At 47.4% G+C, this 70,969-nt stretch overlaps 1 protein-coding gene across 3 annotated transcripts; it reads left to right on the top strand.

Annotated features, from left to right (window-relative positions):
* The first annotated feature begins 13,387 nt into the window (after positions 1-13,387).
* On the top strand, positions 13,388-68,600 carry HK2 (hexokinase 2). Of its 3 annotated transcripts, none has more exons than XM_036930646.2 (18): positions 13,388-13,918; positions 31,550-31,712; positions 42,201-42,349; positions 47,161-47,280; positions 47,883-47,978; positions 48,796-48,895; positions 49,674-49,857; positions 52,187-52,342; positions 53,547-53,783; positions 55,100-55,404; positions 56,730-56,878; positions 57,122-57,241; positions 60,729-60,824; positions 61,291-61,390; positions 61,488-61,671; positions 62,979-63,134; positions 64,377-64,610; positions 66,340-68,600. In XM_036930646.2, exons 1-18 carry the CDS (start codon positions 13,856-13,858, stop codon positions 66,482-66,484), a joined length of 2,757 nt encoding a protein of 918 aa, XP_036786541.2. In that variant the 5' UTR covers positions 13,388-13,855; the 3' UTR covers positions 66,485-68,600. The 3 variants fall into 3 exon arrangements, with proteins under 3 accessions (XP_036786541.2, XP_036786540.2, XP_036786542.2); XM_036930645.2 differs by having other exon boundaries at positions 53,505-53,783; XM_036930647.2 differs by lacking the exon at positions 13,388-13,918 and adding an exon at positions 14,407-14,425 and having other exon boundaries at positions 53,505-53,783.
* Positions 68,601-70,969: the final 2,369 nt, after the last annotated feature.

The following is a 70,969-nucleotide window of genomic DNA, read 5'->3' as shown; positions in this document are numbered from 1 at the left end:
GTTGGGATTTATTTACAGGCAGAAAAGTATTTGGGAGGGACAGACTTCACAGTGCTTGCTCAAATCTAGTTGATTTCTCTTTGGGTTAAAAAATTCTTGAAGTAAACCAACGGAGGTCCTCAGAAGGCACTAGGTCATCTAGTTCTAAGATGTTACAATATGTTCTCTGCTGGTTCACCAGATTGTGGTTGTTCCCTGCTTGTTCCCATTATTCAAGGACAGAGCCTCCCACCTGGCTCTCCTGCAGAACAAGGAGGCCCCGGAGGGTAGGGGGTGGGATGGGGTGGTAGGTGGTGATGGTGGTGGTGCATGAATGACTGTGAATCCCTCTGGGCCAGCTCCAACCCCTCTGATTCTCAGATCTCTTTTTTGTGGGCTATCTCTGCTTTACTTGCACTAAACTCTACTCCCAAACTTCCTGGAATTTTCAACCATCCCTGTGTGTCTTGTCTTCCTTACAGTCTGAAGTGCTTAGCATATAGTAAAGCACTCAGTGAATGATAGTTACTATCATTATGTAGTGATTATCTTGTATTTAGCAGGGGGACATAAGGGGAAGGGCATCAGAGGTAATGGGAACAGTGGAATCAGGTACATGATTTTCAGAGCCTGGTGCAAAGCAAGAATGTGTTTTCAGTGTGCACTGTTTCCTGGAGATGTGCACTGCGGTAGCCCTCTTTCCTGACCACACAACCTAAAATGGGCTGCCAGCTTCTCACTTTCAGAGCACCATTATTTTTCCCTCAAAGAGTGTATCATAATTTGCATTGTATACTTACTTAGCTTTTTACTTTTCAACTGCTTCCTCCCTATACTGTAAGAGCTCTGAAAGTAGGGATCATACTTTTGTCCTGTTAACCACTGGCTCTCTGGGTTTGATACAGGGCTTGGTGTTACAGGTACTCAATTCCTGTTGACTGACTGACTGACTGACTGAATGAAAGCCTTTACGGCAAGGGGAACAGGGTCACATAGAGCTGAATAAGGAGGAATTAAGCAACAGCATGGCACCGATACTGAGAGAACATGAAGCTTGAGGGCGGGATGTGCTGGGCACTTCTCTGAGAGGCCTATCTGTCAAAGCTCTTAGAACTGTGTGCTGATCGTTCTCTAAGTGGGGATAAATATTAACACACCATCATGACGCTAAATGTGAACTCAACCTGTGCAGTACTAATTGAAGGCCCTATCTCTTGATATGGCCACTAGACACACAGGGGAAGAGAGTCTGCCTCAGCCAGACTGAGCCTCTGCTGTCCTCTCTTCAGTCCCGGCTCCACGTCCTGCTATTCTCTGCCCTTTCAAGCTGCTGTGTTCTGCCTCTCTATTTATTTTTGGTGCTCCCTTTCTCATGCCCAGAAGGCTGCTTTTCTTTTGGGCCCCTGCAATCCAGAAGGGTCTCAGACATTCTGGTCCTTGACTTGTGGCATGTCTGCTGAATCGACAGCCCCTGTGCTCCTGTCTTTTGCTCTGGTCTCGCTGACTGCCTTGGCCAGAGAGCCCCTGCTGCTGGCCTGTCCCCACCGGCCAGCACTGGCTCTCACCGATCCATGTCATCTTTGCCACCTGAAACCCACTCTCTGAGGCTACAGTAGCTCTCTCTCCAGAAATCTTGCCATTTGCAACAACATGATGGCCCTAGAGGGTATTATGCTAAATGAAATAAGTCAGACAGAGAAAGACAAATATCTCATGCTTGATCTACTTATATGTGGAATCAAAAAAAATAACAAGCGCACAAAAAAAACAGACTCATAAATACAGAGAACAAACTGGTGGTTGCCACACGGGAGCAGGGTGGGGTGGGGTACAGGTGAAATAGGTGAGGGGGATAAAGAGGGACAAACTTCCAGTTATAAAATAAGTAAGTCACAGGATGAAAAGTACAGCATAGGGAATATAGTAAAAAATACTGTAACAGCTTTGTATGGTGACAGGGTACCTGTATTTATCATGTTGTAATATGTATATTAATATGTTATATTAATATATTGGTATATAAAATAATACCAAGAGGGAGGGAGAGCCATTTCTCATGCTCCTGTGGCTTGAGAAAGCAGGCATTACTTCATCACTAAGTTCTAGAAAAACCAAACCTTAGAGTAAAAACAAACCCTCTTTGTACTTCCTTCTTAAACTTCCTTTCTGAAATTTGTTTGTATATTCAGTCAGCAGAACTCAGAACCATAACTCAGTGGACACCAAGGTTTCTGCTGGAAAAATGAATAACATTTTATGTATTTATCTATTATTGTTATTTAAAATTTGTTACATTTTATAATGATGCACATACTATAAAATTTGATGGGTATGACAAAGATAAACAGAAAGTGTTAAGTCCCCACCCCCCATGGGCCCCCACTGCCCCCACTTCCCCTCTGTACCTTTCTTGCATAACCTTCTGTGATCTGTGCACTTACAGACAGGCAGATATTTTCACTCTACTTCTCCTCTCCCTGTGCTTACGTTGTTCTTTGCCCTCTTTCTCTTTCTCCTCTTGCTTTTTTCTCTAAACAGTATGTCCAGTATCAGTAATTCAAAAGCTTGACATCTCTTTGTATCTGTACAGTATTCTATTATTTGGACAAATCATAGTTTACATTAATAAAATGACATGTGTAACTTCACACATATTCAAGTATATTTGTGAATACATTCCTAGAAATCAAAGGGTATGTCCATTTTAATTTGACGGAGATTGTCCAATTGCCCCCCCAGGGAAATTTGTGGGAATGCTTGTTTCCATACATCTTTGTCAGTATAGTTTCTAAAATCTTTCAGTGTTGCCAAGCTGTGAGCTGGAAAATGCAGTCATTGTTACCTTAATTTACATTTTTCTTTTTATAAGTGATTTTAAGTATATTTTCACATCTTTAGAGCATTTATGTTTTCTTTTCTGTGAGCTCTTCATGTGCTTGCCCATTTTTTCAAATGGGACAATGATCTTTTTCTCACTAATTTGTCAAAGTATGTTTAAAGGAAATTTGTTTATGATGGGTTTGTCTTGAGGAATATTAAAAAATCTTTAATGTAACTAAACTCATCTTTCTTTTGAGGCATCTGGATTTTTGTGTAATGCTTAGAAAAGCTTTCATCAGTGGTTATTACAAAAATTCTCCTATGAGATTTCTAATAATTTAATTTTTTTTAACATATCAATCTTTGCTTCATTTGGAATTTATTTTGTTAGAAACAGTAAGATAAGAACCCAGGTTAATTTTTCTTCCCAGATGGTCACCCTGATGTTCCAACACCATTTATTAGTTAATCCATCTTCTCCTCGATGATTTGAACAACCACCTTTAGCATATGCTAAACCCCTATCGGGTTTGTCTCTGGGTCTGTTTCTGGACTTTTTACTCTGCCCACTGGTCTGTCTGTCTAATCAAGTCTGGGTGCGTGTTTTAAACTCTACCTTCCTCTATCACTATGCCAATGGGTTTACAACAATGTCTGAGGCTAATTTAGGAGTGCTGTTGGTATCTGGCAAAGCTAACTGGGCCATATGGAGACTGAATCCTAGATTCAGACTGAAGCCCAGATCACTCCCCATTTGGCCCTTTTGTCAACTGTAACAAAAGAGACTCTGTCAAGGAGGAGCCATGGGCTGGGAAGGTGCAGACACCACAGCTTGCTCTCGTTGAGCCTCACGACCACCCTAGGTGGGTAGAGTATTCCTTGGGTTATTTTGGCTGCAAGAAACAGAGACACACTGGGCCTAGTTTAAATATTAAGGGGTGCATTGTTTTCCTCTATAAATAAGGGGGCATGAATCTCAGCCACCTGATCAGGAGACACCACACAAGACCTCATAGGAAGGTTACTCATTTATTTTTCTTTTAGAATTGTTCATCATTTATAACTTGAAAAACATAAGCATACAAAGCTCATTTAACAAGGTTGAATGCATGTATACTTAGGGACCTAAATTAGACATATTAGAGTGCTGACCTCTGTCAAGTCCTAGGGAGGAGAAAGGTACAGGTAACAGGGTTGAAGGGTTAGAAAAGAAGGAAATGAAATAAATTATAAGTAGAGGAACCTTTCATGCACAGATGAGAGTGTGCTAGGTACTGAAGGATAATGAGCCATTTATATCTGAGATCCTTTAAAAAATTGAAAGTCAAAATGTGAGGCTCTAGACAGAACCCACACTTTGCTGGACTTGTTGAGACAGGTCTCCAGCTGTTGGCAGGTTACATGGGGATTGACTGGGGCCCAGAGAAGCAGTGATTGGCTTGTCCCATAGGAAGAAGAAGAAGCACAGGTCAGCTGGGTCTCACGGACATGTAGCGCCCTGCAGCTCAGAGTAAGGTCTGAGACCACAGGCATGGCCATCACCTGGGAGCTTGTCAGAAATGCAGAATCTCAGGCCTCGCTCCAGAGCTGCCTATTTACAGTCTGCCTTTAAACAAGATCCCCAGGTGATTAGAATAAATCATTAAACTTTGAGAACTTCTGTGTCAGGACATAGTTTGGGAATTGGTTGTGCAGGAGCCAGTGCAGCTCAGCCTACTGAGCCACCTCAGTGCCCCTATACAGTGGCTGTCACAGCATTGACTGCAGGAGGGAAGCAGTCCTGAGAGGTGACAAAGTTTAGGAAGTAGCCTCAGAGAGCAGCCAGAGTAGGATGAGTGTGGAGGTCACTGGAGTTGGGAAGGTCAGGAAGCAGTTAGGCCAGGGTGTTTGGTAGCTGTCTGCAGGGTCACTGAAGTCTCCCAAGATTCTGCAGGATTGGAGAGAGAGGAAAACTATGATCCAAGTGCTGGAGAGGGCAGTGAAAGAGGAGGAGTGGCCAGGATGTCAGGAAACGGGGAAGGCCTAGGGTGACCTGGCTGGAGGCCGTGAGTCTGAAAGGAGCTGGACTCACAGACGGCAGGAGCTCATGCACCAGAAGCACCATCTCACCTGTAATCCTCAGGTCTCAGGTGTGTGGAGGAGAAGCCTCTAGAGGAGAGTCAGGGTTCAGGTAAGGCCCAAATGTGAAGGGTACGTTCTGGAGAGCAGCTAAGAATGCAGGGGAGTTTCCTGGGCACAAAACTGGGGCTCCAGAAGGCACACTGTAGGTGTTGGGAAGCAAACAGAGATGTGGAAAGTTCGATGGGGAGTAAACTGGAGCAACACAGGGAGGGGATGGAGGAGGGAACATAACTGAAGGGGAGCCAGCCCATGGGGAACACTATCAGTCAGGATGGATAGGTGCACTGTGGCAACACATGCCCCGATTCTTGGTGGCCTAAAACTACAAAGGTTATTTCTTGCTTATACTACTTGTCCATTACAGGTTGATGGGACTCTGTTCCATGTCATCTTCTCTTAGGGGTCCAGCTTGACAGAGGCTCTGTCTCTGTGCTTCCATGACAGGCAAAGCTCAATAAAAATCATGCACTTGCTGGAGTTTTCCCTGATCAAACACATCCCATGGTCACATCTAAATTTAAAGGAACATGGTTAAGCAATCTTACCATGAACTTGGAGGGAGAACTAGAAATACTTGGTGACTAGAATTAAAGATTATCACAGGTAATGATTATAACTTACAGGGATGTGAGTCATTGGGTGAATTAACTGATTTGAAGTTTTAGAACAGAACTCTGGGGCAGAGTCATGTTGGCATGAAACCAGCTGCCATCCATTGGGAGCTGGCTGAGTCCTGATGGCACCAAAGATCCATGCCTATTCTGCAGGCATGAGGTAGTTCAAAAGATATTTCCAGAAGCTTAGTAATCAGAAATCTACACAGACATACACAATTCCTAGGATATCATGTTACCCTGCTCTTTGCCCTAAAAAAGCTGGTCTTTGTCATGCCTCATATAAAAAAATTACCGAGTATCATAATTCTTCCAAGTGGTAAAGATACCTCAAGACAAATGCTGGGCATAGAAGCCACAGGGCATAAATCTGCAAAGAAGTTAAAAGCTAACCTTTTCGAAGAATATTGCTTCTTTCTCACTTACCAACTTTACATTTCCCTGTATGGCCCCGGAAGATGGCTGGTTAGCCAGAGACGGGTAAGATTCCTCAAGGGAGGAACAACCTAAGACAGGCACAGTCATAGGGGGGCCATCAGGTGAGAAATTGGGGATCAACAGAGGTGAGGTTTAGAACCTCACCCACCCTGTTTTGAGAGAAATCTTCTGCATCCATGGATGTTTTGTTGCCCTTGTCTAGCTTGGATTAATACTTAGTCTACAGGCACAGACCTGATCATCTACATTTGCCCTCTTACAGCACTAGATTATGTTTCCTACCTTTATCTTGCATCTACCTACCACTTCAGCATTTTATTAAAAAAAATAAGGGAGAAATGTGGGATTCACATATAAATCAAGTATAAAAATCAAATGAATAATCATATCTGACTTGATTGTTTATAGTTCATGATGTGTGATCAAAACCGAAAGTTTCTGTGATATGACTGCCCTTGCACTGTTCATCATGTAAGAATTTGTTCGTTATGCTTCAGATGATTGGAGACTGTTGAGAATTAGGCTTGGGGTTGATTAATGATTGTGCACTGAGTCCTCTATACAGAATTTTATTGTTGTTAACAACCATTTGATCAATAAATATGAGAGATGCCCTCTCAAAAAAAAAAGCGCTGGTCTCTGTAATTAATGGTTTTGTTTTCAGGCTGAAGAAATACTGGATACATAACAGTATCAGCAAAAAGACAAAGAACAGGGACATATTGTTCTTCTGGATGTTTTAGCAGATACTTTAATCTTGACTCCCTGAAATCCCATGTCTCCTTGAGATAACAACCAACATTGTAAGTGGGAGTAGTCAACCTCACATTTTCTCTGACGGCTACAACCCTATCAATAGTGATGTCACACTTTGCTCTCTGATAACATTTAGAGAAGCAAATTATCAATGTTCTCTGACTGACCAGAAAACAAGTGTCCTGTGGCTATTTTGAATGCCAGCCTTGTAATTCTGCAGAAATGTAAATATTAAATCAAGAATGTTAGGGGGTGGTGAAATGGGTGAAGGGGATCTAAAGGTACAAACTTTCAGTTATAAAATAAATTAGTCATGGAGATATAATGTACAGCGTGGTGGCAGTAGTTAACAATACAGCATTGTATATTCAAAAGTTGCTAGGAGAGTAAATCTTAAAGTTCTCAACACAAGGGGAAAAAAATTATATGTGGTGATGGATGTTAACTAGACTTGTTATGGGGATCATTTTGCAATGTATACAAATGTAATACAATAAATACCAAATCAGGTTGTATACTTGCAATTATACAAGGTTATATGTCAATTACATCTCAATTAAAAAATTAAAATGAAAAAAAAAAGGCATGTTAACCTTACTTGGCTCTAGGACCATCTTGATCCATATAATCTGTTGTGATTAGACAACCAATTCCTAAATTCCCCATCTGGATTATTCTGCAGGAAACTGATGCTGGACCCCAACACTTATGAAGCAGTGATGTAGGGGACATTGGTGGCTGCCCACCACATCCCCTCTTCTTCCTAAAAAAATTGGTATTGTTTGGGATCCACCAAATGACTAAGGGAAGGTGACCCTGTCCTCAGCTTTAGGGGTGGTCCCTGATTAGTCTAAGCCAGGGCATCTCAATCTGGGCACTACTGACATTTGGGGCTGGATAAATCTTTGTTCCAGGGGCTGTCATGTGTATTATAGGATCATGAGCAGCATCTCTGCCAGGAGCACCCCTGACTCCAGTTGAAACAACCGAAAATGTCTCCAGATGTTGTCAAATATCTCCTGGGAGGCAAAATCACCCCTGTTGAGAACCACTCACGTAAGCCAACCATGATAATTTTATTCCTCTTTCTAGATAAATGGTTCAAGAATGGGTGTGTGACAGTTTGGCTAGTGAGGCTAAGGGGAAAGAAAGCGACTGGGGAATTTTAGGAAATGGTTTTTTCCTTATAAGAAAGAGACCCAGGAGGAGACAATTCCTTTCCCTGTCTGTGCACCTTGTAGTTTGTGGATGAAACCTGGACATTAGGCAGCCATCTCACTACCAGCAGGAATATTAAGTCAACCCAGGGAGCAAGGCAGAGCCAAGAGATTCTCAGAGAAGCAGGGCCAGAGCCCTGAGGCACCCAGCCTGGACAGGCCAGCCCACCACTGGGCAGCTTGTATTTGCAACAACAAATATATTTTTTGTTGGAGCCGGAGTGTTCTGTTCCTTGCACCTGAAACCACTGATCTGAAGTCATGGAGAGAGAGCGGCACAGAGAGAGGCAGGGACCTCACGAGTTCCTGCAGGGACAAGTGTCCTCTTAGTTAGAAGGAATCTATTGCCCTTGATTGAAGTGACAGGAGACTAGGAAGTTTACTTGGGTTTTTGGCAAGTTTGTAAGAAAGAAACTGAACTCCTGCTGTCTGGAGGGGAGGGATTGGGGCAGCTATAAAGATAAGCACCAGATGCTGTTGGACCCATAACACATACAAAGATCAGAGAAGTGCAAAGGGATGGTGCTTAGCAGATGGGGGAGTCAGATTTAGATGCTCAGATTGACATGGTTTCAGTTGATCTCCAAATACTGAGGCCAAGTACCCAGAGTCATGCTACAGTCCTGGTTTTTGTACTGGCTGCATTGCGGAGTCACCTGGGGGAGCTTTAAAAAATACCGATGCCTGAGTCCTTCCCCCAGACATTTGGATGTGACTGAACTGGGATGTGGCCTGGGTATCACTTTTTTGTTTTTAAGCTTAAAACTTGGAATTTTTGGTGAATTCAGATGTTTAATCCCATATCCTCTCCATCCTATTGTGTTGCCTTTACACCAATAGATTTTTTTCTCAATTTAATTCCATGTTTTTTGTGCATAGATAAACTATGTGGTACAAAGACAACACAATAAAGTCTCTCTCCCACCTGTCTCCTGGTCCTCCAGCTCCTCGACCTAGAGGATAGTTTGTGAGTCTACACATATATGTATATTTTCAGTACCTTTTCATACATTAATGATGAACTTGTATGCATCTCATGTTTTTGACTTCACTTTACCTAAGAAGAAATGATATTTGACAAAGCACTGTTCAGCCTTCCTGTTTTTTTCTAGTTGTCATCCAAGTTCCTTGTATACTGAGATTCCTAGACAGTCTGTCTTTTTGTTAGGCTCAGATCAGTCCTGTGTGAGGCCAGAGACAGCCATGTAAAAGCTGGTATTTATATTTATATTCATCAAACCACCCTTGGCTGACTCTGGCCAGAGGCTCTGTCTTTTCCTCTGCCAAAACTCTATTACATATAAAATGCACACATGTTTGACTCTCAATTATAGACTTTTCCATTCTGTCTTAATAGTTTTATGGGTTGGTTTTATATCTCTGATTAAATAGTCAATCTCTCAGGGGCAAGAACCACACTTGTGTTTCTTTTGTGTTTGTTACAGCACTGAGAAAACTGTCCTGAATATTTTAAGGTTTTTAAAAATAAATGTTTGCTGATTGATTTATTTTTGGGGGCTGTGGAGTGTAAATTATATGGATGTCTCATCACACTTCAACATTTGTGTGTGTGACCATGTGTCTTATATGAGAGAGATAGAGAGAGAGAGAGATGTTGAGAGAGAGGGATCTGAGAATCAATAAATAATAAACTCCAGGCATGCAGTTTGGAGCCAGAAAAGGCAAAGACAGAAGTCTCAGCCTTATGTGAATAACTCACCCTTAGTTTGTCCTGTGTAAATTGGGGCTTACACAGTATCTACTCCAATCACCTGGGATTGGGAGCTTCGTAAGAGGTAATACATACTTGGAGCACCTTGTGATTATTATCTGGTCCACATGAAATGGGACCAGAAGAGGGAAGTTGAGAAAACCCTCTAGAGTTAGTGTATGGAGAAGGTATCATAGCTGACATGATCCACTGGGTTTGGTGCTCTCTGCCTGGGGCCAGTGGGTTCTGTAGCACTGGATTATAGGATGTCCAAGTGTTTCTGAGCCACAGGCATCTTCCTCTTCATCCTTCACTCCTAGCCGAAGCCATCAACTTCTTCTCAGACTTCAAAACATCTAAAACCATAGCCTGACTCCCTATCCCAGACTCACCTTGGTTCAGGCCTTGGTTCTTACAGCTTCAGTCTCTTTCTGTCTCTTGTCTCTGACCTTTCCCTCTCCCTCCCCTCCATCCACATGGAGGACAGTTATTGCTCCAGAAAAGCAAATATGATCACAGATTCTTTAAGCAGCTCTGTTGGATCTAAATTTACACTCAAACCTATAAATCTTTGCTGTTTCTATATCTAAAGATGGAGGCACAGTTATGAGACTATTGTAATCAAGTGAGAGATGTTGGATGTTTGAACTTAGATGGGAGAGATGGGAAAATATTTGAGAATAATATATAAAATAATAACTCCTGTGTATTATTATACAAAATGTAAGTGATGGTTATCTCTAAGATTTCTTCTCTTCATTTATCAAACAAATATTTATTGCATGCCTATGACAGGCATCATTCTAGGCACTGTGGATATGAAGGAACAATAGATACAGATCCTGACCTCTTGTAGCTCACAGTCTAGGGAGAAGGGAAAGGATACACAGCAAATCAACAGCAACTCAATCAGGGCAACATGATAGTGACTTGGGGAACCATTTGGGAAGAGCTGGTCAGGGCAAAGTCCTCTGAGGAGGTGATATTTAAGCTGGATCTCAGTGAGGAGGAAGAGTCAGCTGGAAGCAGATCTGTAGAAGAATATTCCAAACAGAAGAAAAAGGAATTGTGAAGGCCTTTGGGTAGGAAAGAGTTTGGCATTTTTGAGGAATGGTGGAGTGGGGGAAAGTGGTATGGGATGGGTGGTAGGGGAGGCAGGGGTCATAAGACTTAGTGATCATTGTCAGGAGTTTGAATTTTATTCTAAGATTGGAAGCCATTAAATAAATATCTTTGACCCAGGGAGAGACATAGAGTGGTTTATATAGGCATAACTCATTTTATTAGCTTTATTGCACTGCTCAGATACTGAGTTTTTTTTTTAACAGATTGAAGGTTTGTGGCAACCCTGCATAGAGCAAGTCTATCAGCACCATTTCCCCAACAGCATTTGCCCACTTTGTGTTCGTGTCCCTATCACATTTTGGTAATTCTTGCACTATTTGAAATGTTTTCATTATTATTAGATTTGTTATGGTGATCTGTGACCGGTGATTACAAGTTGCTAAAAGCTCAGATGATGGTTATCATTATTTAGCAATAAAGTGTTTTTTAACTAAGGTATATACATTTTTTTTAGACATAATGCTATTGCATACTTAGGACTATAGTATAGTGTAAACATAACTTTTATATGTACTGGGAACCAAAAATTAATTAGACTTGCTTTATTTCAGTGCTCTGGAACCAAACCCTCAATATCTCTTAAACAGGTCACTTTGGCCCCTGAGTGAGGAAGAGATCTGGGGTCAGGGTGGAGGCAGGCATGGATGGAAGCAGGGGGTAAGGTAGGATGATGTAGTATTGTCTCTGGCAGAAACACTGGTGGCTTGGCTAGGAGGTGTCCAAGGACATGGAGAGAAGTGGTCAATCACAGAATCTATTTTATGCGTCAAATTGACTGCCTGTTCATGGATTGGCTGGATATGAAGGTAAGTGGCAGGAAGGAATTCAGGATAACTTAGGGTAAATGACTTAATTGATATTTGGTGAGACAAGTGAGAAAGGAATAGATATGGAAAGTAAAGTTGAGTTCAGCTTTGGACATATTAAGTGTGAGATGCTAGTCACTTCAGTGGAGATGACAAATGATAGTTGGAGAGGTAAGTCTGGAACTCCAGGAGAGGTCCTCACCATAGATTTACATTCGTGAGTCATCAGCAGGTAGATGATATAACAGTCATGGGGCTGGGAGAGACCACCCAGGAAGAGAGCCTAACTAGATCAGAAAAGAGGGTGGAGGACAGTCCTGGAATATGCCAGCATTTACAGTGAGGGGCTAAGGAGCTTGGGAAGTGAGCTGAGAGGGTAACCAAGAGGGTGGAGTTCCCAGGTAGAGAATCAATCCCAGGTAGAGAATGTGTGGGGGATGTGGTAAGCTGTGCCCAACCAACATCCCTGAGAGGTGGGGTAAGATAAGGGCAGAAAAGATATGAGAACACAGGATTTGGCAACATATAGGTCATTATGGTGACTATGACAAAAGCTGTTTGGGACCCAAGCCTGACTGGAGTACAGGCAAGGAGGGGTGAGGAGGTGTAGTTGGCAAGGGTACAGAGCGTTCAAGAAGTTTTGCTGAGAGGCTGGATCATGGATGTTTCATTTTTTGTTTGTATATCCTTATTTTCCAACAATGAACATTTATTACTTGTATGATAATAATTATAAATACATTGCAAGGAGCACCCCACTCTTTATGAGAGAAGGAGAACTCCTCCTCCATAGAACACCTTCATCTTCTCTACTCCAAACCTGGGCTTGCTTTTTGCAACAAGCACCACCTGTGTCTGCCTCAGTCAGTATTTCATTCTTGCCAGCTTTCATTCATTATATATAATATACTTGTAGTCTGGTGCCTGGCATTAGCTCTGGCTGAGGCTCCCACTCCTGTCAGCATCCATAAGCTACCCCCGCCCCCCGACACACATGTCCAGGATCATTTGGTTACACACTTATCACCCATCCAGTTTCACCCATGCATCAGCGCCACAGCTGCAGACAAAGCTCCTTTCCTACCTCCTACTTCCACAGCTCTTAGAGTGGCAGTGTAGGATAATAGAAAAAAGAATAGGGTCTCAAAGTCAGACAGATGTAGGTTCCCTTTCTCCATCTGCCACTTACTAGTTGTGTGACCTTGGGTAAGTCTCTTATGAGCGCCGTGCCTCAGTTTCCTCATACATAGAACTAAGTTAATAAATCCCACATCCTATCAGTTTGGTGATGCCTGGCATAAAGTAATAGCAACTGCTATGGCTCATTTTGCTTCAGCGTTGTTCGGGCGCGTTAAGTCACAGTAGATGAGAACGAAGATGCTTCAGAAATGTGACCCGGCATTGGGGGCCCCTCACATGACCCGGAGTTATCCTCCTGTGTCTCCTGGCACAGGGCATGTGCTGGTCGGTAACCCGTCTTTCCAGTCTCCCCACACACCGGGTCTGTGAAGACGTGCCCCCTACCCGTAGCTGAGCTTGACGCGGCGGTGGCTCATGCGCCTTTCCGCCCCAGTCTGAAGCCACGGACCACACGTCCCATCCTAGCCTCCCGGCCCCGCCTCCCGCCCCGGGCGTGCCCCTTCAGTCTGCCGGCTCGGGTGTCGGAGGGGCAGCGCCCGCAGGATTTGCGCGCTGATTGGCTGAGCGACTGCGGCGGGCGGCCCGTGGGCCCACACACCCTTTGCGCTCAGCCAATGGGCGCGCGCGCGTCACTGACCCGGCGGCCCGCGAGCCGGCAGCCCCTCAATAAGCCACATTGTTGCACGAAACTCCGGCGCAGGAGTCCCAGGTCGCAGCTAACACACCGTGTCACCACGTCGGGAAGATCCGCGGGCTAGAGCAGCGCGTGTGTGAGCCGGACAGGTCCTATCGTCTTAGCAGAGCTGGGCTGCGATTCTTCCCAAGTTGAGCCTTAGTGATCCTTTTGCTGAAGTTAGCGCCTTGACCGTGGTGCAATCCGACACGTCGCCGGGAGTGATTCTTGGGCGCCTTCTAGCAGTTGTGACTCCCCAAACCTGTTTCTACAGACCTGAGACCCTCCAGCCGGGCGCGCCAACGCCGTTAGCCTTCTTTGTGTGCCCCTCCGAAACACCGCTCCTGGCTGGGCCGCCAACCCCGGGTAAAAAAGCAGTTCGACCGCGCCACCCTCCTTCCTCGCACGCGTTTCAGCCTCGGTTTCTTGACTCGGCGCAGCCAGGCCGCAGCAGGATGATCGCCTCGCATCTTCTCGCCTACTTCTTTACGGAGCTCAACCATGACCAAGTGCAGAAGGTAAGGACGCTGGGTTAGGGCCGTCTGGCTCGCTCTGACAAAGTTGCGTGGTCCCCATCATCTCCGGGGTCCTGGCCTGCAGTAATTCTAACCTTGACCCTACGGACGCACTTCCTCCATTCCGGGCTGAGGACGCTCTAAAAGTCCTTGTGGCCGGGAAACTCCTGTGCTCCAGGAGCCACGTCCGCTAGGCACCGGCAGGCATGTGCGCGCGAGTGAGAATCCTGGGCTCGCGCACCGCGCGGGTCTCTCCCTTCCTGCCACCCTGCGCGCGCTCGCGCTTTTTTTCCTGGAGGGGCGGGTCACCCGGCACGTAGTCCTAGACTGCTGGCCCCACGTGGGAGGAGCCCCTCTTTCGCCGCCCGAGTTCCGGCAAGAGCACGTGCGGAGAGTCGTGGCTGGGGGAGGAGGCTCCGCTGGCTGTGTGGGGCTGCCGGGGGCCTCCCACGCTAAAGGATAGCGTTTGGGGGACGCGTTCCCCATGGCGTTTCTCACGGCCTTGCCGAGGTGGGCTTCGAGGGAAGCGAACCAGGGGAGGAGCTGGGCAAGGGGCTGAGGAACCTCGCTTGCCGCGCCCGCTCCCCGGAACTACGGCCCCCCAAAACTGAGTCTCCGCAAGGGGCGTACATCCCTCTCTCACTCCCATCACCCCCCATCAGCCTTGGGACAGACCTGCCTTGAGACCCCCGGGGCCCGCTTCCAGGTGGGGGGCGGACTTTGGATGTTACTTCTGGTTTCTTCAAAGTTACTAGGAGGGGACCAACACCCGCGCTCCTCCTCCCCCTGCGCCTTCCCTACTTTCCCGTCTTTTATGAAATTTTTTGTCGTTCCTGAAAACGAGTTTCTTCCTGCCGTAAGCTCCGACCTGTCTGTGCCCACCTGGCTCTTAGCAGCCCCCTAGTCCCTAATTCTGCACTCCTGGGGCTGGTCATTTACATAAAGAGTCTCTGGCCCCGCCTGGAGCCTAGCTCCTGGTGCCTCCGGGTAGGGCTGGGCTGGGCTGGGCCCAGGAGTGCTAACTGGGGAGAACTGGGTTTCTGAAAAGCTCGAGATTCCAGGATTGGCTCAAGTACCGGGCTAGGAAAAGAGGAATGGGCTGGGGCGGCGTTGGGGGGGGGGGGTGTCCAGAGATGTTAGGCAGTAGCGGAGCGTTTCTCAATTACATACTTGCAATTTCTGTGTTTTAGTGGGAACGCATTTTTGGGAAAATGTCTTGACATTGTCGTTCGGCGGGGCGATCTGTTTGTACTCCCGTTATGGGGATCCTGAGAGCAAGGGAGAGGATGGTGGTTACCATTTTGGTGTTTTCAGAGGTAGCAGATGACCCCCCAAATAAAGAAAGAGTATTACCCGTGTTCAGTTGGAAGAGGGAGCAGACGGTGGCTGGTTTAGTTGTTTTCTCTGCTTATTAAGTGCTGTTTCTTTCTCCTATTGTACGTAGCTCTGTTCTACAGTTCCTTTCAGTTTACTTAAGAAGTGTGTGTGAGCCGGCGAGGTCTTGGCAACTGCTTTGAGCTTCTTTCCCCAAGAAGTGAGTTAACCTTTGAGGAAGTCTGTCATCTCTTGGCGAGTCCTAAAATACAAAGCCGCAGGACCATTAATCCTGGGGAGGTTTGCTCAATTGTGTGAATATGCCCCAGGACATTTAAATTCTTTTACAGATTTGCTCTGCCCCAGTCCAGAGTTAGGAGACTAGGACTGGAACTGTGGAGTTGTACACTTGCTGGCCTGGAAGGGGTTGTCATTTCTTTGGTTCCGGAGTGAAAGAAGAATTAGCCAGCGTTCTAATCTCTGTTTTGTGGTTTATGAATCTCAAGATCCTGAGCAAGGCACTTTGCCTGTTTGGACTGCCGGTTTCTTTTTGTGAATCGAATGATAGCAGTGGCCTTGTCCCCTCTATGGAATTGTGATGATTAAGCACAGCAAAGTGAAGAGGTCCTTCTTGCAGGCTTCTCTTCTCTACCCTGTTACTACCTTTCAGCCTGTTAAGAGTGTGGGTGTGTAGCGAGCGGGGTGGGGCGGTGGGGTTGGGGGGACACTTGGGTGTATTTCCTCTAAATTACTAGTGGGGGCAGAATTGAGTCAGGCTTTTAACTCATCAGGTGTCAGAACCTAGGATTTAGCCTCCTGGCTTAGGTGAGCAAAGCTGTTTGATTCCAGCTGCAATTCGATAGGACCTATATAGCAAGAGAACCAGAGTATTTTGGAAACATCTTTTCAAGTTTCTGCTAGAAGGAAGAATTAGGAGAGAAGGATGAAGCTTGAATTTAATTTTAATTGTTTTTTTTTTAAAGGCCTTGATTTGGACTCTGAAGTCCCAATCATCTTAACATGTTCTGGGGCTCCATCAGGATCACTTGTCTCCTGATGGGCAAGCCCAGTGATTTGCACCTTTAGGAAGAGAGTAAGGGTTATATGCTCACTTTGCTGATTGACACTTTGAAACTCAAGAGCAAACACATTTAGCACTTACTGTGTCCGGGATACTGTTTTAAGCTCTTTATATATGTTACTCATTAATGTTCACAATAGTCCCATGAAGCAGATACAGTTATTTTCATTGTCCCTGTTTTACTGGTAAGGAACTTGTCCAAGGTCAGTACATTTTTTTCAGAGCTGGGAATTGAAGCCATGCGGTTGCGCTCCAGAGTCCCGTGTGCCTGACTGCACTCACCTGCCTCTGGCAATGTTAGTGGACTCCATCCTGGCCTCTGTCTGTGTTCACTCGTGGATGCTGGCAGCACCCTCACCCAGCAGGTCCAGAGATGCACCTAGTTCTTCTCTTGGTTAAATTAATGGCATCAGCACCCTCTGGCTAATCTGGTGGGGAGATCTGGAGGCACTTCATGGACTTTTCTTTATAATTGCTACACTTTTGCCAGCTGGTCTCTGGGTTACTTCAGAGGCTTCTTAGGGTTTCTCTGTTTCCACTCTCTTTCTGGAGCCAGTCTAGGTCATTTCAGAAGCCTTTGAAGACTTTGCATAGTGAATGCTCCTGACCCCAACTCTGAGCTCAGCTTCATCTCTCTCCATTCCGACAAAACTTGAATCATTCCTCTAACTGTTATACCTGTTCACACCAGGAGCTTCTGCCCTATGCTGGCATTTGTATCATTCCATCATACACTGGAGTTGGTAATTTTTAGTTCTGATTCCTTCCTCAGGGAAGGGAGAATCCTGGCTGTTCAACTTCGTAGCCAAAGTTTTTGACAGCTGGTTAGGTGCTCAGTGAGTGCAAGAGTGAAGGAGGAGACCTTTTGGAGACAGAAGCTGAGCAAGGGCTACAGGAAGTGGAGGAGGGGAGCACTAATACTGGGAGGAAGGGCTGGGGAGAGAGGGAGACCCTTAGAAGCAGTGGGCTAGTCGTTCATCAAGGCCAGAGGCTGATCCTGAGAAAGGGAGGGAGAGAGAAGAAAAGAGCTTGCCCTGGCCTCCAGCAATTTAGGCTTTATGTATTGTCTGTGGAGAGCTAGAGGCTTCTTTTTATCAATGAGGTATAATTAGTATGTAAGATAGAGAATTTATGTCTCTTAGGAATGAGAATAATGATTAACCATATAAACGAAGTGTATATGCTTTCCTTTAGCCATTGACCAAATTGCTCTAACACACTAGACTGGTGACATTTTCATTCCACTCCTGAATATAGATAGCTCAGTTGGGCTCCTTGCTGTATGTATGAGGGGTGGCTTTCAATTCTGGACTTAGGAGAGGGGGAATATCTAGGAAGCAGAAAGGTTCATCAGAGCCCTGGAGTCAAGACAGACACGAGTTTTAATGGTTTTTGAGAACCTACTGTAGTTATAAAAACTCTGGATACTATGTGGGAAATTGAAACTGAGACATCTTTCAGTTGTCTGGTGAAATAAGGCTCTAGGAAAAGATACTTTACAGCCACTAAAGGGTGGTGTAGAGTCCCTTGGGGTGTGGCAGTGGAGAGGAGTGCCCTGGGGTGGGGAGTTAAGGACCTCAAGGGAACCATTACTGATAGGTTTTGAGCCTGGCTCTGTGCCCTTAATCTTCAGATAAGGGATTAAAGTATCAGGAGTAAACTACTGATTAAAACCTTAAAGAGTTTTTTGATTGAGTTCACTGACAGATACAATTCATCTCATTTGTTCATCTTGTAACTTAATCCTTAGTATCCTAATACTGTTCCTTCCCTGTTCTAAAGACAAGTGATGATGGTAGGAATATTTTGTAGCTTTTGCTAGCCATCCACTTGTTTTGTATTGCCAAACTTCTCTTTCAGAGAGGCTAGTAAGCACATTTTTCTTTACCACTGAATGATTTGAAATTCCGTGAGGTTCCTCAGACAAAGCCAACACTTTTTTTTTTAACATCACTTTTTAAAGTTGAACTTTTCTAGCATCTGAGGAGTCTGAGGGCAGTTAGGGGTCCTTTTCCAAGGGGAATGAAAACAACACAGACCTCAACAGTTTTCTCAAAAAATCTGGCAGCCAGAGTAAGGAGATCTGATGTACTGAAAGAACTCAGGAACCCCAGAAAACTGGCTTCCTTTGTTCAGATACTTCCAGTTTGAAAGGCGACTCTTGCTAATGGATTCCTCATTATCATTGTTGAGTTTTGAAGTCAGCAAGTTTGGTTTGTTTTCCAACACTGTTGCCTTTCCAAACAAGTGGGGATGGGGGTGTGGCAAATCAAGTCCCAGAGCCCAGTGGCTGCATCTTAAAACATCACAAGCCCTGCTTCCTTCCTTTGGAGTGGCTGCTTCTGCTTACTTTAAAGCAGGTCTCTCAACCTCAGTGCTTTTGACATTTTGAGCTGGGTAATCTTTTGGGAGGGGCTACCTCAGGCTATCACAAAGCACAAGAATTTCCATTGTACCCAAATTTATAGGGGAAAGCCTGTGTTTGTTTGTTTTTTTAAACAGCTCCTTCAAGTACTTTTCAACTATTTGAGATTTTGTCCCTCACTGGAGTTCGGTAGTGTCTGGAAACATTTTTGGTTGTCCCATGGTGGGTGAGGATATGTTACTGCATCTGGTATAGTAGGCAGAGGCAAGGGATGACATCCTGCAACGCACAGGACAAGCCCCCTGCAACAAAGACTTTTTTGGCACCAAATATCTGTGGGTAGAGAAGCTGCATTGGAAGAACACAACCTGTCCCCTCCTTCAGTTTTATAGTGCATCACTTGTGGTCACGTACAGCCAGTTAAGAGTGCAGCTAGCACCACAGCTGTCAGCTCTCAGTGTGCCATGTCATGGGATGGTCATGGCTGGAAGTTGCCTTTTACAAAAGATGAATTTAAGGGGAGGTCTGCAGGCCACAGCAGTCAGCAGGTGTCCATGACCCCTGGCTGAAAGGTGGGTTACCCAGGTTACTGTTTCTCTGTCCTTAACCAGAAAAATGTGGGCAATGTAAGCAGCACTCTTCAATGGGAGAGAAATCTGCTCAGTTGTCTGCAGGAGAATCTCACCCTGGCTGTTGCTGGGTTTCCATAAAGGCCAGAATTGGGAACAACTGCTCCCAGGGGCTGGAGCATAGCTGCCATAGCTGGAAGTAGAGGAGTGGGGCCGGTGACATGCACTGCGAGACAGTACCGCAGTCTTTGGGAGAGGCTGTGTGGTGAGACGTAGAGCCAGGCTCCCTGGGGCTGAAGGCTCGCTCATCACATCACCAGCTGTGTGAATGTGGGCCAGTTAATTTAACTTCTCTAGGCCTTAGTTTCCTCCTCTTGTGAAACAGAGAGTACTTGGATAACACCTTAGTGGGTTGTGGTGAGGGTTAAAGAGAGTTCATATATGTGAGGCTCTTAGAGCTGTGCCTAGAACACAGTCAACACTTTGTATTGAAGATTAGTACATGGGGAAAGACACACTCTTAGATACCCTACTGAACTCTGCATCTGGGCAGGAGAAAAGAGGCCCTGCTACTTCTTTCTAGAAGGCTTTTAGGGAATATGGGTTCTGGCCCAATTCTGCTCTCGGGCAAGTTGGTAAAGCTGAGGAATAAGGAAGCCTCCTCACTGCCCCTCCCAACCTCTGAAGCCCCTCTTTCCTGGGCAGAGGAGATGCGCTGAGCTCCTGCCCTGACTTGCTTTCCTTCAGGCCCTCTGGGGAAGGGGCCTCCCCTTGGGGGCCTCTGGCTGAAGTGTTCTCCTTGGGAAGTCAGGGATACCTGGCTGACTGAATGATCCCAGCCTCAGTTCAGCCCCTGTCACTGCAGGAACCTAGTCCCCTATACCCCCAGGCCTTCCTGGGGGCACAAGGGCAAAGGCCCCAAGGGCAGTTGCTGAGGCCACTCGTGCTGAGGGTGGCCATGAGAGGCTTGCTTGCTCCTCCTCCCCCACATCCAGCTGCCTGGACTCAGGCCTCCTGTGGAGAACCCACTTGAGGAGCCCTGGGCTGTCGTGTCATAGGACCAGGTTCTGGTAGGTGTTGGTTCCACTGGTCCCTGGGATCAGTTGTTCCCATGTTCTGGCACCGTGGGGTGGATGGTCCCTGGCCATGTGGGGTCTCGGCAGAGAGCTGTTTACCTGTTACACAAAGACTGTCAGCTGTCCAGTGTGTCCCCTCCTGACCGTGCGGTGTAGGGGGCTCCTGACAGAGCCCAGGGGGACCCACTGTGTGGAACCCACACTGTACTTCTCCCATCCCTGCATCGCTTTGTCTTGTCCAAACCCTGTTGGGAGTCTTGGCCTTGTTCCCATGGGAACAGGGGCCAGAGAATCCCATTTCCCCTGAATCACTGCCCTCTTTCAGGCGTAGCCATGCATTTTGTACTTTCATTTGTGGATTTCTAAGCATTTCTTTGACATTCCTTCCTTCCCTGGAGGGACCTTGGTCATTACTTTTCTTGGAGCTAACTGAGGGAATGAGTCAGGCTGAGAACCGGGCCCTGGGAGCCCGTGGTGCCCACCCGCCAGCCTTCCTGCCACTCCTCACACTCAGCTCGGCAGGCAGCCCTGTAGGCCTGGAGCTTGTCCATGTCCATGAAAGGCCTTCTTCCCAATCTCTTCCTTCTGGCATCTCCATACTGGATAAAGGAGTAAAGGCAGATAAGCCATGAGACAGCTTTAATTAGGGTTAAATGAGGGCATTTGAAACTGCCACTTTTCCTTTTTCCTTTTGAGGGACTTCCTTCTCCTGCTTCCTGCTTCCTCCCAAGTTTTTCTGCCTCAGCCTCTTCCAGTGAAGCTTCCAGCCATGTCCCAACAGTTCCTTTCCCCCTTCAATTTCCAAAGGTCTTAAATTAACAAACCCACACACTGCTTATTACTAAGTGCTGGGCTCTGTCTGTGCACTCTGCTATAACTCAGGCCGTCCTCAAACAGCCCTCCAGGAGAGACGTTATTATTACTACTGAGATGAGGACACTAGGTACAGAAAGGGCCAGGACCTTCCTTAAGGGCAAACTAGAATTCAAACCCAGGCAGTCTGACTGCAGCGCCCAGGTCCTTACCCCCAGCATGGGGCTGCCTGGGGCAACTGGAGGGGCCGAGTTTGTTGTGTTTCAGTTCCATGGGATTATGAGTCAGTTAGGAAGGGACCTTTGGGGTCATGTAGTCCAAACCCTAACTTTACGGATGAGGAGGCCAGGTGGCATGTACCAGGCGACCAGCCCAGGCTCACACAGGACTGGCCCCAGAGCAGGAGCCCAGCTTCTCAGTCCCTGGCCCAGGCCTTTCAGCACTGTTTGTGCAGCATGAGCCTTCCTAATCACTCAGGGGTGGACACTCCAAGAACAGTGGCAGGACTTGCTTTGTGGCCTTGACGTACAGTGGCCCTATAATTGAAGGTCCAAACTGGGCCGCTTTGAAGAATAAAAGGGGACACTATTAATAGTTAGGCTGCTACTACAGTGTAAACTGAGATTGTCCTGGGCTAACTGGGACATGTGGTTGCCCTGATTGCGGGGGTGTGATTATGGGGTGGGTGGGGCAGATGGGGAAGGTCTGTCACTGGAAATGGTGCAGAGAGACAGACCCAAAGGGCTTTGGTGCACCAGGTGGACAGTTGGCAGCAGACAGGGATGGGGAGTTCAGATGCCCCTGTGGGGCACAGGGCTCAGGGCCAGACCCTGGTCCCTGGCCTGGGGCTGTCTGGGGGAGGGAGAGCCTGACCCCTGGGGTGCTGGTCAGGGCAGCCAAGGTGGATGGAGAGGAAACTGTTCCTGCCAAGGTCACATGCAGTGAAGGCCCAGCTTGAAGACCAAGGTTAGCTCGGAGCCCTGGGGCTGTCTGCAGCGGCCGGCTGTCCCCTTCACCTAGGCCCCTCTCCACTCTGTGGCAAACCCCTAGGTCCTTGGATGTGACCATGACAAATATGTCTTGAGCACCTGCTGTGTCCTAATACTGGGATGGCTGCTGGCATCACAGATACGGCATTGGGAGCATATAGCCTATGCCTTTACTCCTCTGGGACCAGTGAGGGTGAGAGACACAGGTGTGAAAAGTGTGTTGGCATCACTGGCTGGGAATGTGGGGAAGGCATTAGAAGAGAGGCCATTTGCTGGGCCCCGAAGGGCAAGTGGGAGTTTGTTAAGCCAGAGGAGGGGAACATTCTAGGCATTGCGACAACATGTACATGTTTCTAACCTTTTCAAGACAAAACACTCTTCAGAATTGGATTGATGTGTCTGATTCAAGTGATTGTAAATCTGTATTTTATTACAGTGAAGAAACTGCCTACTCTGTGCCCTTGCCTTCAGTTTGTAAATTCCTTGCTGCTATATTTTCCTCCCACTGATGGACTGTGCCCCTTGCAGAAAAGACCAGGTTCTCCTTTATCTCAGCATCCTCAGCACCTGGCCCTGGCACAATTTACTGCTCAATCAGTGTGTGTAAATGAACTGTGCCAGGGTCTTGCACACACATATGGGGTGTATTATTCCTTTCGTTGCTGCTCCGCAGTCGGAACAGAATGTCTGAGGACAGGAGGGTCTCGGGTTGGGTGTCCCAAACATCCATCTCCTGGACCCCTGACAGGTGCTGCTTCCTGAGGTCTGTCTGGCTGTAACTTGATGCAGCTGAAAGCAAGAACTGGAAGAACAGGAAACCTGTGACTCATGATGGTGCAACAGGATCCTGGAGGAGGTGCCTGTGAGCCTGCTCAGTCAACTCCACGCTCAGCCCACTGCCCTGGCTTGTGAGCACAGTGCATCAGGGCTGGAGTCTCCGAGGTGGCACGGTAGCCCCAATGAGCGTCCACTTTGTCCCATCTGAACAAGTGTCATGGCAGATCTGTTTGGTTAGCTGCATTTCAGGAGACAGGGGCCATAAGGAATCCTGCATCTGTTGGGTCTTTTCCTCCTGACTTTTTTTCTTTTTTTAAATCAAAAATAATCTGGCTTGATGTTGGTTTGGCAACTTCACAGGGTAAACTTGCTGCTCTTTGCACAGGCTAGGTCCTCCCAGGAGGAGTCTGTGAAGGTGTAATTATTAATGAGGTCACTGACAGCTGTTACCTGGTTTTCCTGGGACAGACACACCTGTGCCCCAGGTCAGACCACTCAGTGGGCCACCGGATGTCATGGGTCTTGCCAGGGACTTGGCCTGTAGTTTTGGGGAAGCTTCAAGCCTTGGTTTCCTTGTCAAAGGCTTGTGGTAAAACCCTGGCAAAGAAATAATGCAAAAATATGAAATTCTTTTGAAACTTAGTTGCCAGCATGTAAGTCACCAAAAGGCTGTGTGTGGCTGTATTTAGATTGTGGCTCGCCCTCTGGTTTGACCTCTTTGGCCCTCTGCCCATGGGTAGTGGGAAGACTAGGGCCTAGTCAGTACCTTGCCCATTTTTCTTCCTATATGTTTAAATTGAAGTATACCATACACAGGAAACTGAACACACCCAGCGACCAGCACCTAGATCCAGTAACAAGTCATTACCAGCACCAGCGCTAACTCCACTCAGTGGACTTACTATCCTGACTCTGTCAGCATAGATCTGTTTCTGCATGTAGTATAAATGGACTCATATGGTGTGTCCCTTTCACCCAACTGCACATTCTGAGACTCTGTGTATGTTGCAGGTGGTGGTGCATTCTTACTGCTGTCTAGCGTCTTTGTCCTTGCGCCCCCAGCCCTGTTCTGACTGGTTGAATTAAACCAGATGGGACTAGTGGGTGCTCTTCAAGAGGGTTCAGTCCTTCCTAAATTTCTTCTGAGGATGCTAGGTTGGAGCCTTGAGTCCTGCCCTAATATATGTGTGACCTGATTGTATCTTTAGGACAACAACACAAGTGCTAGGAAAGCTGAAATTTAGTCAGTTGGTCTGCTTGGGTCTAGAAGAAACTAAACAGTAGGTATTAGCTAGTGTTCAGCTGGAGAGAAGGTTCTGGGTATTAGATCAGAAATGCCCAAAGACTGGAGATGGGAAGGCCAGTGGTGCCTCAGGGCTTCCCTGTGTCCTTGGCCCTGATGCTTCTATGCTGTGGACTCTTACTTGGTCATTTGAATTCACCCTTCTACCAAAAGGGTGTTTGCTGTAGGAATGATTGACAAACATTTGCTCCATCATGTATTATTTTTTTCTGTCTGCTTACTAAAAGGATTAGGTGATGTGGTTCAGCTTTCAGTAAAGGGATTGTTAGAGCAAAAGTCATCAAACAGGCAGGGATGATTACCAAAAAACTTAGACTAAGGATAGTTTGCTGGAGGTGAGTACAGGTCTCTGAGCTTCCTGACAGTTCAAGCAAAAAGGACAGCTCTCCTTGAGTCAGTCGTTTCAGTGTCGTTGACCTGTAGCAGGAAGCACAGTAACCTTGGGGAGCCAGACTTTGTCCTGACACTAAACCATAGAGAATTAACTGATCAGTGGACAACACAACAACTTTACATGTGGGGCGATCTTTATGACCCTTCCTTCTTATGCCCCCTTGATTACGAGCGATAGGATTAAATCACAATAATATGAAGGCAATGTAGTAGGGAGCTAGCTAGCATGAGGTGGTGAGGTGAGTGAGTAGCTTTCTGGTCCTAGAATTCGTAACTTCCTCCCAGGATCTTGGGCTTTTGTGTCTTTTCATATGCTCTCCCTACCATCTTCAGGTCAATATACATCCGCTGACGTGTATGTTGGATTTGTGTGTTCTTAGCCCAGATGCAGTCTTCCCTGAATGCCAGTTGCACAGGCCATTTGCTCACACCTGTGACACTTCCCGTGGGCTGCCTTGCACTGTTATCTTTACTAAAACCCACCCTTCCATTTGTTTCAGAGACATTTACTGGGTCTGTAATATGAGTTGAGATCTGTGCTATCTTGTAACGAACATCCTAGAGCACAATCTTGATTTCTTTCAACATTTTTAATTGCATATCTATATATAGAGTAAATATATTTAATACAATTCAATGGCATTAAATACATTCACATTGTTGTACAACCACGACCACTACTATCTCTAGAATTGATTTCCTTTAAAATTATGTTCCTGTACACTGTACACTGTAGTGCTTTGTGTATAACTGGTTTTCAATAAAATGGGAGAAGCTAGGGTCCCAGTATGGTCAGGGATTCAGGCATTGTATGATAACGAATCTTACGGATTTAGATGTTGAAATTTAAAGTTTCTTCTATATTTCCCTTTGGAACTTAGGGTTTGTAGTACTTGATATAACAAACTATCAAAGTTGGTTATTACAGTCTTCTGGTTATACCTAGTTTGATAGGACTATTTTTCTCACAGATAGGCTGGCATCAGGATCTAGGTGGTGGTCACCAGCCATCCAGTTAGAATTGACCTGCAAGATGACATGGGCTCTTGTGGACCAGCAGCAGGATTGTCACTTGTTTTTGACAGTAGAATAAGGCATCTGGATGACCCACATTCTAGTCTCAGCTGTGTGACTTTGGACAAGGTTGCTCTTTGGCTTCAGCTTCTCAGAGGTCCTTCTCTGGCTCTCCCCTCCAGGCCTTTCCTTTGGGGCTTCTCCAGACCTGGCTGGGCTGTGTGGGTCCTCTACGAGGAGGACCTTCTGCTCCCTCCTTTCCTTGCATCACTGTTATGACCCAATTTCCTCCCCCCTCCGCCCGCCATTTTAGTTCTGGTCTGGAGCAAAATGTGGCACTGAAGGAGATGCGCTTCCCATTTTGGGTGTTATCTTATTTCATAAAAAGTATGGGGTTAATGTCGCTTTAGGGCTCCTCTGGCCTCTAGCCACAATTCTGGAGAGGAAGTGGGCATGTTGTGTTATGGGTAGCAAGAAAATAACCAAAATTGCCCAATGAGGAAGTTGTAATCTCAAGACAACTAAATAGATGTCATCTAAAACTGCTATCTCTTTTCTGTTTAATACACACCCTTGCCTCCAAGCAGGCAGGTGGCCTTCCCATACCTCAGCCAGGCTTTGCTTCCGGTCTGCCTGTTGCCCCAGCCTGGAATGCCCCCTCCTTTCCCTCTGTTTCCATGATAGAGATTTAAGAGAAGCAGCCTACTCTGGTAGGCCACACACCCACCATAAAAAATGAAGAAAGGACTTGGGGTTTTAGCATCTGTTTTGTTAATGTTGAGTATGAGTTTAAGTGGGGTTAATAAATGTCCTTGATCCTCTGATGGTGCCACTTGGCAGAGGTGAGTCTAGGAGAAAGAGGAGAAGGGGTGGAAGGAAAAGGGGTGGTATAGGGCTTTATGTTCGTCACCTCATTTATGCCAGTGATTCTGTTTGGAGCTGTTCATCCCCTTTTATAGGGAGGTAACTGGGGCTCAGGTGCTGAGTGAGTCATCCAATGTCACACACCTGCCCAAATGCTAGAGCCAGGATTTGAGCACTGAGTTTCCTGGCCACAGCCTGCAGTCCACCACCACTAGCTACAACATGTGGGTCAGCCTGACTGATTCTGCTTTGATGTTTCCAACAACTTAAGTCTGTTTCCAACAAGTATAGGGCTTGTCTTTCCAACTTTCAGCACCAGAATCAACACTGGATTCTTCCACACATAGCTTAACACCTTAACTACTGATTTTCAAAGACCCTTGGCAGAAAAATGGTAAAAATGACCTTGAGTAGTATTGCTGGAGCCCAGCCCATCACATTATTGGCATGGTGGATACCAGCCTAGGGAGAGGGGCGGTTGCTTGAGCACCAGCCCTAAAGGTGTCAGTTTGGTTAGTCTAGAGTGGATCTTTGGAATTCTTAATATTTTCACAAAGTTCCTCATGTCAGTGTCATCCTGATGTACAGCCACGTTTGGGAACTCATATCCCAAGTGGCAGAATGGAGACCAGGAAGAAGTTATCAGAAAGATTTATCTCAGATTGAGGATAAGCTTTCTAACCATTAGAGCTGATTTACAATGGGAGGTAACCCACTTGGAGAACTAGGGAGCCTGTCATGCTTGGACGCATTCGAACTTAGGCCCCATGACTGTCAGGTTGGGAGGGCCTAACTGGACAAACTTGAGAGCTGCCTGAGTTCTGTGAGGTTTTCACCTTGCTGTCCCACAGGCTTTTCTGAGAGTTTGTTTTTGCCACAGTCCTCCTGTCCCAGGCACATTGGGTGTCTCCTAAATGACTTTGTCCCCCGACTTTGGGCCTGGTGCTCTCTGCTCTGGCTACACTGTTGGTGAACGTTGGCAAGATTCCTACCAGTGCATTCACTTCCCTCTCAATCCAGGAAAACTGTCTTTGTGTGGAGGCTGCTGCTTGTTTCCGACTTCTGCTTCCCTTGGCCACCCTTTACCCAGCAGAGCAGTGCTCGCCAAGGCTGGGTGTGTCCCAGCTGTGTGTTTAGGAAGCTGTGACATTAGTGATTAATCACCCCTTCCTGAGTGGCCCAAATAAGCTCAGGTGGATACATATATCATCCTGCTGTGAAGGGGGAAGTCTGCCTTGAGGTGCTCTAGCTGCATTTCACACAGCTATCCTATACCATTTCTCTTCCTCTCATGTGACAGAGAGGAACTCATGGCCCTGGGGTCATCCCGGAAACCACAGGGCAGAGTGCCTGCCGTGGGCCCACAGGACAGGGCGGGGGCCAGCCCCAAGGGCTTGGCTTTACAGCCAGACACACCTCAGTTTGCATCATAGCCCTGCCCTCACCACCAAGTGACCTGTAAAGCAGGGATATAGGATTTTACAAAGGGACAATTGAGGTCAAGTGAGTAAAGCCAAAGGATGGTGTCTGGCAGGTAAAAAATGCTTGGTAAATGTTTAGCTACTGTAGCGATCATCTTCATCTGTCATTGAACTAAAAATGATTATAATCTATTGGGTAAAGGGCACCATCGCTGGGGTAAAGGCCAAGTGTTAACTTGTTAGAGTATTTGAGGGTTAAGGATGGGGAGTGCCAACTGGATTCCCAACACGCCATGTCACTGCTTAAGCATCAAAGTCAAACTAAGAATGGCCACTGAGGAATTGTGGCCACTCTGCCTTTGCTGTTTGGGTATGTGGCCTCCCACTCCAAGAAGTGATGGTCAACCTCTTAACACTGCAGTCTGGCTCTGCTCTCCCATGCAGGAACTCTCTGCTTCTGTTGCAACACCCAGAGCTGTCTAAGGGGGTGGGAGTGGGGTATTGAGGCTTCTGGCACTCCTTTGCTCTTAGGGAAAGTAGTAATGTGGGTGCTCCAACCTTGTCATGGTTAAACTCATGACTGCGCAGAGATGTGTCTGCTGCACCTGCTGGGCTCCACCCTGGCAGGGCACCCAGCCCTCTGCTGTTTGCCCTTCGTGTCTGCGTCAGGGCATGCCTGGCCTAGAAGATGGCCTTCTAATGGACGTGGCCCGCCTGAGTGTACTTCCGTGCTGTTTGAACTGTGTAGGCCCTGCTGTTGTCCAGCAGAAGAGGGGCATTCATCTAGCAGAGCGGACAAGAGCACAGGTGAGCCAGGCTGCCCAGTCCTGTCCCACCTCTGCCCTTTGCGTGTGTGACTGGGAATGTTGCCTTCCCCTCTTGGTAGAATGAAGGTGATAACACTGCCTCCCTCACTGGGCTGTTGTAGGATTAATGAGGTAATGGGTGGGAAACCTTGAAAATGGAGTTAGTGCTAAGGAAGGATTTGCTTTTACTACTGTTGCACATCAGGACATCTTAGGCTGATCCTGGACATGGCCTGGCATTGGCCTCCATTCTAGTGGCCCTGGACTTTGTACATTAACACTGAGATGTGTAAGCCATAAGGCAGCATTCGTGAGCCAGCCCAGGTGTCACTGCATCTGGAGCAGGAGACCTCTGGGGGCATTAAAGTTGCCCTGACCCCCACATCACTAGCGATTTGCCCGCTACCAAAAGGAAGGGTGTGTGTGTGGTGTTGGGCTAAAGCTGTGCCCTTTTCCCCCCTGGGGATCCTCTACTGTCACAGTGGGGGGAAGCTGGGCCTCCTCAGGAGCACTGTGGTTCCTCATTATCGTAGGAAATCCAGAGTAGGGACCCAGCTTGGGGTGGGGACTGGTGCCCCACAGCCCTGGAAGGCTGGGGCAGACAGTGGGCCTGAGGCAAGTGAGATTCCAGGAGCCTGAAATCAGAAAACAGAATAGATGGTTGGATTCTTCCTCATTCAGACTGACAGATTTAGTCTGCAGAAGCTCTTTGATAAATGCTGGCAACAATGGAGTTCAGGGGAATTCTCTTTTCTGCAAGTTGGAAACCCAGTGTGGCAAGCCTCTGTTGTCTGGGGAGGGAGTGGAGAAGTGGCCAAGGGCCTTTTGTCTTCCCAAATCTGTCGTTTTTGTTGTGTTTTAACCAGGTGACAGTTGTGGAGGGGACAGATGTGGCCCATTCCCACACTGGCCTTTGCTTTCTTACTGCTGTGTTCAGCACTTTACTCCAGACTCTGTGTTGGGATGTTAGAGGAAGGATAAAAGATTAGTACTGATATAGGATAGGTGAAATGGTGTGAGGAGGGCCAATCCATTCTGCAGGGACAGAAACAGGCCCAGAGAGAAGGATGTGGCCCACACCCCACAGGGAGTTAGGATGCATCCTGGAAGAGAGAAGATGTGAGTAAGGGGACCGTCTCTTATGTTGTTTTGTTTTTGTCCTTTGTCATTCACAAAGGAAGGCACCAGGATTGTTCTTTCCTTAGAGAATTAAATACCTTCTGCCATTCCCCTGGAAATCCTAGGCTGCAAGTTTTGGTTAAAAAATTTTTCAGGAAGAAAGTGCTAGAACATATATAATAGACTGAATAATGAATGAGCACATTTGTCTTAGAAAGCTAATTGTAAAAATCTGTGCTCCTTTGACAGAGTTGGGCATGGGTGAGGGACAGGTGGGTGTTGACAGGGTTTTCCACAGGAATAACAGTGGCAGCGGTCACTGCCAAGCTTTGCCCTTGGCGATCCTGGGGTTTCAGAGCTGGGAAGAGCAGGTCCCTTGTCATCCCTGACTTTGCTGATGAGGTCGGAAGGACTGAGACCCCCACACCTTGAGGGCAGAGCTGCAGCTTGGCCCAGGGCTCCCGAATCTCTACCCCCACCATCCCATGACCAGCAGTCTCCCCTGTCCACCATCGTTCCAAGGACGGGCATGGCGTGGACACTCGTGTACCTCCCTGGAAGGATTTCTGTCAGGCCTTCTCCTGATAGGAGAAAACTGAGAATATCCGTGGCCAAGGCAGATGGGAGCTTCCCAGAGGGAAACCACCTGAGAGGGAATCCGGTTGCTGCTTCTGCTGGTGTTAAGCTTGAGAAAAGTTCCTGTGACTTTATGTTGGAAACAAGATTAGTGAAATAACCAGGGAGAGCTACGTCTGCCTCTGAGGACAGGAGAGGTTCGTTACTGCTACTGTAGAGACGCTATTATGTGTTGGGTACTGTGCCGGGGCTACAGGGCAAATAAGTGGGCATGGTTCTTCTTGCCTTTTGTGCTTGTGATTCAGATACTAATAAATATGTATTTCCAAATTGTGGATGGTACTGGGAAGGGGAATGTCCAAATTCTTAGAGTCACGGGAGGCCTGTTTCATTAAGAGGATCAGAAGAGGCCTTGGCAGAAAGAGGCCTGAAGCATTGGTAAGAGGTTGGTGGATGAAGAACGGGGTAAGTAAGGAACTGTAGCCCATGTGCATGGGTCCCAAGGTGGGGAGGGACGAGCTGGGTGAGCAGGTGACTGAACCAAGGGTAGGCTGTGCAAGGACTGCAGAGTCAGTGAGATCGGGAAGTAGGAGACACCAGACCGTTTGGGGCCTTGGAAGGATTTTGGGTTTGGTTCTAATGGGAGGCTGCTGAAAGACTTTAAGCAGGGGAATAGTAAGTCTGGCTGTTGGATGGAGCATAGATGGAAGGGGTTGTACAAGTCTGCAGAATCGGGGTTGTACAAGTCCAGGCAAGAAGCGGTGGGTGCTTGGCCTAGGGTGAGGGGTAATGGGATTGGTGCAGCCAGAGCATGAAGTGTGTGGGGAGTCAAGATGAGGGTTGGTAATGAAGCCCAGTTCCAGGGATGTTTTCATAGACATGTAAACTCGACCTTTCCAAAAAGGACTCTCCTCTTTTCCCTGGTCTTCACCATTCTCCAGAACTAAAATTAAACCTATTTTTCTAATTTTAATTTTTAGTTTTTTAAAGACAAAGTCTTGTCAAATAGATTCCAGTTAAATGGTCTTTAACAATAACCTTCTGTACATAACATGTTATTATTTTGAAGAGCTGATTGGCATTCCATGACATGGATGTGCACCATAATCTAACCTGCAGGCCTCTCCTCTCCTCTTGTTTCCCCCCCCTTTCAGGTTGACCAGTATCTCTACCATATGCGTCTTTCTGATGAGACCCTTCTGGAGATCTCTAAGCGGTTCCGCAAGGAGATGGAGAAAGGGCTCGGAGCCACCACCCACCCTACTGCTTCCGTGAAAATGCTGCCCACGTTCGTGAGGTCCACTCCAGACGGGACAGGTGCTGCCGCTGGGGGGTGGCTATTGCTGGTGGGAGACTTGGGTGGCTGTGCTCAGGGACCCAGAGAACTATGCATCACTGAAAGTTCTTTGGTGTCAAGCCTTGGAAACCAACCCTGGCTATTTCAGACATACAGGGAAGTTAATGAAAGTCTGTGAGATGGGGCAAACAAGACTGGGAAAGTGGGCAACCTTGGTAGACAAAGTAGAAGTAAATCTGTCAATCTGACCAGTGCATGTTTGGCAGCTGTTTGTTATCCATCCATGTGCTGAAAAAGGCTGCACTGCTCAGTTGGGGATCATACAGTCCCCCTGCAGCTGCATGCAGTGGTAGTGAGGAAGCACGGTGTGCCTGGGACAGTCATAGCCAGAGGCCGCAGCAGCCAGTCTCTGGCCCTTTAACTGGCACTCTCCACAGGTTTGCTGGAGAAACAGTGTGGTCCACATTGTCCTAGATTGTTTCTTGAAGTCTGTGAAAGTAGTAGAAGTGCCAATTAGCTTGGGAGACTGAAGAGCCACAGTGCACATTAAGGTATTAAAGGCTCAGAGTTGTGCAAAAAGAACCTGTCCAGCTTGGTTTAATCCCCTTATTTGGATACAGAATCTGTATTTCATGAAGCACCACCCAGCAAGTGATTTAATCAAATGGAGAAAAGGGTCATGGTGGCGATGGAAGCTGGAAGGTAGGTTGGACCTAGATCAGAAGGCCTTGTATTGCATGCCTAAAACACAGTCTTTCTTCAGTAGGCAGTGGGGAGGAACTGAGAGTGTTAGAGGGGTGTGAGCAGAATGCACATCAGCAGCAGTGTAGGGAGGCAGGTGGGGGCTGATGGGCAGCTGCTAGAGCACAGGGCCGGACCCAGGGCACATGTGGTGGGCAGGGAGAGTAAGCAGTCAAAGGCTACTCCCCGGTGTGGAGCCCAGCTGCCTGGGGGTGACATCATCAGAGAAGGCAACAGCGCTAAGCTTTGTCAGTGCGTTCACACAGCTTGTCTCCTTGACTTCTCCTAGTAACATCTTAAGGATAAGGACCTGTGGGGGCTGTGAGGGGTCGGGTGGGATAGCTACCCACATCCCAGGGTGGGGAAAGAGCCCACCGCCACTGCCAGGGCAGTGGAGGAGCCAGGAAGCAGAGTCTGAAAACCTGAGGGAGGGGAGTGCACCAAGAAGCCAGCGGGCCGCTGGGGAGCCATCCGCAGAGGAGTCCTGGGGCCAGGCCGGGGCTGGGGCTGGGTGTGGGGCAGGGCTGGCTCGTTGCCTCATGCCTTCAATATTTCCATCACACCTGTGTCCTTGAGGCTTACCTGCCTGCGAGCCTCTGTGGCCCTGGGATGTCTCACAAGACTCTGTACCTTCCTACCATTCCTAAAACAAGTATGTTTGTGGTGGCCTTGGGACCCAGCCTGGACGCTGAGGGTGCGACCTTATACAGGATTGTTCTCTGAGTGTGTGTGTGTGTGTGTGTGTGTGTGTGACCCCTTCAAAGAGCTCCTTGAGGTGAAGGGCCTCCATCTGTTCTTAGGTCCCTTGTATGTCCTCTAGATTCGTACATTTACAGTACCTGCCACTCCCTCTGACTGGCAACCACACCCGCTCCTATGGTTTTCATTTAATGTCCTGATACATTTACTGGCTCCTCAGGCCAGGAACCCATGCCTTTTTTTCAGGCACTAGCACTAAGCAAGTACCTTAAATATTTATTAAATATATATTATGGGGTAAAGGCTTTTCTGAGCACCTACATGCAGGAACTCATTTACTTTTCACAGTATCCTAGAATGTAGGTACAAATTTTATCCACGTCTTTTTTAGATGAGGAATTTGAAGTTTGGATGTTCAGATAACTTGCCTGAGGCCACATAGTTAATGAAAGGCTGAGTCAGGATTCAAACTCATGTATGCCAAGGGTCAGGCATCGAGTCTGTACCCCATCCAGTCTCAGCCACAGTCCTGTCAGGAGCCCACCACCATACACCTCAGGGATCTGGCTTGCAGAGGACAGTTGCGTTTTAAGAGAAAACACAGGAATAAATGATACTGTTTGATGAACACTCATGGTAGTCTGTACTAGGCTGTTTACATGAATAGGCTGTTTCACTCTCCATGCAAACTCTTTAAGAGAGACATTCCAATTTAAAAATAAGGCAACTGAGGCTAAAAGGGTTGGTGATTGCCAAGGTCATCTGCGGCCAGTTAGTGGCAGAGGTGGGATTTACGTGAAGGTAATTCTGACTCTATGACCAAGAGGTTCATATTTACATTGACTCATGTTGCTGAACAAATGTTTCTAGAGCAAATCAGATGATGATCTTTTTAAACAGATCATTAATATGAGTTGGCTTTCTACAATTAAAATAAGCTCAAGCACCACCCAACTGGAAATCTAATATTCTAGCTTCAAATTCCAATTTAGAAATAGAGTATTTTTGTAGTGTCTTTATCACCCTCTTGTCTTGGCAGATTGTTTAGATATAACCATGTCTTAGAAGACAGTGAGGTGAAGGCTTTGCTGTATTGATCATTTGACACTTCCCCACTTTCCTGAATTGTGAATTATTTCCATAGGTGAGTGTATCCCTACTGTCTCTTAACTCCTTAGAGAGCAGAGTATGATGATGATGATGATAATTAAATTAAAAAATTATTGAAAAATATGGACTTATTCAATGCCAAGTTCTGTGCTATACACTGTATTTCAGATATCTCATTAATTCTTACAGTGACCCAATGCCTGTTTTATAGAACAAGAAGGTAGATTTCACTAGATTAGGCAGTTTGCCCAAAGTCACACAGTGGGCAAGGGGAAGCATTTGATTGTAATCCAGCCAGCAGCATGCTGGTGCCTGGGTCCTTAGGCACACCGCTAGTGGTGCATATTATTGCTTCCCTCCCCTACACTGCTAGCACAATGCATTAATTCTTCTATTAGTAACACAGACATAGCCACGCAACTGATTTCAGAGAGTTCCCTCTGAGGCTGGTCCTCTGTTGGGCAGCAGTGTGCCAAGCTGCCTTGTGCTGCACCTTTGAAGAGTGAAAACTGTCCTTGGGCAGATAAGGCTTATGGAGATGAAATGATTACAGGATGATACTGGGTCATATAATATACACACACGATATGATAAAGAGAGACTAGCCTAGTGACAGGTTGCAGGGAGACTTTTCAGAGGCCTTATCTTGGTTGCTCAGCATTATTATCAACAGTCGTGCAGTAGAGGCAGATCAATAGCTGACACACATGCAAGTTAATCAGTGGACTTATATGGTGCCCACAATATAGACTAAAGATTGAATTGATAAATAGCCTCTGTATAGTAGTAGTAGAGTTTGTTAAACAGTTACATGCACCAGGCATTGTGCCAAACACCTTACGTGTTCATTGCACTGAATCTTGATGAAAATTGTGTGTGTGTCTCTGTGTCCTGGTGAGTAGTGGGGAGGTTCTGGCTTGAGAGGAGGTTATTACTGCTCCTTTGTAACAGATGATGAAATCTGAGTGTCAGATTTCTAATAATTTACCCCAAATCATATGGCTAATACCCAGGTCTGACTACCTGAAAATCTTAACAATCTCAGTATCTACAGTTCTGAAACAAACATGTTCTAGTCCTTTGAACAATGGTTTCACACCTGTGGAGCTAATGTAACACTTCTCTGGCTGGCACATATTTTGAGCTTAAGAAACATTTCCTGAGTTTAAAAGGACCAGGATGGTGCTTTCTGATGGCATTCTGGGAGCTTTGGGAGCACTTACAGTGTGTAATTTATGTGCCCCAGGCCCCTCCTTTCCAGCAGCTTTATTTTTTTCTCTTTCTGCATTTTGGCATTTGGCATCCTGCTGCTTATAAAATGATTTGAAAACTAGTGACTTTGAAGATCAGGTTCCCCCATTCCTTGACTATATCAGACTCAGCATTAGCTGACCATATGATTTGACACCTTTAATAACATGGAATTACTTGATTCCTGGGCAGTTAGTTTAAAATCAAAATGATTTGAAAACTAGTGACTTTGAAGATCAGGTTCCCCTATTCCTTGACTGTATCAGACTCAGCATTAGCTGACCGTGTGATTTGACACCTTTAATAACATGGAATTACTTTATTCCTGGGCAGTTAGTGGAGACCAGCTCCATTGTAATGGAGCAGTTGGGATCTTGGAGCTTAAAAAGGGGCTGCCAGATATGTGGGGGTTTCAGTTACATGGGAAACGTGTGCCTGGAAATTGTGTCTGCCAAAGGGGGTTTTGCTGTATTTCCGACCCAGGACCTAGAGATTGATCTTGTTAGTCCTCTTCTCAATCAGAGGCCAGGCCATACATCCTGAGAGTGGTCCTTGGCAGTGGGCTAGCAGGCACTTGAAAACTAAAGGGTAAACAAAGTCTCCCCTAACCCAGAGCCTCTCTATGGAAGAAGATTGGAATGTTGAGTGCAGCTGCCTGGGGACCCTGGAAATGTTCCTGCTATTGCAGGCCAGGCAAGGGCAGGTCCCTTTGGGGGCACTGAATTATAGGGCACTTCAAAGTTCCAGACTGCATGCCTCAGGCAGTAGTTGACAAGGAAAGGCAGATGGCCCTGTGGTTGGATCTAACAAGGACCAGGGATGACCAGCTATCCTTGTTTGCCTGGAACTCTCTCAGTTTTATCATGGAACCCTCCATGTCAGTCCTGGGCAAACCCGGGTGGTTGACCACCCTATGTGGTCCCAGAACTCAGGCTTCATCACTGCTTGGCTCAAATCTATCACACCAGTCTCCTCACCAGACTCTCTGGCTAGACCCATAATCTGCAGTGCAGCCTTTTGAAAACACAAATCTGACTTTCTGCTTAAAACCCAAAGTCCTTGGCATTGGCATTTGCTGTTGCTTGTAGCCATGATATAGATGCCCTACGTTGCAACCACTCAGGACATGCCATTCCCTGAGCACGTCATGAACTTGTACACCTCTGTGTACCCCATTGTCTGTCTGGTAACTCATTCCATTCACTAAGGACCTGGCTGTCTTGCATTGGCTCCCAAGAAGGCTCCCTTTTCTGAGGAGAAACTATCATTCCTTCTATGACATTCCTATTGTGGTACTCGCCACAGTGCACCTGACTGCTCCCTGTCTCCCTGGCTGGTCAGGGTCTGGCTTGCATACAGCACCAGGAGCTAAGAAGCTTGATAACTATCTATTTTTAATGATCAGTGTTGAAATAACTAATTGCAGAATAGGAAGTATTTTGTTGGCAGGTCCTAGAATAAGTTTGGTGTTTAACTCTCAAAGTAGTGATTTTAAAAACATTCTTTTCTTAGTGGCTCCTGTTCCCCATCTTAAACAAAATGAGATCTTACATAGAACTTCATATGTAAGACAGTTAAAACCAGGGAAAAGAAATAAATTGATAGTGAGAATGTGGGGTGTGAGGCTGTGCTGTAACTGGCCTCCCTAGCTTTTGCTAAGGGCAGACCTTGCCACTTCCAAGGATCCCAGAACTCTGAGATCGCTGTGTAAAAGCCACCTGCTTAAAAGGAGGCTCTGGGGTTTGTAGTTCTGAAGAAGCTCTGCGGTGAAGGATCTGGGCTCTGACTCACTCCCATCTTAACTAGGCAGGGAGCTGCCACTTGTGAACACAGTTGCCTTTGACAAAAGGGTATTGCAGCTCACAAATATGCAATCAAACCAAACCTGTCTGCAAGTCACTCTTAGGGCACTGGTTGGCACACTGCTGGAAGTGCCTGAGGAGAGGAACAGGTGGTGATCTGTTTTAATTAGTGATAACTACCTAATGATTAAAAATAGATCTAGTTGGAAAATTCAACTGGTCCTTGCCTTTTACCCTCAAAAATAGTGTGGTCATTGTTAGGTACCAGGCCACCTGATAGAGCATTCTTAACACCGTGATGGCCTGCTCAGATACAATACTGATGCATCAGTGAAGAGGACAGTGACTGTCATCATCTTCAGGTGGTTAGTAAAATGCCGTTTTAGTCTTCTTCCACTTTTCCTTGAAACAGGTGAGTTCCCAGGAGAAACTGAAACCCTTTTATCTTGCTGACCGTCTGTATCTGAGAAGAGCCTCCCTGAAAGTGAGCAGAATGGTAGTCCAGGATGGGAAATGAGCCAGCAAATAAACTCTGTCAGAGGGAACAACTTGAATCTTAACCGTTGGGCAATTTGCTGGCAGGAGGCATGACCTAATACCCCCACTGCCTGCACCTCTTCCCCGCAGAAGGCTGTGTGCTTCTAGCCATGACATAGGTGTCCTAACACTGCGTCTGCCTGTGGAGGCGGGCACCTTCACCAGAAAGGGTTGGAGCATGGCCAGGGGGGTGGCAACAGAGGTTTGTTGTGATTGTGTGGGGTGGCATGGATTCGTTCCTTCCAAAAGAGCCTGCAACAACAAGCTGTACTAGGTCCTCGGTTTCTCCAGGGAGAAGGCTCTGTCACCTCTTGCCAGAGGACATGTGTCTGCCACTCTCACTCTGTCTGAGAGCACTTAGCTGTCCAATAGGCCTAGGGGGATGGACCACAGTTACCGATAAAGATTAGGACATCTTTACTTTCTTTTTGATCACTTCATGGCTTATTTGCTCCCATCCTGGATTCTGTGCCGGGTGATCCTCAGCCTGCAGGAACCAGAGTAGTGAGAAGTCTGGGTGTGGTGCAGTGGGACAGGCCTGGGCATTGGGGTCCGGTGGACTTGAGTTCCAACCATGCATGACCTTCACCAAGTGACTCAGCTGCTGAACCCAGTGTCACTTCCTCTGCCTTCCAGGCCAGCTTGGAGGCTGCTGCTGGCCTCTGGGTCTTATGTTCTTGGTATTGTTAATGAAGAGTTTCATATTTGAGGATTTATGGTTTACCCGTGAGCAGCCTTCTCATGCACTGCAGTAGACAACTTCGCTAGAGAGGCAGATCTGAATTTAAATCATGGTTTCAGTTCCTTGCCCTGAGTCTTGGTTTCCTCATGGGAAAAACTGGGATTATAGTGCCCAACAGGATTGTTGAGGATTAATGAGATAATTAATGTTCATAAGCAAAGTGACCATCACTTAACAAATGTTAATTTCTCTTCCATCAGAAACACCTACATGTAGGGCCTTCAGTCAGTAAATCTCCCTCACATCTGCCCTTTCTTTCAATCATTTTATTACCACGATAATCCATATGCCATTGATAAAGTCTAAACTCTGCCCCGGGGATAAGAGAGATGAAGACAGGGTTCTGGGCTTCATTTTTCAAAATAGTCACATAAGAAAAAAGGAGGTGAATTGATCATTTAAGCAAACCTACAATCAAACCTTGCTTCTTTTATTTTAGCAATAATGTTAGCCACATTTAAGAGGAATTGGAGAGATTTAGAAAGTGTGGCAGGCTAATATCTTCAGAATTTCTACAGACACAACATAAAACTGAGAAACCATAAATATTTTGACAACAGAGATTAAACATTTCTGCATGGCAAAAATACCATGAACAGAATTTAAAACAGCCAATTAGAAAAAAATCATCAGAAGTATACAATCAAACAAACCTATTTTCCTTAATGTGCAAAGAGCTCTTTCAGGTTATTAAGAAAACAGTGAATATATATTTTGACAAGGCAAAAGATGTGGAGGTAATTCACAGAAAAAGGAATTTAAGAGGCCAGTCAAAAATTCAAAATGTCCCTTACCCCTGACCTGATGGCTTTGTATATAAACCCCACAGTTGGCATGGGGACATTTTATTTAGCATATGAACCATTAGTGAGCAAATGTTTTCATAATACATTCCTTCAAATACCAACTATAATCATTCTGCAGCATGATCTCCCCAGGCCTTACTGGGTCCTTTGCCATGTGGCTGTGTACTTTCTTAAGAAACCTGCTAAAGGCATGCTTTCTGGCCCTAGTACCTTGTTCCTCCCTGTCCAGTGTGACTTTCCCAGCCCCATGGATGAGGTCCTCCTTCACACCCATCACACACTCTCTGCTTGGGCTTCTGGAATGTCCCCGAAGGTTGACAATGGAGGCAGGACTTGAGCCACAAGTAGGAGAAGCAGGGATTGGAGGGGCTGAGAAGAACTAGGAGAGGAGTTTACATAATCAAAAAGAATAATAACAGTGAGGACATTGCCGTTTATTGACGGCTTACTGTGTACCTGCATATTCACACATAATATGTCCTGTAAGTCTCATGACTCCTACAAGTCAGCATTATGACCTGTGTTCTATAGGTGACAGATTGGTGAGACCGCACAGGTAGGGGGACCAGCTGAGCTGAAATTCAAAACAGCCTGCTTGCCCATCTCTAAGGTCTAACTCTCTGCTGCTGCTCCATGAGGGCCTCTAGTGAGTGGTGTGGAGGTAACACGAGGGGAGGGGTTGCTCAGGATTTAGCTGCAGGAGTTAGAGTGCTGGATCTGCCTCAGAGATCCTAGACTCTGGAAGGAATATAGTCCTTGGCTGTGGTAGTTGTGATCATGTGTGTTTGTAGAGGGGGTGCTGGGGAGGAGGGATGCGGAGGACTGTCTGTTCTGGTGGAGCCTGAAAAGAAAGCAAGGATGACATTCCCTCCTGGGACCCGAGGCATCATGGCCCAGAATCATGACCCTGGTGGCCCCAATCCAGTGGATTGCAGTGTCCCGGGTAGCAGAGTGCTGATGCTGGCAGTTCATCTGCGCTTTCCCTGTTCATCCCCCATGACAACCACTGTGGAGCTTTTCCTACAGTCTGGCTGAGGTCCCACTACCAGGGAAGGCTCAGACTGGAGTGCCCAGAGAAGTCGCCTATGGCTATGAGAGGGGCAGAGTCACCCCAGATGGGGTCAAGGTTGCCCCAGAACCTAACAACTACAGCTGGGGGTTGGGGGGTGCCCTCCAGATGCCTGAGAGGGAACAGGAAGTTAGCACCCCTGATGAGGAATGCCGAAGTGGCTGGAGCAGATGCCAGTGGTTTTTTGGGGACAGATTTCTTTCTTCCATGGCAATGCTGATTGTGCCTTTTCATCTGAGAGCTATCCCTGACCCTGGGTGTGGGGGCTTAAGCGTGGTGCCAGGCAGTGCTTGCCGAGAGCCTGTTTGGAACGTTTCCAGTGTGTCCTAAGTCCTTGGCACCACGCTGGGTGCTTGCGGCACATTATCTAGTCCTTGCCCTTACAGCAGCCATGCCAGGTATGATGCTCCTATGTTAGAGATGAAGCTCCTGAGGCTCAGGCTGAGAAACTTGCCATGGCTAAACCATTCTGACAAAGGTAAGATGGGCTCCCAGCCAGTCTCTGCATAGCTTTCCCACCAGACCACTGTGGTGTGGAGGCACATGCCCATGGAACCTCAAGTGATGACATCCACCCCAAGTTAGCCCTCTGGACTGCAGGGGCTGTGAGTGGCCTTAGCTCGTTGGGCAGATGGAGCTTTTCTTGGGGCCAAGCAGTTGTTGATGCTGAGGGGACCTGAACAGAATAAACCCTTGTTGGTTGCCTGAGAGCATTTCCTGACCCTTTTACCCATTCCACCTTGCTTCAGTGGCCGACTCCCACCAGGAAACGTGCTGAGTGCCGACCGCCATGCCAATAAGTGAATCCTCCAGGAAATCGTCCGGTATGCTTTGAGAAGGTGTGCAGCAGGGCCAGGGGACACTGGTGGAGCCATTGTGGGTGGGTAGAGGAGGCTGCAGAGGGTGTGCCTCGCTCCTCTCTCAACCTGGCCTGCCCTGCCAGCCCCCAGCCCAGGCCTCTGCGCCTCCTCAGCACTTTCATTCTGTGCCATACAATGGAGCATGTCCCTGCAGCTAGCCTTATTGTTCTCTAGAATCGCGATGTTTCCTGTCTGCACTGCTTATTTCCTGGATGGAAGGGCCTTCCAGGTGACACCTAAAGATCTTGCCCCACTTATGTCAGTGGAGTCTCTCCCTCCCCACTCCACCCCAGCTCTGTGGCTTAGCTGAGTGGCCTGACTCTTGTCTTACATACTCTTGGGTCAGCATTCTCTCTCATTTGAATAAGTCTTGGGTCTTTTGCTGGGGTAGTGGGTGGGCATGTGCTTGGCTATTTGCTTGATCTCTTAATTTATAGCCGTTTGGACCCTGTTCCACTCGATCATGTGACCTGTCATCCTGCCATAGGACATGGCCATCACTGTATGCAAACATTAAAAAGCAGATTTTGTGCAGGGATCACAATTTGGCTGAGGGCCCAGGAGCCCACAGTCTTGCAGCAGTGTGCTGGGTGTCCTGGGGGCACGAGGAACAAAACTGAGGGGGACTCCAGGTCCAGGGGTCGGTGGGCACCATGAGCTCAGTGGGGACTTGGCTGAAAGCCTTTGGGAAACTGTCTAATTGTTGATGTGAATTGTAAAAGTAACATGGAAGTGCTTAGCATTAAGAAAAAGAATTAGCGCATAAAAGTAAGACCTACTGGCCACCCTGTCTCTCAGAGCCGACCTGTGTTTGTGGACTTTGAGTCTTGGTCTCTGAAGTAGTTGGATCTGGGCTTCCCTGACTAACAGCGGCCCCTCTTCTCTCTGTAGAACATGGAGAGTTCCTGGCTTTGGACCTTGGAGGAACCAACTTCCGTGTGCTTCGGGTGAGAGTAACGGACAACGGGCTCCAGAAGGTTGAGATGGAGAACCAGATATACGCCATCCCTGAGGACATCATGCGAGGCAGTGGCACCCAGGTGGTTAACCCTCCTCTCAGGGCAGCTGCTTGGGCTCTGGGCGCTCTGGAGCAGATGCTGCTCCTTCTCTGTAGTCTGGAGGGAGGAGATGCTGACTGAGGCTCGGATTTCCTGGCCTCTCTCTGCCTGGTGATCCCCCTCTGTGCCTGGAGCTTGGGTGGGGATCCTCCCTCATGAGAGGTGCACATAGGCCAGAGAACAGGGAGCATGTGGATGAGCCCTGGGGTCTGAATGTGCTGACTCTTTTGAGGTCTGCTTGCATGGCTGCTTATGGAGGAAAGCCTGCTGTAAGGAGGTTGGACCCACACTCCTGGACACTGGCTTGAGTGCTTCCTTTGAGTGGTGAGTCAGGAGAATATATGGTTTGACACTGCCACCTGCCACTGTGGTCATTCTGCAGTCCTCTCTGGCTCAGTTGTCAACATAAAGAAAAACATAGCATTGCATGAACAGGAAGCTGCCCCTTTGCCTTTTGGTTCTTGGTTCTCTCTCTTCTTGTCTGTTTAAAATAGGAGAGGTTTTGCACACAGGGATGGGAGCCTCTTGAGAAAACACCAGCTCCAGCTTTGGGATGTCTGTTCCCCCTGGCACTACAGTGGGCACCATGCGCTTTCACACCAGCCCTGCATCATGCTTACTCTCACCCCCATATCTTGGTGGCTTTGAGAGCCACGTTTTTCACTCAGCATCTAAACAATGGAAGGATTGGATGGAGAGGGGGTGTGAGGTGCAAATAAGAATTCTGTCAGTAAGACCCAGGAAAAATTAGCAAGGATGGAATTGCTATCATGATGGTCTCCAAACAGGTATCGAGCATCTACTATGCACAGGGCACTGACTCTTAGAGGGAATCAAAGTCCTGGTCCTCCCTCGCCAGGGCTTTAAGCTCAGCTGGACCACCACTGGACCCCCCAGAAAGTAAGAAATGTTGTATTGAAGCAGAGGAGCAACTATCAGGAGGAGGAACTAACACAAGATGACCTATTGTGTGTCTGGCTGAGCAAAAGCACTTTGTATGGATTTCCTCATTTTACCCTCACTTGAGCTCTGTGAGGCTGGGTGCTTCTGTTACCTTCACTTTATAGATGGAGAATTGGGCTTTGAAAGCTTGAGTGACTTGGCCTTACATCACAGGGGTAGGATCACAGGGAAGGGCCAGAGGCAACACACAAAGCCAGGTCAGTGGGACCAGAGCCTGGGGCACACTTCCACGGGGCTCCAGCCACTTTGTAGGCTGTGTGATGTGGCCCAGGTGAGCAGGGCTTCTGGAGTCAGACAACACAGTGGTCCTGGGTCCCGGCTCCCTGCCTCTGATTCAAGAGCGGGATATACTCGCCGAAGGAGCCGGTGCTCCTGCTGACATGAGATCCCATGGGCCAGGCCCTCTTGGGGACTCTGCCTCTCAGGAGCTCCCCCACGAGAGCCCGCTCACAGGAAGGCCCTCATTACCACTGCAGCAGAAGTACATGCCAGCTTGCTGGGTGCTGGCCGTGGGGGCAGCCATTGTTCTCTGCTCTTGGGCTTCCAGGGAAACAGGTGCCCTATTTCACCTGCTCTACTAAAGCCTTCCTTGGGGCATTCTTTCTGCTCCGTCCCCAGCTCTTCTGAGTCCATGGATAGGAATCTCTGGAGACATTCCTGGATACTAGCAGAGCTATAGATAGAGATCACTTGGCTGAGTGCTGGCTATGCCTTCTGTGTTTTATACTGGCGTGTGCTCAGTGAGAGTGAATGGAGGAAATGAAATCCAAGTAAGATGCCCCTCCAATATGGTCACCTCTCGGGCCTCAGATCTTAGAAGAGATGGATCCTCCTTAGTGCATTGCTCTGCCCAGCACACAAGGCTACCTCATGAGAAAGGAATTTCGGACCATGAATAGAACATGTGAGGAAGATATTTTTAGACTCTTTATATGTCCTTGGAGGTGGCCTGGAGGGTAAACCTGCTTTCCTGGTTTTGATGCTGGAGTGGGACAAGGGAGGCTGAGCCCCGGGACTCTGGGATTTTAGCTCTAGTACGGCTGTCACACAGCTCCAGTGTATGTGAACAAAATGTCGTGGTCCAAATTTAAAAAAATCTATGACACCCACCTGGAAGAAACTATAAAACTACTGTGATAGTAAAAGGTGTCAAATAAAAGGAAAAAATGCTATATAAAAGGGAAGCATAAAGAAAACCAGAAGACAATATAGGTGTTTATTTCACCCTAAGGAAGAGAAAGAATATTATATTCCTTAAAGCAGCAGAAGGTACTTGCAAAAAGACAAGAAGAAAATCCATAGTAGCTATTTTAGTAGTGGATTTACTGGCACTATATATTTTCTCCTCCATATTTACTTGGTTAGTTTTGATATTAGGTCTCAATTTTTTAACTGGGGGAGAACAAATGGATTTAAAAGATAAAATTTCAATAAAACCAGGCCCGAGTGACCAAGCTCTAGACTTGTAAAGGTTTCTGAGGATCTGTGAACCTGAGCAGTGTGGTTCCTGGATCAGGTGTGTCTTTGAGGACATGAACTTCCACCTGAGAGCAGTGAATCTCAAATTGGAATAGCAGCCACTTTACATTTTTCAACTATACCTTGTGCGAAAGGGAGTGAGCAGGTTCTCAGAATCATCAGGAAAAGAAAACCTTTCTAACTTCATAAAATGATGCCCTTTGAGCCTTTTTATGGCAGGAAGGTGTTAGCTCTTTCTCCCACTATCTTATCCTTAGATCATCAGCAAACAGAAAAGGAGAGAGCCTTCCGATTAGGGGCACAGATGGGCCCTGCTGCTCTACTTGAAAGAGGTGTGGGGTCTTCAGACGCAGTGTTGTCCAGTAGAACTTCTCACAGTGCTGGGACTGTTCTGGGTCTGCCCTGTGCCGCATGGAAGCCACTCACTACTGTAGTGAGCACTTGGAATGTGGAACTGACTTCAGTTTTTAAAAATTCTGATGAACTGAAATAGCCGCAGATGCCTAGTGGCTACTGTATTGGGCAGTGCATTATTTAATGCCTGTTCATTGTCTCTATTTTTTTCTGCCTCTTCCTGTTGGCAGTACAATTGGAAGAGAACAGTGAACGGGGATGAGCGAGGGGAAATCATTTCGCATTCCGCCTTCGAAAGCTCCCACTCCTTCCATGTCTGGTGATTGGCCTCATCTCTTTGTACAGCTTCTGCAACTTTCTTTTTCTGGATAAAAACTAGTTACACTAAAGATCATTTTGACTAGAGTACCAACAAGAAGGTACTGGGGGTTTGTTTAACCATATTGTAAATTTTGGCTTCCATCAGCTTCCCATCAGAAGAACAGAACTTGCTGACTATGTATCTAGATACCCTATTTACATATTAAAATACTTGCCCTCTACTTAAGGGAGTTGACATCTGTGTACTGGTGAGTGAGCCCTGTCACTGCCTGCCTTTGCTGTTGAGAATGTTTTGGTTTGGAGATTGAGTTTCAGCATTTGCTGAGGTTAATTTTGCAATGTGATCAGATAGAGGGACAGGACTGGTGCAGGAAGTTCAGTTAGAGCTGCCCACCTATGTGAGGGTGGCCTTGTCTTCCTGGATCCCTTCTACTGAGCATACTCCAGATATCTGAGGAGTCGGCGGGCCTCTCAATCTACCTGCCACCCCAGCTTCTCAGTTCCCTTGTAATGCAAATACTTTTTGTGGTTTAGTGTAGGGGTTCTCAAGCCACTACTTCAGGGTTGCTTGGAGGGCCCAACCCCACAATTTCTGATTTGGCAGGTTTGGGTTTCGACCCTAAGACCTGCACTTCTAACATGATGGTGGGGATGCTGCTGGTCCAGGCCCACACTTCAGGAATGCCTGGATTAGTGGAGACTGTTGCTCCTGCCTGGAGAGGAAAAGGAATGTGGTCTTCTTCCACCCACTTTGGGTTTAGAGCTTTGCCATCTGGTCAACCTTTGCTTACTCTTTGCACCTCAGCGCCCCTGGCCTCAGTCTTTAAGTACCTGAAGGTGTCACCAACTTGTCTTTGAGGATGCTTGGTGGGCAAAAGGAAGCCATGGGTCTGTGGGCTTTGGATTGATTGAAAGCCTGGGTGACTGTAAATACAGCTTTTTCTTAGGTGTAGGATTTTTCTTAGGAGTTGCAGGTCCTTCTTAGCATGGTTATGAGGTTGCCCATCCACAAAACTCTGTTCATTCTTCAGCACTCTTCATGGGCTCACTGGGTGTTCCATTTTGAAGATAGAAAACAAAGATAGCTTATTTGAATTGCCCACAGGAAAGTAGTTTTCTGGAGTGGAGGAAAAATCTAAAAGTTACTTATATTTTTATTAAGTTGTTGACATTCAATCAGAATGCCAACAGAGAATGTCCCCTCCTCTCCCCCATTCACAAGAGATGGGGATGCTAAAATACTTCTTGGCAGTGAGATGGGCTGCCCTTTCTGGTAAGACCATCAGCTGTGCATCCATGTCAAGGGGGGGTTCTGACAGTGTCACCAAAGGATGTTCTATTCCCAGGGCATGAGATGACTTTCTTATTAGCTTTGGCTGTGATTTCTCCTGCCTCACTGTCTTCTTTTGACAGTGGTTTGGATAAATGGCTTAAGTGGAAGACAGTATTTAATCACTAATGTTATGCTCTTATATGTATTGACTCATTTAATCATTTTGGTAACTCTGTGAGGGCTGTTATAGTTATCACCCCTATTTTATAGATAAGCAATTAAGACTTCAGAGGGGATACATAGCTTGCACACATTAGACTAGTTACTTTCTGAGCCAAAGCCCATGCTCTTCATCTCTGTTATCCTGCCTCCCTGCTCATCTTCCTGTGCTGTGTGCCCGTAGCTATTTGACCACATTGCCGAATGCCTGGCTAACTTCATGGATAAGCTGCAAATCAAAGAGAAGAAGCTCCCCTTGGGTTTTACCTTCTCATTCCCCTGCCACCAGACGAAACTAGACGAGGTAAGATGAGTTGTTTGTATAGTTCTGTTGCTTCACTCTTTGGGTAGGAGGACTGGGAAGAACTCTTGAGCCACCTGCTGCTGTCATGTTTGAGATGGCTCTGATGGCGGTGTGGATGAGGTCTGAGTGTGGGAGCTGTGTCCTGGGTGAGTGTGTGTGGGTGTGAAGAAGTATCAGAGAAGGAGGTCTTCATCACCCTCTCCTCAAAGGACAGTGCAACCCCACACACATTGCATGTTGTCATATCTCTCTTAGGGAAACAGGAATGAGAAAATAGTTAGGAATTCCTTTAATCTAAAGTATTATAAAGATCCTTGGAAGAAAGATGTCTGGGGAGTTAATAATGAAAGGGTACAGTATCTTATTTTGGCAGTCCTATACTTGCTTTTTCCACTTCCTGGGGGCAGTAGATCCTGAAGGAATCATTCATTTGATCTCCTTTATGGCTCTTTGGTGGGAACTGAGTTTCTCCTTCCTAGGCTAGTCAGGAAGCAGTGGTACACTAAACTTAAGCCCCGTGGCAGAATTCTCCACCAGTGGTTGTTTGGGGGTATGGTCTGAGTTTGTAAGGAATCGGTGTTCATTCCTTGGTCTTTTCCCAGAGTTTCCTGGTGTCGTGGACCAAGGGGTTCAAGTCCAGTGGCGTGGAAGGTAAAGATGTGGTTACTCTGATCCGAAAAGCCATCCAGAGGAGAGGGGTGAGTAGGGGGGGCAGGGGTGGGGAGCCAGGAACTTGGGTCCAGAGGCTCTTTACATTCTTTTGGGTCCATTCTGAAGTCTTTCCCAGTCTGTCCTCAAGTCAGTGTGAGAATTGTTTGTGGGTCTTAAGGAGAGGTTTTCTTCCTTCCCATTACGCCTACCCAATAATATTTTTTAATTTTTAATTTTTTTTCCAGTTTTATAGAGGTATAATTGACATAGGGTGCTGTATAAGTTTGAGGTATACTGCATAATGACTTGGCATGCATATACTGCAAAATGATTATACCACACCAGTGAGCTTACATAGGATCAGATGTCTTTGGGGTCTCCTGATTAGCAGGATAGATAGCACTCAGCCTTGGTGCAAGAGAAATCCTTTAGTCTTTAACCCGAAGAAGACTTGAATATCATTTTCAAGTAAGAAAGTTGGGATGATGTTGGCATTAGAGTGGAATGGGGCAGAGAGAACATAAGACAAAGGTATTGTTGCAGGAGTCATGGGGACAGAGGGAGGGAGAAAGAAACGAGGAAAGAAAAGAAGGAGACAGTGACAAGATGGGCTCATCTCAGCACAGTGATGGCTGTAAACTAGACCACAGTGCTGGAGTCCTCCGTGTGAGGACAGCAGGGTGGGGAGTGAGTCGTTGCTGTAAGACTGGGTCTGGACCTGGTTTCCAGCTCCAACCTGCCCTGGCTCTAAGTAGGATTGGTAAGTGCAGCCCTGTTGCTCCCGAGCTGTGTGTCCTGCTGGTCTTCTATCTCTTGGGACCTGTCTGTGATGGAGAAGGCCAGAGCCCCCTTTAATCTCTGCAGGACTTTGATATTGATATTGTGGCCGTGGTGAATGACACCGTTGGGACCATGATGACCTGTGGCTATGATGACCAGAACTGCGAGATCGGCCTCATTGTGGGTGAGTGAGCCCTGGGTGTCAGGGCTGGTGCAGGCCTGCGGGGGGCGTGGGAGCCGGGAGGAGAGGAGGCGTCCATGGCCTGGGTGGTCCTCATGTTTCCTGTTAGAAGATGATGGGGTGAGCCCTGGGCGTCAGGGCTGGCGCGGGCCAGCGGGGGGTGTGGGAGCCGGGAGGAGAGGAGGCAGGCGTCCATGGCCTGGGTGGTCCTCGTGCTTCCTGTTAGAAGATGACGGGGTGAGAGAGCCCTGGGTGTTAGGGCTGGTGCAGGCCGGCGGGGGGCATGGGAGCCGGGAGGAGAGGAGGCGTCCATGGCCTGGGTGGTCCTTGTGCTTCCTGTTAGAAGATGACGGGGTGAGCCCTGGGCGTCAGGGCTGGTGCAGGCTGGCGGGGGGCGTGGGAGCTGGGAGGAGAGGAGGTGTTCATGGCCTGGGTGGTCCTCCTGCTTCCTGTTAGAAGATGATGGGGTGAGTGAGCCCTGGGCGTCAGAGCTGGTGCAGGCCGGCGGGGGGCGTGGGAGCCGGGAGGAGAGGAGGCGTCCATGGTCTGGGTGCTCCTCCGTGCTTTCTCTTAGATGATGATGGTACGATCACGTGGGAGGGCTGAGCCAGAACTTGCGGGATTGAGGATGGCAGTGTATTGGACCGTGTTGGGATGCCCCGGGAGTCAGCTCTGAAGAATCCCAGCCACCTTGGGCAGTCTCAGGATGGTGGGCTAAGAGGGAGAGGGGGCTCCAGAGAGGATGTGCGGGCGGGAGCTGAGCAGCCCCTTGGTTTGGCAGGTACGGGCAGCAATGCCTGCTACATGGAGGAGATGCGACACATCGACATGGTGGAGGGTGACGAGGGGCGGATGTGTATCAACATGGAATGGGGGGCCTTTGGTGATGACGGTGTGCTTGACGACTTCCGTACCGAGTTTGACCAGGAGATCGACATGGGCTCCCTGAACCCTGGGAAGCAGCTGTGAGCAGAGCACCCCCGGTGTGGGGGTGGGCTTGGGAACTGAGGCTGTGGCCTCCAGAAGAGTCATTTTATGTCACATTCTGAGTGTGTGGTCCTGTTCTTTCTTTCCACCTTCAATTTGTAAGTTGTCTCTAGAAACAGTCTGTGGGCCACATAAGAAGATTCGGGTTGAGATGGCCAAGACTAGGGTCTCTGAAAGCTCCTTCCGTGGCGCCCACCCCGGTCACTGCTCAGAGGATGAGGCTGTGACTGTTGGCTCCTAATTACTGGCTGAGGCTCTGATTCAGACCTCCCGTAGAGCTGCCTGTGAGCAAGGCTAGACCCCACAGAGCTCCAGGGCCTCCTGCCCTGGCTGCAGGTAGACTCAAGGCCTGCGGAAAAGCTGGCTAAGGAACCTCCTTGGCTGCCCTCCCTGGACCAGTGGCCCAGCCAGGTTCCTGGGTGGACTGGAGGAGGGCCTCCAACATTTTGGACCCTGAATGTTATACTCTCCAGCCTGGTCAGACTTGGTTTTTAGTTGCTTTTGACTCAGAAACCATTATTTCACTCCCACAAACATTTGCCAATTCCCATTAAAGATCTTGAAACAGGATTATTGCAAGTTCTGTGGGCAATTGCAAAAATGCTTTGTGCAAGACAGCTTTTCACCAGCTTGGTGGTAGGGAGCCTTTTCCTTCTGGGAAAGTCCTTGCTTCCTCAAAGCATGGTTTATTTAAGTCACAAGCTTCTCTCATATGTTGAAATGTGAGTCCATTTACTTGTAACTTTCATAGGAACATACTGGCTGTGTCTGCCCGTGGCTGGTGGGAAATTAATGGACTGAAAAGTCACTCGCTCAATGCTTCCACGAATGAGGCATGCCCAAGCCACTCCAAGGAGCTCTATGCCCTTTGAAGTGTCAGGAGACAGAATTGCCAGGCCGCTCTTAGTAACACACTGCTGGTTTAGCCTTAGATAAGTCACAGGAGGACATATACCGACATGTCAGCCAAGGTAGCCCTGACGTCATGATCGAGCTCATGTGGGAACTTTTCTTCACTCTTTGTTTCTAAATAAATATTTTCCAAACACTGACTAACACAAAGTGTTTTTAAAAACCGGAATAAAAGCTTTAAGAAACGACCCACACCTCGGAGCCCCACTGGCCCCCTCCCCTTATCTCCTCCCATAGAACCAGATATTTCAGACAAGTGCAGAAGCAGACACCTGAGTCCCTCACTCCTGAAGCCAGTCTGCCTCCCAGGCAGTGTGCCTGAGCTGGTGCTTAAACATGCTAAATGCACCCTCTGCTCAAGCAGTTTTGGCAGGTCTGCCCTTAGCTCCAGTTCTGCCATACCTGGCCTTGGGTCTTGAGCAAGTTACCTTCTGAGGGCCTGGCTTCCTCCCTTCCACACCCTTGCTCTGGGCCTCCTCGCTGAAGCGCTGCCTAGTTAGTACCCACAGGCTCTAGGTGCCTCTTCTCTCTCTAGGACCCAAATCCTTTCTGAGCTACCAAGAAAGGGCCTAATTTTGGCCAAGAAGAATTTTAAGGGCTTGGTTTCTCTGGTTACCTTGTCTGAGCCAGAAAGACTATCTTCTAAAGAAAACAGCGTCACCTAGTGTTGAAAAAATGAACTACCCTAATACCCTCAGCCTGGGGACATGCCTCTGCTTTTCTAAAACATGCCTTTGTCTTGTCACCTGCCTGCTCAGAAACTTCCAAGATGTCTCACTCCCAGATTCCTAAGACCATTTGACACCTAGACCTCCTTACTGCCTGTTCCAACCTGCCCTCAAGTCTTGCTCCATCACACCACCAGCTCCACCCAGGGTTTTTTTTCATGCTGTTTTCTTAGGAATCCATAAATGTCCTTGCAAGGGGAGGGGCAGTACAAGGAGATGAGTTGCTGGGCCTGTCCCCCACATTTAATCAGACTGACTTCCTTTTTCTCTTGTAAATAAAAATTGAGGTTCTATATATAAGGTTTCATTTTAAAAACGCATTTCCTTGCTAGAGAAAAATTTGTACACAAGCACTACCCTACATGTACCTTACTTTACCTAAAATTCAGGCTGTTCCAGAATGTTCCACATTCTCTGGATGTGTAGTTTGGCTGCAAAGGCCCAGACTTCTCCACTCTGTGCCGCTGCAGAGAAAGCCCCAGTTCCCTGGCCCCTCCTGCCCCACTGGAGCCTGTGCTTCTCTGCACACCTCATTTCTAGTCAGTGCCACACACATTAACACTTAACTGTGTGCCTGCCCTGTGTGTGTGTGTTGCCTCCACAGGGGAGCTGTGAGTTCGTTGACAGCAGGGACTTTACTGATTTTATGGTGTGTATCTCCCTGCAGATTTGAGAAGATGATCAGTGGGATGTACATGGGGGAATTGGTAAGGCTTATCCTGGTGAAAATGGCCAAGGAGGAGCTGCTTTTCGGGGGGAAGCTCAGCCCGGAACTCCTCACAACTGGCCACTTTGAGACCAAAGATGTTTCCGATATTGAAGGGTAAGCTTTTGGGGCCTTCTCTGTTCACTGGGTCCCCAAAAGAGTGGACAGGCAGTTGGGGAATGAGTAAAGGCACTGGACATTAGAATGTGGACAGCAAGAGAGTCTTGCTCAGGATGGGACATGGCGGGCCTGTGGTTTAATTTCACTTACCAGATAGTCTTGTACGTTTTGGGTGTGCTGACTACCAAAGTGACTCAAGGTGTTGGAACACCTGGCCTCTGTGTGCAGGAGTACTGCACTCGCATTCCTGCCTGGCCATGGGGGCGTGGCATGGCTTAATGCTGGAGGCTCCTAGTCGACCCCTTAACAACTCATTTGCATCTATTTCCTTCCCCTTCTCCTGAAGTTCTGACATTTCATTCTCTCTTGCCGGAAGGGCTCTATCCTGACTCCTGCTTCATCCCAGAAAGCTGGGTCCTCACCCATTTAGTTCCAGCAGGTAGAGCTGAGGTCTGAATTTTCACAGTGCGGCTGGAATGGGAATGAGGATGGCCTGGTTTTTGTTTTTCAGTGAACAATATCCAAGGAGCTGGACCTAGTTTTCTGTTCTCGAGACTTTCACTTGTCACTTGGGGAGGCCCTTTGGGTGGATCAGGTGGTGGAGAGAGGGTGCCTTGGTACTAAAGGGAGCGGTGAAGCAGTTCGCCCGAGTTTAAGTGGAGCTTCATGAAGGAACTGTGCCTGCCTGGGGATGAGAGCACACACATTTGTGAGGCACTTAGCTCCCCTTAGAAGTGCCAGTCTCCTGGCACCAGCTTTCACACTGTCTTTAGCACAAGATAAAGCAGAGGCCACTCCATTGTGAAGCACAGTGGACTGTTGGCTGCTTTGTAGAGAGAAAATAGGGTGGGCTCCACAGCTGCCACACACAGCCAGAGGTGGTTTGGCAGGGGTACTGTTCCCCAAGACAAGCAGACGTAGCACAAACTCACACATACATACAGTGTTCTCAGTCAGTGAAACTGTGTGTGTGTGTGTGTGTGTGTCTGGGAGTGGAGCCTCAGTTTGGCTGTGTTGTGTCCCCCAATGCCTCCACCTTGTTTTACGCCAATGGGGGGCTGAGCAGTGACGTGGGTAACTGCCCTCACTGGGAGGAGGCGTTTGCTGGAGCTGAGGGATTTCCTTGTCAGGTCACATGCCTGCCACTCTTGGGCCGCAGTGAATTGGACATGTGCCCACCTGCTGCCTTCCTGTTTCCCAGGGAGAAGGATGGTGTCCGGAAGGCCCGTGAGGTCCTAGTGCGGCTGGGCATGGACCCGACACAGGAGGACTGCGTGGCCATTCACCGGATCTGCCAGATCGTGTCCACACGCTCAGCCAGCCTGTGCGCCGCCACGCTGGCGGCTGTGCTGCAGCGCATCAAGGAGAACAAGGCTGGCAAGGAGCGGCTGCGCTCTACCATCGGGGTTGATGGCTCTGTCTACAAGAAACACCCTCAGTGAGTCCACATCCTGGGGCCTGGAGTGACTGAGTGCCAGAGCACTTGGGGGTCCCTGACAGGCTCAAGAGTGACTCCAGTGACCTCACAGGCCAACTCTGTTTTGCATTTGGAGATGGCTGAGATGGATCATGGATTTGAGGGGCTTTGTAGGGAAAAAGCCCCCAACTGGGCAAGTTGTCCCTGGCCTGGTGTGGGTGATTTCTGAAGGCTGCCAACAATGGCCTCTACTCGGGCTCTCCTGGCATGGGGGTCTTTACGGCACCCTCTTGTATAGGAGAGATAGTGTCTTTCTATGCGCTTCTCCGACTCTCATTGTTTCTTGATGGTCATCAGGTGCTATTCCCTCTACCAGTGGCACTCCCAGCCCCATGGGTTACCAGCCTCTCTGGCTGACCTGGGTATTGAAATGATCCTTCCCTGCCCTCTGTGTTTTGATCTCTCGGGTCATAAGCACCAAAATATTCAAATTTCAGTTGAGACATGGAAGATCTCTATTTTTCCTGCTTCATTATCCCATTAATTTCACCTAATATGAGTGCCAAGGCAATGGGCCTTCATTAACTGAATTGATGCAGAAGGTCTTAGCCCTATTATTCCCTAGTTTCCAAGTCCAGTGCTTCAAACACTTGAAGGTGCACACAGATCACCTGGGGATCTTGTTAAGAGGCAGATGCTGATTCATAAGGTCTGAGTTCAGTCTGAGATTCTGAATCTCTAACAGCCTCCAGTGATGCGCTGGCCCCCAGACCACAGCTGGAGTGGGGAGGCGCTGGGGACCATGGCTCCCAGCAGCCACCACTTAGAACTTCTTGATGAACATACCTGTTGTCTTTAGCTGTTCAGACACCTTTGGGATCATTGACAGAAACTGGCCAAAGAGAGTCCAGAGTCCAGAAGACTGTTTCTACCATTTCTATTTTGGGTCTTTCCCAGGCATCTCGAGTGAAATGAGTAACGGAACGTGAATGGCGGTTGGTGTCAGAATCACCTGACTCCATTGGGCTGCTCCAGCAAAGGGCTGACATAATGGGCAGAGGAGCTGTGGCCTGTGGGAAGAATATTATGTGACTGCACACAGGGGATAGTGGCATCCTAGAAGGATCCTTTCAGCAGGCATTAAGCCCAGCCAGGGTGGTCACAGTTGAAGATCTGAGCTTTTATACAGTCACCTTGAACTTGGGAAAGTGTGGGGAGAGGATGTCCACTCCTGCAGGTGCCTCCTGGCATGTGGGCTGGTGAGCTACTGCCCCAGCCATTTGCACCACTGACCATAACCATGGACACTGTCTCTTGCCCTATCTCCATGACTGCAGTTTCGCCAAGCGCCTTCACAAGACTGTGCGGCGCCTAGTGCCCGACTGTGATGTCCGCTTCCTCCGCTCTGAAGATGGCAGCGGCAAGGGGGCAGCCATGGTGACGGCAGTGGCCCACCGGCTGGCTGACCAACACCGAGTTCGCCAGAAGACCCTGGAGCCTCTGAAGCTGAGCCGTGAGCAGCTGCTGGAGGTCAAGAGGAGGATGAAAGTAGAAATGGAGCGAGGTCTGAGCAAGGAGACTCATGCCACTGCCCCCGTCAAGATGCTGCCCACCTACGTGTGTGCTACCCCTGATGGCACAGGTACCTGGCAGGGCTGCCACCCAACTCACCATGGTGGGCCCTCATCCTGGTGTTGATGCTCTGAGAGGACTCCCTTAGCCTTAGCATTAGGTATTTAGGACAGAGCATGTTTCACATATAGTACAGGGGAATTCAAGTGTTCATCAAGGAATTCATTCCTCTGCTAAGAATTGAACAATAATAAGAGTAAATACTTATTGAGTGTCTATTATTTGTTAAGCATTTTACGTATATGAATTCATTTCATTTTTAATTGTTACAGAGATTAGTAGTTCATTTTGCTTATTAACAAACTATTATGTTTGGCACAAAACTGAGGCACAGAGAGTTAAAAAAACCCACCCAAGGGAGAAAACAGCAGAGCTGGTATTCAAACCCAGGAATTCTGGTTCCAGGGGCCAGCTCTTGTAAGCCCTAGGTCTGAGGTTGGCAAAGTAAGGCCTATGGGCTAAATCTGGCCCCAGTGCCTATTTTTGTAAATTTTTATTAGTACTCGTCCATGCCCCTTTGTCTGCGTATTGTTAGGGTCACTTTGTACAACCACGGCAAACCCATGTGGTTGCAGCAGATACTATGGTTCCCAGGGCCTGAAATGTTTACTGCTCAGCCCTTTGCAGATAAAGATCACTGACCCATGGTTTAGGTCTTGCAACCCAAGAAATGGCAGTCTTTCCCAATGCAGAGAAAATGATCACTGAGCAGGCCATTGTGGCGCAGTTGGTACAGGTTCCAGGCATAGAGGCTGGGACTTGGTCCCTGCTCAACCCCCGTCTGGCTGTGTGGCCCTGAGCAAGTGACTCAGCCTAGCTCAGCCAGGGCTTGATCTTCCTTCAGATGGGAATGCAAGCTTCCCTGTCAGGGCTGCCCGAGGGTTGCCTGGGGACTGTGTGTGAGGCACGTAGCATATTTTGATTGGCCAACAAAGGAGGGTTTTCTCATTTAATAAGATTTCCCTTGAACTTCCTTTAAAGAGTTGTACTCTGCTGTTCCTTCCCTATTCTAGAACCTAACATAAGGTGGCCTTCAGTTCAGCATGAATGGCAGGCTTGGATATCTTTGAGTGTATGTATTGCTACTTCCCATGTCCTGCAGAGCCCATTGGAACTTCTGAGGCCTTGTCACTTGAACTCATGAGAACCACTTAGAAGCCAACAGGTTCCGGGAATCTTACTTTTTGTTAGTTGGATCTCATAGTCCACCACCAGGAGTTGTGGAGGGGATCCCGGGAGCACTCCCCATCAGTAGAAGGTGCTTTAGATGCTCCCCGTCTGCTGTTGTGAAGCAGTGATGCCCTGACACATCGCCATTCTGGGTCTGTTTTCCAGAGAAAGGTGACTTCCTGGCCTTGGACCTCGGGGGAACCAATTTCCGGGTCCTGCTGGTGCGTGTGCGAAACGGGAAGCGACGTGGCGTGGAGATGCACAACAAGATCTACTCTATCCCACAGGAGATCATGCATGGCACTGGGGATGAGGTAAGGCAGGGTGGCACCTCTGGTAGAGGACCCACTTCTCACCGGGGAGGACAGTGCTGTCTCTTCTCACCCATGGTTCTGGTGAAGGCTATGTGGGCCAGGGCCATGTCCTGGTCTTTCCTCAGGTCTGTGCCTGAGCTTGCATTCCTTCTGTGTGTGGCCCTCGAATTTGTGCTCAGACCCTGGGGGGGCAGTGTGCCCTGGCCTGGGCACCCTCCCTCAGAGCCCACCTTCTCCCTGCAGCTCTTTGACCACATTGTCCAGTGCATCGCTGACTTCCTTGAGTACATGGGCATGAAGGGTGTGTCACTGCCTCTGGGCTTCACCTTCTCTTTCCCCTGCCAGCAGAACAGCCTGGATGAGGTAACGGTGCCTTCTTGGACAGCTCTCCTTTGCTGACTCTAAACCAGCCAGGGTTTGGAGCAGGGGAGAAAGTTGAGCTGAGTGGGAGAAAGAAGGGCATAAGTGACCAGTAGTGAGGAGGGACCTGCTGAGTAAGTCAGAGCTGGTGTAGGTCTAGTAGGAAACAATCTTTGGGATGATGCCAATCACAGTATTAACTATACTTTTTAGGCACTCTATGCCAGGACCATGCTAGGCTTCCTGTGTGCGCTCTCTCATTTAACCCTCACAGCAACCATATAACGTAGGTGTTCACATACCCATTTTGCAGAAAGGAAAACAGCGTCTCTACAGAGGTACCAAGTACCTTGCACCAGATAAAGCTTAGGAGTGGCCAGGCCAAGATGTGAAGTCTCTTTGCCTGATGCCTGAGCCCATGCTCTTGATTATGCTCAACTGCTCCTCAGGCACTTGTTTTAGGACCAGGACATTTCATTCTTCTCCTGTGGTTTAGATGCCCTGGCACTTCTCTAGTCTCCCCTTTGCTTTTCATTCTCTTTCAATTTGCCTTGGATGAATGAAGCAGGTGGTTGCAGATCTGGCGCTCCCAGTTCTGGATGTGGGTGTGTTGAGAAGCGTAGGAGACCTGCATAGGTTATGGTTGGGCTTGACCTGGTTCAGTGACTGGTAAATTAGATGTCAGAATGCTATAATGTTGTTATTTAAGCAGTTGTTCCTTTGTCTCAGTTGGTCTAGAAGCTTATATGCGTGCTACAAGTGGACACTGCTGTGGACGGAGTTGCCGGGTACAAAAGACATGGTTCCTGCTTTAGGTGATTACAGACCAACTGGGCTGGTGAAGGGAGCTCAGAAAAGCAAGAGCTGCTATTTGGAGTGTGGCACCAGTGGGATGCCAGAGCCCTGAGGATGTGCCGTGTGATGTTAAACTGAGCTTATACTTGGAAAGCATGAGGAATACTTGGATCATCCAAGTCAGAAGGAGTTGATGGGGAAGAAAGGTGGGCAGGCCAGGCAGGAGAAGGGCATGCAGGTGTGACAAGTCACAGGTACTGTGAGCTGGCCCAGTGGTAAGAAAAGCCAACATTGCCCACAAGGTCCCTGGCACAGCAGCCCATGTTGTTCAGCTGAGTTCTGTAAATGCTTCCTTTTCCTCCCCTCTGGGAGCTAAATATACCAGATGTACTAGTACAGTTAAGGTTTAGGACCTCCTGCAAAGAAAAAACCCTGCCTAACCCAGTGTTTCCAAATATATATCAATCAACATTTGTTCAATGTTGCTTTCAGCTCTTCTTTTCTTTTTTTTTCCTCCAGTTTTGAGGTGACATGTAACAGAATGTAAGTTTAATATGTATGGCATAATGATTTGACTTATTTAACCTAGATCGTGAAATGATCTTCACAATGTTTCAGTAATGTCCATCATATCATATAGATTTAAGAAAATAGCAAAGGAAAAAAAATATTTTTTCCCTTGTGATGAGAACTCTTAGGATATACTCTCTTAACAACTTTCAGATATGCCAGAGTAGTTTAGCTGTCGGCACCTTGCTGTGCAGTACATACATCCCCAGTACTTACTTGTCTTATAACTGGAAGCTTGTACCTTTTGACCCCTTCCTCCAATTCCCTCTCTATAAGCTTTCTAATTCCTTTGCCTCAGCATATTATTTTTTTCCGTGTCAGTGTACTGGGATTTCAACCTTCTCATTTGCATCAGTTTCCCAAAGGGAATTATCAAGCATGTGGATAAATAGTTTTGTGATATTTAATGAAACATTACTTATTATAACAGAGACATTTGAAATAAATCTAATGGTTCAACAGTCAAGCAATAGTTAATAAATTATGAGCCATTTACTGCCTCATAGCTGCAACTAGCTAGCTTTTTAAAAGAAATTTCAGTGATATGGGAAAATACTGGTGTTAAAACTAAAAGCTTTTAAGAAAAATATTATCTCTGAAGAAACATACCAAAAATATGATTAATAGGAAGATAAAAATATAACACTCCAGTATATATACATCTACACTTTCCTACTGAAATATTTTTAAGCACACACATCTTGCTCTTCATGTCAATATGTATTTTTCTTTATATATTTATCAGGTGGCCCCAAGACACATTAGCTGTTTCTTCCTGAACTGTAGGATTCTAGGTCATTGTATTAGTTTTATTCTCTGTGTTCTAAGTTTCTGCAAGGAGCATGTATTCAGTCTAGAACTGTAAAAAGTCAGAGCAGTAAGGCAGAAGCCAGATTCTGTTGTTCTATCTTATCTCTAAGCAGGCTTCTGTTCTGGTGAGGTCATCCTGTTACGGGAAAATCAGGTGCTGAGGCCCAGAAGTCTTCAGCTGCCTTGACTGACTGGTGGCCTGGGGCAAGTCTCCCTGGCGCTCGGGGTTCAAGTAACCACTTGGAATGTTACTTGAACATTCTGTAAACTTGAGAGTGCCAAATAGAAAATTCTGTCAAGAGATGTGAAGCTAGTTTGTACACAATAAAGTTCAGTGGAGATAAGCACACAGTTGTTTGGATGGAGGTATGTAGACCAGAGCACTGACTGGCATAGTACTTGTACTTGGTTTTTCCAAATCTCCTGGGATCTGAACACAGTGTGACATATCCCAGTTGACTTGTGATACCAGACTCCTGGGCCATGAAATGCCAGGCTGGTGAGCATGAGCAGTTGAGCAAGGCCTGCAGAAGCCATGAAAGTGAGTGGAAAGCAAGCACATAGCCCTTTTATGGATTCTGGTCACACAGGAATGGGCTAGGAGTTCTTGACACTTGTTCTCTGCTGGGCTGCAGCAGCTAAGAGGGAACCAGGAAACATTCTTGAGAAAGTTCTCCCACATTCAAAGTCACTAGGTATCTGCTCCCAGAGGGCCCTGTGACACAGCGAAGGGCCATGTTAAAGGTGAGAGGCCTTTGGTGGCTCTGAGGAGCCTGGAGTGCTTCCCTTACTGGGTGGTGGTGAAGCCAGATGTCATCCCAACTAAGGGATGTTCACTCCACAATGGAGTTTGGAAATGAAGAGATATACTCCAACCCTTTTGATGTAAATAAATGGCTTTTCTCAGTGAAATAAATAAGTATATAGAACTCAAGTCACAGGCAGGGGCAGTGGTGTGGTGCTTACAGGCCCAGCCATTACTGTCGGTGGGCCTGTGGTGAGTTCGCCCCTCCCGCAAGCTGTGGGCCCTGGGTGAGTCACTCCAGAGCTGCAGTTACCTATAAAAGGGGCGTGATAGATAAATATTTCACCAGTTTGCTGTGAGGATTAAATGATGGAGCCGCATGCATGGTCAGTGCTCAATAAATCCAAGTAAGTGAAACAGGTTAAGACTCCTTTGTGGATGAGATGATCAGTCTTGAAAGGGAATCTGTATGACTTGTGAGGTTGAGAACTAGAGGCACAGCCTGTGCCCTGGGAGAAACCTGGGAGCCCTTCTCTGAGATCCTCATCTATGCTCATGTGTGATTTTTAGAGCATTCTCCTCAAGTGGACTAAAGGCTTCAAGGCGTCCGGCTGCGAGGGCGAGGATGTGGTCACCCTGCTGAAGGAAGCCATCCACCGGCGAGAGGTGGGAGAGACGTGGCATGAGGCCCAAACTGGTCTGGTTCGGAAAGGGTGGGAGATGTTGAGCACATTTGCATTGGTTAGGGGGAAAATTAACTCAGTCCCTCAGCAATGACTGCATGTCCACTGCGTGTCCAGCCCTGCCATTGACCCTGGGGACTCAGGAATGACCGCAAACTCTCATACTATGTAAACAAACCTGTAGGCCCATGCCAGGTGGAGTAGAGCTGTGATGAAGGATGAAGTGGGGCAAGGACAGAGTGAGTGGGCTGGGGAAGGGCACTCTTTTAAATAGCACAACCAGCGAGGTTGCTCTGAGGAAGTGGCATTGTTCAGAGACCTGATGAAAATAGAATGAGTCGTGTGTATAAGATGGTCTGATAAACGCACATAAATCTCCCTTGCGAGCATCTGAAGGGAGAATATTGCAGTTCCTCTGTGGACTAGGGGGTCTGCTTTTGCCCTCCTAGGAGTTTGACCTGGATGTGGTTGCTGTGGTGAATGACACAGTCGGGACTATGATGACCTGTGGCTATGAAGACCCTCACTGTGAAGTCGGCCTCATTGTGGGTGAGGCCCCAGGCTGTCCTTGCTGCGCTGTGACCCACAGCTTGGGGTGGGCGGGAGGATGGGGCTGGATGAGGCCCTGACCTCATGTGATTGGCAGGCACAGGCAGCAATGCCTGCTACATGGAGGAGATGCGGAACGTGGAGCTGGTGGACGGTGACGAGGGGCAGATGTGTGTCAACATGGAGTGGGGGGCCTTTGGGGACAATGGATGCCTAGACGACTTCCGCACAGAGTTTGATGTGGCCGTGGATGAGCTTTCTCTCAACCCTGGCAAACAGAAGTAGGTACCTGAGTGTGTGTGGCCCTGGCACGTGTCCCCAGAATTGGAGGGTGATGAGTGAGCAGATCCTCCACCACAACAAATCCCAGGGCACTCATTCACTTGAGATGCTAATAGAAGAGATTTCCTTGGAAAGGGTTTCTTGTCAAATACATCCGGAAAGTTCTGGGTTAAATCCTTTTTCCCTTTTGGACTATGATGCTTTCAAAGTTCAGTTGGGAAAACAAATCACAACAGTTAGAAGTTGCCAGGAGAATATCCTACAGGGAATGGGTCACATAGGTTTTAGAGACCGAAAGGGGACACTGAGGAACACAGAGTTAATGTAAGAAGCGGCCCCCACTACCCCGACTGAGAACAGGTCAGAGAGTGTTCAAATCTGGGTTACGGAAAGTGAAGAAAAACAGACAGTTGAGCCACTGGCTGCTGCCAGGGTGCAGAAGTGTAGTCCTCTCAGGCAGCACCCACAGGGACAGGAAGCTGCCCGGAACAAGCTCTTCCTCCTCCTTCATCCAGCTGCTGTGTGGCGCCCCCTATTGTCAGGACTGGATGAGGCGCCAGCCCCAGCATCATGAAGCCCCTAGTATGTGGGGTGGGGTGGGGCAGCTCTGAGCCAAGAAACAGTAGTGTAAGATTGAGCACACTTCATGTTAGGAAGATGTATGTAGTGTCTTCTGGGGATTAATCAGAGACCATAGTTCTGCAGAATATACTTTGTCAAGAACAGAGGTCACAGGCTAAAAGGCCTCAGAGGCCATACAGGTTTATGTATTCATTAAAGGGAAGGGGCAAGATAAGATGGAGTGGCTATGGGGTTTTGGTTGGACCTGGTGACCAACTTTTCTAGAGGCAGTGTGCAGAGCCAAAAGACCCTCATGCCACTTTTAGCTGTGGCAGGACAGGGTCTCCAGCTGGCACTAGTTATTGAAGTGATACTGATTAGGTTGCAGAGAAATCATGCTAAATGCCTAGTACAGTTAAGGATTGAGACTCGGCATCCTACCCTTTTCCTGGAAGTGTGGTGGGGTTTGGGTATGGATTCCTTCTTGAATTGGGAATAAGCCTTGGAAAGGAGACGAGCCCAGAAGGTGGGGTCAATCTCGAGGACTCCCCTGGGACTGGCAGTGTGGTCAGTTCTGATGAAGGCTGTGGTGTGTGCACACCAGAAATCCTGCCCGAATCAATCAAGTAGCATTTCTTTTCCCACATGGGGAATTTGCATGCCCCTACCTTCTAATGCATTGGCCATCTCAGCACATCCCACCGCCTTCCTACTTAACCTCTACAAACCTTACCCACGTTAACAGGTTCGAAAAAATGATCAGTGGCATGTACTTGGGTGAGATTGTCCGAAACATCCTCATTGATTTTACCAAGCGTGGGCTGCTCTTCCGTGGCCGCATCTCAGAGCGGCTCAAGACAAGGGGAATCTTTGAAACCAAGTTCCTGTCTCAGATTGAGAGGTAAGAATTTAGGTCCCACTGTAGGGTGGGACCATATCCTCCTTCACATGGACAGACTGAAGGATTTCCATAGCTCAAGTAAGATCAGGGCATGTCTTACCTAAGGGTCATTTTAGTAGCAAACACATTATATCTATAGTGCTTATGTAAAGTACCTTACGGATGCTGGTATTTTAAGGACAAATACCTAGCATTCTCGTGAATAATCATGCTGAGCTGGCATGAGCCCATGAAAAAATGTCATATTGTTGGGTTTTAGACTAACCATCAAAGGTAGAAAGATACCTGCTCATAGGCATAAATTGGAATACGCAGAGGAAGGTAATCTTTTAAAGCATTTATGCTCAGAGGGAGGGTTCTTACCTGTCAGCTACAGTAACAGGGCAACCAGGATTGCATGACAGCAGTGCAGAAATACGCTGTGCAGCCGCTCACCAGGCAAGGCCTCCGGTCTCATGGTGGAAAAGTCTGCCTCATGAGAACAGTGAATTTCAGAGCCCCTTGAAAATGAATGCTGTGCATTCCTCACAGGCTGTGTAGAAAAACAGGAATTGGACAACTGATATGAGTGGGGCCCTAGGGCATTTATCTATACTGGTGAATAGAAAGAATATGTTCTAGTTGGCATGTCTGTGTGCAAGAAGATGATTCCAGGCTTCTAAAATAGTTCCCTTTATACAATAGGATTTCTTTCTCCTTACAATTTTATTTCCATTTTTTCTGTAAATAGTACACCAGTAGATCTGAAACCAACCTGGGTCGGGGGCAGGGGTCGAAATAGAGCAGGGATCTAATGTGGGGGGCTGGTACTTGTCCTGCTGACTCATGAACACCAGTGAGAAAATGGCTATGAAGAGCTTTGCTGCATACAAGCATTATCACTGTCTTTATTATTTCCAAATGAGTGGCATGCATTGACAGTGATTTTCCTTCCATTTTGAGTGTCAGTTTTGTAGTTGCAGTGCCCTACCTTGCCTGGGCAAAGTGGAACAGGGAGCTGTTTCTTCTAAGTGTTGCTCTCACACTCAGGAAGAGTCTCTGTGGTCCAGTGGGACAAACACGGGGCCCTGAACTTTGTTCAAGAACAGGAGCCACCTCTCAGGGCAGTGGCCTTTCTGCCCTGTTGCCAGATGGCTAGGTCCCCAAGGAACCTCTCCTAATAAAGGAGCTGGTCCCTGGGGTGGCAGGCCACCAGCCCCTCTTCCGTGTGACTGACCGCTTGCTGTCTCCCTCTCGCCTCAGCGACTGCCTGGCCCTGCTGCAGGTCCGCGCCATCCTGCACCACTTGGGGCTCGAGGGCACCTGTGACGACAGCATCATCGTGAAGGAGGTGTGCACTGTGGTGGCGCGGCGAGCAGCCCAGCTTTGTGGCGCAGGCATGGCCGCCGTGGTGGACAAAATACGAGAAAACCGGGGGCTGGACACTCTCAAAGTGACAGTGGGCGTGGATGGGACTCTCTACAAGCTACATCCTCAGTGAGTGCCTGACCTCCACTCCCCCGTCCATCTTTCTCCCTCCATCTCTCTGTTCTTCCTTGCTTTCCCTTCTGCCTTATTTTACAGCAAATTATCAGACATTCCGAAGAGTGTATATAATGATATAAAGTGTTTATTTTGACTTAGAGATTGACAACCAGAAGTAGGCCTGCGTTGTACTGAGCGTGGAAGCCCCCCTGAGTCCCTCCCCAGTCACACCCTCCCCTCTTCCCTGGAGGAGGAAGTCGATGGCGGCTCAGTCCCTTGCTCCCTTTTGTATGTCTGTATATGTTAGTTCTGCCTGGTTTTGGACTTGCCATCCTGGGGACTCATGTAGCCTCTCTTCTTTGTGACTGGCTTTCCCCAGACAGCGTCTATGGTTTTGAGACGCATCCATGTGGACGTTTGCAATTGTCGGTCATTAATTTTCAGGGCTGGGCAGTGTACTGTAGTTCATCCTATGGCTAATGGATATTTGGATTATTTCTAGTTATAAACAGTGCTCCTGTGAACATTCTAGTAAACAAAGTGGAATTCTGGAGCAGGATTTCTTTCTACAATCTAGAGTGAGGGCTGGCAGATTACAGCCATAACTGTTTTTGTAAATACGGTTTATTGGAACACAGCCCCACACACTTGTTTATGCATTGTCTGGGGCTGCTCTAAAGCTGGCGCACAAAGCTGAGAGCATATCTACCATCTGGCACTTTATAGAAAAAGTGCCATGTCATTGCCTCCTCCTAAGTATAAAAGTGCTAAATTCTCTTTTCTTTTAATTATTTTCTTATCTTTCTCCATCTCTGCTCCTTTCTCTCTTCTCATCAACCATTTATCTTCTCACTTCTTCATTCATTTGCATATGGTTTGAATAAATGACTTTGAAGTCAGAGCTCCAATTTCTTTCCCCTGGAAGCTTTTCAGCTCAAAGTTAAAAGAGCAGAGCTGTGTGCCTGGCCTGGGTGGTGGTAAGTGGGATGGAGTGAGGATAGGGTGACCCCTCAAATGACTTGTTGCCTGCTCTCACCGTGATTGGTTCAAGGAGTTGAGAGACTTGCCCAGAGTCTGTAATTAGTGAAAAGAGTGGCCCTTGAAGAAGTTGTAAGGCCTTTTCCTTGGTGATCAGTATCTCTGAAAATAGGAGTGTCAGTGTCAGATGAGGACTTGGGTGGCAGGAGCTGAGCTATTGGTTTCACAGATGGGGCCGGCCATTCTGACCCTGCTGTGCTGGGGCAGATGATGACAGTCCCTTTCTCTAGCCCCATATCAAAATGATCTGTCCCATCGTGAAGTCCCATCTAAGCCTGCTCCTTTTATCTTTAATGGCATTTTGAGCTAGACGTGAATCCATACTCTCGGAAAATAGAATGTGTGGGGCTTTGTCCTTCCCTCCAGACCTTATCAACATACTTGCAGCTTCCATGACTTCTCTTTCCCTGATTAGTTTTAAGAACACAACTCCCCAGAATCTCAGACAGTTGTCCCACAGTTGAATCTTAGCTCCTTACTTGCCTAGTGTGGCATAGATTTTGGGCAGATGGCCAGCCTCTCCAAGCCTCGTTTTCCGATACACAGTACACAGTAAGTGTCTAATATGTGGCAGCTTGTCAACCTCTTCACCACTTTAACCACTCCTGGGCTTCCAGCCTCACTTCTTACAGTCTCATCTTTGAGGACACAAGTCAGTCATGACTAAGGTCTTCTTTCTGTGTTCTCCTCCCAACCTCTCCAGCTTCGCCAAGGTGATGCATGAGACTGTAAAGGACCTGGCTCCGAGATGTGATGTGTCCTTCCTGGAGTCAGAGGACGGCAGTGGGAAGGGTGCAGCTCTCATCACTGCTGTGGCCTGCCGCATCCGTGAGGCTGGACAGCGATAAAGTCTGTGGGAAGAGACTACCTTTGCTTCCCCCTGTTCCCTGCTTTAAGTTATCAGATGCCGTCCCTTGTGTCACAGACAGATCCCTTGGCTTTCCCTTGGCAGAGAGGACCCTGTCGCTTGGGGTTTTGTCTCTTCATACTCACTGGAGAGTTAGGTGCCCAGGCCTTGTCCCTCCTGAGATAAATACAATTGGAAGTAAGGATTTGTCCACACTTGTCACAACCATTCCCATTGTTTCTTAAAACTGAAAACAAATTTTAAACTTTAGTAGACCCCCTGGCCAAATTCCATGTCCCTGTAGAATCCCTATAGGATGGGGACACTAAATGAAAAGATACCATTGCTTCACCTTGGACCCAGACATTTCTAGATGGATAGCATCCCCCAGCATGGAGGTTGGTACTGTTTCACCTCTCAGTTCTGGGGGGTCTCCACTAACTTGAGCCTGGTTCTCCCACAGGCAGAACGTGGGTAGTGGGGAGAGGCAGCAGTGGAGGGAAATCCATGGAGTCCATGGGTGGCCATGTGGCTGCCCCTCTTCAGTCTCAGCTTCGAGCATTTGCCTGGTGGGCTCCTATGGATGTTGTCCCTGGAAGCAAAGCATACTGAGTTGGAGCAAGCAAAACGGAAGCCCCAAGTTGATACATCCTGTGAATGGGCTTGTTTTCACATCTCCTCGTGGGTTCATGAGTTATCCATGAGCAATGGACCTTTGGGAGACGGACTTTTTTGGTCTGTTTTTAAATTTTTTTCCTGAGGAAGTGGAAACAACTGTATTTTCATCTTAATTTATGTTTGAAATGTATTTAGTTCATGAACTACATTTGCTCCCTCATCTTGATACTGTATGTAATGTATTTATATGTTAATTTGTTATGTATATAGACACACAAGGTTTCCTCATTAGTAGATGAGTATAGTTAAAGGATAGAAGGTGAGATACGGACTGGTTACTAGAAATACCTCATTCGCCTGCAGGAAGAGAAGGGAAGCCTCTTCAGGGTGAGTGAGTGAGTGGGCAAGCAGCTCTTCCTGGCTCCTTTCCCTGCAGAATGAGAGAGGCAGGGCCTGTGCCCTGAAGAAGCCACAGCATCTATGGCTACTCTGTCTGGAGATTGCGCTGGGACAATATCACATTAGATGCTAACCAAAGGAGATGGCAATCTTTTCAAACAGACTCATTGTTTAGGAAACTACATCCTTAGGGCTGTCAGTAGTATTTTAAATCTCTAACAAGACAAAGGAAGCTACCAAAAACATTTTTAAAAGTTGTGTTTAACTCTTGATAGCAAAACCAAACCAAAACAATCGAACAAACAAAACCTCAGGGACAACACTTTCGGTGGATTTGTGACCTCCTCACAAAATCGGTTTGTTTTCTAAATGTCTTACAAGAAGCCTTTGTTTTCCATGTCCGGTGTGTACCGGCTTCTCTAGGCTGAGCTGTTTTTATACATGGTAGGTATTTATTTCAAACATCTGGGGATGGGAGTGGCATAAAGCCTTCCAGACCCTACTTTCAAGAGAGTGCAGTTGATTCTGAATCTGAAAGCCCACTTGCCCTAAAATACACACATACCCACACACATCAAGCCTGAATACTAAACGATAGAGGAAATGCCTTGTGGCACTATTGAATATGATGCAAGGATTCAAACAAATATGGTAAGATGCGACAAAAGCACCCAATTTTTACACATTCATCAAACTTGTACTGAGAAGAGTGTCTAGATTTAGGTATGCCTAAGAAATAGATAGAAATTTTAACTTTTAAACTTGAAAAAGAAGCACCGTCTGTGAAATTGCACATTTTCTTAAAGGTAGAGTTGTATGTATGACTATTAAAGGTGTGTTGCTGGTTTCCAAAAAGGAATGCTGGAAAATGCATTTGAATGTTGGTCTTCCCACAATTAGGTGACAGTTCCTCGGTGACGCTGCTTTGCCTGATATAAATACACTGAATCTCCACCTTTGACTGGGATGTACTGCATAAGTGGATCTCAAATCCTCAAGCACTCAGTCTAGTGAAGATGTTGTCATGCACAATAAAGAACTAGTTGAATTAACTATGTAATGTTAAGTACTATTAATAAATTTTAACGTTTTTCAAAATACTCAGTGTGTGATTCATGAGCGTTTTCAAGAGTGCAGTCATGTTTGGGGTGTAATTAGTGTTTTCTGGCCAGTCTGAACAACTGATGGGTGTCTCAATTTTGACTGCATGTGCTTGCATGGCGTCCAGCCAAGACCTGGCCTTGACTGCAGGTATTTCTCTTCCCAGAAATTTAGTCTTAATGGAACTGGAAGAGCTATGGCTTTTCCTAGGCTGTCTTTGAGCCTTTAGATTTCAAGCACCACTGAAAAACCATGCTGGTCTCTCCAGGCATGGGTGATTCGGATGCAGGATATAAAGCCCTTACGTGAACATCTAAAAAGCACTTGCCTGTATCAACTATAATTTAAAAGCAATTAATTAAAAAAATTAAAAAGCACTTGCCTCCGTCCTCTCCTTACTAACCTTTTCCCTCTCCCCATTAAGCAAAATACAAACCTGGGTAGTAAGTTTTACAAGTCCCTAGTGACACCTGCTGACATTGCTGTGGCATGATAACTGAGGGAGGAGGCTGACCGAGGCTAACAGGACGTAGGATAGCCCAAACACAAAATTCAGCCTCACTACTGGCAAGGGAAAAGACACTGAAATTAGATCTGATTTTTCTGACTTTGAATTGGGGAGATGAGGGAGCATTCTCATGCACAAGAGGCATGATGTGCTTCCTGAGTGTTCCCTTTGCCGTGCTGGACTGAGAACGCCAATGAGGTCTCTGTGGTAATGGCCTTTCCTCGGCAGCTCCACCTCATCACCCACCCTGGGAGCAGCGGGCTGTGCCGGGCCAGCCATGGCAGGCTGCTGCTCAGGGCAGCTGTGGCCACCCACCCTCCCCAGGTGGCTGCTGCCCCCACTGCAGGGCCTCAGGGAAGAGCTGCTCTCCATTCCCACCGGGGCTCCCGGTGTGTAAGACCCTTACTTCCCCACCCGTTATCATACTGGACAGATGCTGAGAAGGGACTGTTCTCAGTGTAACTAACGGGTTCCTGCACTGGAGAGCCTGATCACAGTTTCCCTAGGGCTGCCTTCCTGCCCAACTCCTCCTCCATGGGGGTCTCTCCCGTCTGGGGAAAACAGTTTCCTTCAAACAATGGACAATCTTTCCCCACGTGGCTCGTGGCGTGGAAATCTCTCTTCTGGATTCTGCCAAGCCTATCACACCTTCTGTTCTTTGTTGCTTTGTTTCCTGGAGTCTGGGCCCTAGGTGCCAAAAGTTGAATTACTCACTCTCCTCAGTTCAGGGCATTTTCTAGTCTTTGCAAGGAGCTTTCTTGCCTTTTTACTATCTTACTCCTTTTTATCCTCATGCCTCTTTCCCATTCTCCACTCATACGATCAGCAACCACACGATCATGTTGAAGTACATTTTATTTTTGTGTCTTTGTGAAGCATATATTGTTTTTGCATGCATTCTTTTTTAATTTATAAAATGCTGTTGGCTGAAAGTCTTTGCTTTTTTTGTTTTTCCCCGCTGTCATGCCTTTAAAGACCCATAGATGCTGCTCTGTGCACATCTGACCCATTCCAGTTCCTGCATGTGTGCAGGCTGTTTCCCACCCATGCTCGCAATGCTGAGCATGTGATTGACTCCGCCCCCACCACAAGCATCATCACAGTGAGCGTCTTTGCCCACGTTCCCTTCATCATCTCTGATAATCTCTCTGGGCATGTACCCAGGAGCAGGACAGCTGAATCATAGGTTATGTATATGCTTAATTTGACCCCATACTGCCAGGTTATTCCCCTGAAAGCTTGCCCCCAGCCGCTGTACCCCATTTCCTCCAGCAGAGAATCTCCAGCAACACAGGCCATTATCCAGCTTTCTAATTTTTATTAATGTGCCGAGTGTGAAGTGAGATTGTTTGTTGTTTTAACTCACATTTTTCTAACTACTATGAGTCTGAGCATCCCTTATATGTTTCTTGGCTTTTTAGGTTTGCGGCGGTTCATTGCCTGTTCACACTGTTTGCTGATTTTTCATCCAGGCCTCGCTCTTCCTCCTCACTGACTTGACAGAGTCTCTTGTTTCATATGGACGTCACTCTGCCGTTGCTGTTATTTTGGTCCACAGCAACCTTGGCTGACCTAGGAATCCTTTCTTTCGACATTATCAAAACCACCAATCCTTCTGTGTGTTTTTCCCCTCATTTTTAGCCCACTAACATTGTCTTCTATTAGTTTTATTTAGTTTTACTTTTGACATGAAAGGGTTAGTGTAGAATCCTTAGGAAGTCCATTTTTCTATATAGTATCAGGTAGGGCCAATTCGTATTTTTATTTTTTTCATGTTAATTGTGAGTTAGTCTGCCCTTTCCTACTGATGGGTGACAGCTCTGAAATATGTTAAGTTCACAAAGGTCTGTCTCTTGAGTG

Source organism: Manis pentadactyla, chromosome 2 (genome assembly GCF_030020395.1).
Source record: "Manis pentadactyla isolate mManPen7 chromosome 2, mManPen7.hap1, whole genome shotgun sequence".
Taxonomy (NCBI): Eukaryota; Metazoa; Chordata; class Mammalia; order Pholidota; family Manidae; genus Manis; species Manis pentadactyla.
Note: the sequence above shows the minus strand (reverse complement) of the source record. Positions and strands in the feature narration are given on the sequence as shown.

Bases quoted from the DNA above. Each gene is read 5' to 3' on its own strand.
- HK2 (XM_036930645.2), top strand. From the start codon at position 13,856: ATGATCGCCTCGCATCTTCTCGCCTACTTCTTTACGGAGCTCAACCAT. The intron at 52,343-53,504 runs GTAAGCTTTTGG...CTTGGGCCGCAG, and splicing joins GATGTTTCCGATATTGAAGG to TGAATTGGACATGTGCCCAC. The intron at 56,879-57,121 runs GTAAGGCAGGGT...TTCTCCCTGCAG, and splicing joins TGCATGGCACTGGGGATGAG to CTCTTTGACCACATTGTCCA.